The sequence below is a fragment of the Capsicum annuum genome, chromosome 3 (genome assembly GCF_002878395.1).
Source record: "Capsicum annuum cultivar UCD-10X-F1 chromosome 3, UCD10Xv1.1, whole genome shotgun sequence".
NCBI lineage: Eukaryota > Viridiplantae > Streptophyta > Magnoliopsida > Solanales > Solanaceae > Capsicum > Capsicum annuum.
This window is the reverse complement of record NC_061113.1, coordinates 245,526,208-245,588,214: the sequence shown is the minus strand read 5'-3', so window position 1 is coordinate 245,588,214 and position 62,007 is coordinate 245,526,208. Positions and strand designations below refer to the sequence as shown.

At 34.1% G+C, this 62,007-nt stretch overlaps 5 protein-coding genes across 5 annotated transcripts; 2 read left to right on the top strand and 3 right to left on the bottom strand.

Moving 5' to 3' along the window:
* Positions 1–3,084: 3,084 nt before the first annotated feature.
* LOC107862596 (probable serine/threonine-protein kinase WNK3) lies at positions 3,085–4,888 on the bottom strand (the record flags this gene model as incomplete). Its single annotated transcript, XM_047409681.1, is given in 5 exon segments — positions 3,085–3,242; positions 3,345–3,568; positions 3,675–3,902; positions 4,029–4,066; positions 4,267–4,888. Coding segments are annotated over 5 exon segments (741 nt in total), but the record flags the coding sequence as incomplete, so codon positions are not given.
* Positions 4,889–13,142: 8,254 nt separating this feature from the next.
* LOC107864882 lies at positions 13,143–14,102 on the top strand. The gene has a single exon (XM_016711289.2). The coding sequence runs from the start codon at positions 13,143–13,145 to the stop codon at positions 14,100–14,102; it is 960 nt and encodes a 319-aa protein (XP_016566775.2).
* Positions 14,103–15,100: 998 nt separating this feature from the next.
* Positions 15,101–20,607, bottom strand: LOC107865990. Its single transcript, XM_016712173.2, has 9 exons — positions 20,131–20,607; positions 18,590–19,275; positions 18,271–18,482; positions 17,471–17,551; positions 17,302–17,388; positions 17,081–17,213; positions 16,917–16,988; positions 16,633–16,761; positions 15,101–16,191 (listed from the first exon to the last, which is right to left on the bottom strand). Exons 1-9 carry the CDS (start codon positions 20,547–20,549, stop codon positions 16,073–16,075), a joined length of 1,938 nt encoding a protein of 645 aa, XP_016567659.2. The 5' UTR covers positions 20,550–20,607; the 3' UTR covers positions 15,101–16,072.
* Positions 20,608–28,032: 7,425 nt separating this feature from the next.
* LOC107865991 (high-affinity nitrate transporter 3.2-like) lies at positions 28,033–29,569 on the top strand. The gene is made up of 2 exons (XM_016712174.2): positions 28,033–28,332; positions 28,890–29,569. Exons 1-2 carry the CDS (start codon positions 28,203–28,205, stop codon positions 29,366–29,368), a joined length of 609 nt encoding a protein of 202 aa, XP_016567660.1. The 5' UTR covers positions 28,033–28,202; the 3' UTR covers positions 29,369–29,569.
* A 22,224-nt stretch (positions 29,570–51,793) lies between these two features.
* LOC107862597 (17.3 kDa class II heat shock protein) lies at positions 51,794–52,739 on the bottom strand. Its single transcript, XM_016708224.2, has one exon. It carries the CDS (start codon positions 52,494–52,496, stop codon positions 52,020–52,022), a length of 477 nt encoding a protein of 158 aa, XP_016563710.2. The 5' UTR covers positions 52,497–52,739; the 3' UTR covers positions 51,794–52,019.
* Positions 52,740–62,007: the final 9,268 nt, after the last annotated feature.

Sequence of the window (62,007 nt, the reverse complement as noted above, 5' to 3'; positions counted from 1 at the left end):
TTAAACACCTCATTACATGGTGTTCTTGTTGTGTTCTTGAATCCGAGAGGGGGCACCAAAAGAGGTCATAGTTCCTTGAACTAGTGGACTGTTTTGGTGTTTGTTTTCTTGGGCTGTCTTGTATCATCTTGACAAATACAAATAGCAAAATGCTTATGACACAACAGGGTACATCATTCAAAAAATTATAATTGAATTACTACATAATTACTGGATATTTTTTGAGAAGGATTACTGGGTATTATATCTCTTTAAAGAGACAAGAAGATATTCTACTATATATATATATATAGAGAGAGAGAGAGAGGGGATTTGATCTCAAATGGGATTGGGTGTAATGCAACAGTTGATGACAGCAAGTTATGGAATTTATTTTTCTTTAATGGTAAATAATCAATTTGACATTAACATAGAAATTCCTAAGGGAGAGAGATTTCTTTTAGGGAAAATTGACAATGGTAGACATCTCTAGAAAGTTGAAATTCCTTGAGAATTCCCTTCTGGGATTGGTGTTATCACAAGAAATGTGACAATTATCTTCAAGTAGTCCAATGACAATACTGTCAGATAGTTTTCTAGGACCTATCAAACATTGTCTTAAACATATTAACTATTAGAAATGGAAGTCATAATTCCAGTACGCCTGCATAATCATACAGCTTTAACAGAGAGACCTTCATTTCATCGGTTAAAGTATGATGCATTGTCCATTATAAACTGCAAATGCAAAATTTGCCAATTCCGAAGTTGCTTATTGCATTTGAATAAACAAAATAAGGACCAGAAATACATGGTCCTTCAGGAAAATCAGATTGCAGCTATGATGTGCTGTCCATGATAAACTGCAAATGCAACATTTGCCAATTCCTACGTTGCCTATTGCATTTTGAATAAACAAACTTAGGACCAGAAATACATGGTCCTTCAGGAAAGTCAGATTGCAGCTATTCCGACACAAGACTAAGAGAACATTTAAGCCCCCCCAATCAGCACTTGCTTCTGATAATGACGGTCAATATTTGCTAATTGCTATTAGTAAAAGGCCAACCGGATCACAAGTAACTGAATCCACTCATTCACGAATACTCATTTTTGTGTGTTTGGATTTGAACCAAAGAAGCTTCCTTCTCTCTTTTTTCTTTCTTTCTTTTATTGGAATTATTATTATAAAAACATAGAAGCAAATTTCAGATGCCTTGTTGTAGATAATTAAAGGAAGGGTGGATTGTTTTTTTGAGAAAGAAAAAGAAAAAGAAAGAAAATCGTCGATACCTAGGGTCCAAAATAGTAAAGGTCAGGGGGGATTGTGTGTCTGAATTCCTACATTATATTTATACTCCCTTTCACTTACTTTTTCTTCTTTTCAGTTCTCTGTATTTTTCCTCTTAGTTATCTTTTCCACAACTTCCGCAGAAATATTCTTCTCTCTTTTTTGAATCAGGTTTCTTTTCAGTTTTCTCTTTCCCTTTTTTCCAAGCCTCTGCTCTGCCCAAGTATCCGCTCTTGATGGCTGTCTTGTATCAAAGGATAAGACTGATGTCTTCTTCCCCTCATAGACATTGCCTCAACCATCTACCTTTATTTATCTCTTCTCAGCCTTGTCTCAACTACCATGTATACTGAGGCAGCAATGCCATTGTCGTCACCACCACCATGGTGAGGCATCTAACACCAGCATCGATGCATTATCCGATGCCTTGTGTAAAGGTACCGAAGGTCTAAGGTCAAAGTTAAGCAATTGAATCTCTATTAAATTCCTGTATTTTTTTCTGTTTTCTCTTTTCTCTATTTCTTCTCTTTTAGTTCTCTTCAAATTTTCCTTTTAGACTTTTTTCCCAAGACTTCCTTGCAATTTTCTTTTAAATGATGGTGATATTTTTCTCTATCCCATTTTCCAATCATTTTCTTTGGCCAAAATCCATTTTTTATGTTCTCTTGTATCAAAGTCTTAGTCTGTTATCCTCTTTCCCTGCCTAGAAGCCTCAGGAACTAGTCTTTGGCCGTCTTCTCAGTTTGGACTTAGCCACCATGTAGAGAGGCTGCAAGGGCTTGTCACCACCACCATAGGAGGCATCTAGTACTACCATCCATCTTTCTCAAGGTTCATCTTACAGTAATCAATTGGACCATCCTCCGTTTTTGTTTCTATACCTCACATTAAACCTAAAATTTGCGCAATTTGAATCTCGAGAAATTTTCCACTTATATACTGTAAAGAATGGATCTTAGGCCTAACTCAACCTCAAAAGCCAACTCATGAGAGGAGGATTGCCCATGTCCATATAAGGAGACCAATTACCCATCCCTTTTCCGCTGTGGGATACTTAACACTCCCCCGCACGCCAGGCCTCGTTAACTGGAGCGTGGACAATATAATATGGGGGCCTAACATTGGTGAACAAAGATTTGGGATGGGCCTAATGTTAAAGAAATGGATCTTGGGCCTAACTCAACCCCAAAAGCTAGCTCATGAGGGGAGGATCGTCCAAGTCCATATAAGGAAACCAATTACCCATCCCTTTTCCGATATGGGATACTTAACATATACCATAAGGTGTGGTAAGTTTAAGATCTGTGACTTTATCAAAGAATATAACACAATGGAACTAAAGATCGATGAAGGCAATATCAACTAGTTGAAATTAAATCAAATTATTATTGTTACACTACACTAGATCTGGGTAGGGATAAGTGCAAGATCTAGAGAAACTCTAATTTTAGAAACTTCTTAAAGTTACTTGAGAAAAGTTGGTAACAGTGTCGGAAAGAAATGGATCAGAATATAGTGGAATATAAAGAGGATTCGTATTGCTGATTCCAACGAGCTCAGAATTGACCGAATTTACTGTATTATCAAACACATTTAAACAAACCAAAATGAGTAGAATCAAAATTGAACCTAACTCATGCATGCTTAGTCGCCTTTGGTTTTTCAGTCTCGGCAGTTTAAGAACCAAAATGTTGGAAACCAGACAGCCATATATGCAGTTCTTATTTCTACTCTAGGAAGCATGTAATAGTAGAGTTTGAGATCACAAGGAAACAGAAAACATAATAAATGGCAAGAAAGACATGAATTCTTACTGCTGTCACTTTCTTATATATCTGGGCAGCATTTGCGCACTCACAATATGGATACTCAAAAGTCACCAGCTCCAGCAAGCACATGCCAAAAGCATAGATATCTACTAGCTCATTATATTCCTCCTCATAAAGCTCTGGTGCCATGAATTCTGGAGTACCTGAGATTAAATATAGAATTACATGGGTAAAAAAAATCATCTGAATGACACTAACAATAGCAGTCTAGATGCAAAAGTTATCAAAGTGGACTAAGACCTCACCAATGACACTATGAGCTGAACGAGCCTTACGAAGAATTGCTGCAAGGCCCAAGTCACCGATTTTCACCTCCCCTTGGTTACCATTGACGAAAAGATTATCACACTTAAGATCTCGATGAATAACAGGAGGGTCGTGACCATGTAGATATGACAGCCCCTCCAATATCTGTCGAGACCAATTCTTGAGTGCTCGCAAATCAACCTTCTTATGTTTTTTGCGGTATCTGCATATACATACACAATGAGCAGCTCATAATACAACCTTTCCGAAGTAGGTGGTGTTTAGCAAAAGCCAGAAGAGAAGAACAAGAAAACACAACTATCACATACTGTCTTAAAGTCCCAGAAGTGAATATTTCAGTAATAATGTTGATATTCTCAGTCTTTGTATCAACCCAAGAATTGTAAAATTTGATGATATTCTTGTGCTTGAGGGTTTTAAGCAAATGAACTTCAGAGTAAAGACGCTCTAAGTCCACAGCATTCCTCAATAGATCAACAACTTTAACCTGGTTCCAAGCTACTTCTATTCCCTCCAATTCATCAAACGCTCGATATCTATTCCCCGAATACTAAGTCAAAGAATTGACAAAATAGATCGAAACAAACGTTAAAAGGGAGAGAAAAAAGTAGTAGAATGCCAAACAATTCAAATACATTTAAAGGTGTTTGATAAAAGGATACACTTTCTTAAAAGCTCCTTTTCCCAGAACCTCTTTGTACTGCATAACACAACACAAATCAACTCCTTAAACTCAAATTCACAATAACAATGCAACCAAAAAAAAAACACGAAAATTTACCAGTAAAATGTAACAATATTATCACCAATTTAGTAATAAGAAGTAGCAGCAAAGCAGATAAATATCCAAAATTTATATAAAATTAAACTTCAAAAAAACAGAGTTTACAATGAACAGACCCGACCGTAACGACCAGTAGGATCTAGCTCAACGAATTCGGGCTCAGCTTCAGAATCATCCGGTTCCTGCTCCAACGCCGAATCCTGCTGCATTCTAAATCACACAAAAAATTCACAACCCTACCTTCTTCAATAGATTCAGATCACTCAAAAAAGGATTTTCCTCAATTCAATACTGCAAAAGCACAATTGTCAACAATATAAAAGCAACAAACTTTGATTAGTATGTGGTTGACGTAGGCAAAATACAGAGTATATTTTATGGACTTTACGTGTAAATTGAAAAAAGGAAAGGAGAGGGTGAGGGATGAGAAAAAAAGGAAAAGGGAAGAAGAAGAAGAAGGTGGTTATGATTTCGGATTGTGAAACGTATAAACGGAGGGAATCCGGTTAACTCACTCTCACCGACGGACGCTACACTTTTTTTCAATTTTTGTAATAGTCAACTCTCAAAGTTTATGAACAAAAAAAAACTCTAGATAATTATGGAAGTCAATGGACTTGGCTCTTGGATTTTCGGAATTTTTAAAATAGGGGTATCTACACACTTGTGGAGCTTTTAAGGAAACATATCGCTAATCCAGCCAAGTAATTGTTTACTGTCCCTGGCTAAGTGCCAAAAAGTGTAGTATTGTTTTTTTTACTTTGTACTTTTGGGGTAAAAAATAAGATGATTTGATAATTATGTTTGATATAAAAGTAAGATAGGACAAACGAAGGAAAATAAAAACATGTGGCAATCAAAATCTAATCAAATCCAACTTAAAAATCATAACATTGCACTAGATAAATTGTTCCTATCCATTAAAGGCTCGGAAGAATGCTACGTTTAGTAGACAGGATAACTAAGATATACCATAGAACTGTTTTATCCCTCCTTTTTCATGAGATTGTAATTTCACTATTTTAGTAGATAAAATAATCTTAAAATTAAGTAATACTCGATATCAAACATGGGATAAAGTTAATCCCAAACTTTATCCCATAATTATTTTTCTTATTCCTTCTATCAAACGATCCCGCAAGTCCATCTAGCCCCAAAGTGATTAGACCGAAAATAAAGTTTATCAATGGTCAATTCGGACAAACTTCACGAGTAACTGTTTTCAAAAAAAATCATAATTCCCTGGACATATTTAACGATTTCAATGTGCGTATGTTATGATCTCAATAATAGTCGATCAAATATAGTTGTTTGGATTAAGTCAGAAATAGAAAATAAATAGAAACATGCGAGATTGAGAATAAAGGGCTGAGATTACTCTAGTTTAAATAAGACGCAAGGGTCGTGATGATGCCACGTGGCAAGGTGGTTATATATACATATTAGAGGAGAGAGAAGGACATAATAGAAATCTGGTAAATCAATTCCTCTCTGTGTTCTTCTTTTCCCTCCCAATTCACTTCTCTCGTCATCTAAAATCTAACTTCCTCTTCTCTTCGATCTCCTTCTAAATTCTTTCCTCATCTAATTCTACAGGTTATCGTGGCTATGATGGATCATTTAATTAGTTTTCATTAATTGTAGTTTTCATTTCATTGTAATCGAGTTTCATTGTCCATTTTTCCATTTATGAGAAAACCAAAAAATTCTCAAAATATTCTTGTGTGTTTAATCATTGCGATTTACTTTAGATCCCTATTGAGATCATAACAAGTGGTATCAGAGTCAGAAATCTGTATATATATATATAACCTCCTTGTCATGTGGCAACATAACGATTCTTGCGCCTTATTTAAACTAGAGTAATCTCGATTCTTTATTCTCAATGTCGCACGTTTCTATTTGCTTGTTATTCCTGACTTATTCCAAACAATTACATTTGGTCGACTATTATTGAGATCATAACAGCATATAGTGTTCATTAAGAGGGGTTTGAATCATGGAGAGCATTATTTAGGATTTAGAATATAGATATACTTCTCCTTATTTTCAAGGCATCGCAAATTTTCATCATAGTTGCTATACTATTTTAACAGTTGTAACTTAATAACTTTAAAATTCTTGTTTTTCGATGATGTTCCTGGATAATTTGTCCGAGAACGTTCAATAAGAATTGCTTTCTTCTTTATTTTATTATTTTAAATTTGCAATTCTTGCATATTATTCCTCTAACTATTTTCTCTAGCAAGATATATAGTAACAAGAATATAATATTTTGTCCATTATAATTCACGTGCCCTTGATTTCCTTATCCAAATCCAATCGTTATTTCTGATTTAGGATAAAACAACTCCAATCCTATATTAATTTATTATTAGTTTAATTGTATAATCTGTCAAGTTACACTAATCCATCCCTTTTGAGAAGTGCCCAATTATATATTAGTACATGAAAAGAGAACTTTGAAAAATTATTGGACAATAAAACTCAAATTTCTCGTTAACCTACACGGATTATATAAAAAACAAATGACCGCACTTTAGTCATGTTGGTTAGCGGTTGTCATGTCTATTTTTTATTGAGTGTATTTTTGTAATTTCATATTTTTTAAATTTAATTAATTTTTTAAAAAATTTATGTTATATGATTAAGAATTGCGTTAAAGTCTTATAAATTACAATAATTAATAATTTAAATTATTTGGAGACGCATGAAAATTTGTTTGTTGGCTCAAAATTCTATCAGTGCAATATAAATTGGGATATATTATTTAAAAATTTCATGAACAGTAACATAAATCATAATTTAGTAAATTAAAATATTTAAGAAATGTATAAAATATTTGTTTTACTTTTCAAATTTTATCAATATCGTATAAATTGGAATAGAGGAAGTAACATATATTACTTGCAAATTATTTATTATATGACATATATATTTTAAAAATAAAATAATTTTTAAATAAACATATTACTATATTTTCTGTGTAGCAATAAAAGTCTGATGCACTTAAATTTAGTAGGTTATTATATGAAAAGAAGTTTATTAATCTTCACAATAGAACTTTGAAAAGAAGGATAATATAAGGTAACTAGACACATAAAATATCTCGCATTAAAATAAAAATATATTCTTATTGGAATTACGTGCGTAGGTGGTTAACGCTCAGAAACTACTTTTTTATTCTTTTTAACATTAGATGCTAGTAATGGATATTTGATCAAGTTTGACAAATTCTTCAACTTGTGTATGTAGAGCACCAATTATATTATGGGGTCATGCAAACTTTGGAAGGAATATGGCCAACTTGTAAACTAATAATGAAATTTTCCACGAACATACGTGCATTACAAAAAGATTTAATATGAACATAATTTAGACATGAAAGCTATATATTTGATTTAAATTGGAGAACGACAAATATGTCATTTAGCTTAGATCACTATGCTAAAAAATTCCATTTCTTTAGGCAATTAGGGATAATCATCTCTACCAATATGATATTGTAGATAGCTTGCAAAAAATTAGGGTTATTAAACGCTACAAAATAATCAGTCGTTTCATTTAATCGAGCACCTTTTTCTTGTTAATCCATTATTTTATTGAGTAATTGAACCAGGTAAAAAAATCATGAATTAGACTGCACATTTTATCATTCAAATGAGTTGGTCTTTAATTTTTGTCCTCCAAATAAGTTGCTTTTTATTTTTTGTCCTTTAACAATCAAACTTATGCTTAGTGGAACGTAAGTTCTTTAAAAACTGATGTCATGCCCAGGCATAACTTGTAGAATATTATAATACGAAAATATAAACTTATACTCCATGAAAAAATTATTTGTTATGAGAGACATAAATTAAAAACCAATGAAAAATAGGGGTAGAAGTGCAAATCACATCTAAAACAATTTTATTAATAGTGTACTCTAGCAGTCTAATTTCCTTTTCTTTATAAGATTAACTCAAAATATGAGGAAAAAACTTACACAAACTCTGTGTTTATATCAAATCGATGAGTATATATATGTCAAGAGCACGATCCTTTTACTATCGCATAACCATTATTAATTAACTACTATTAGACGTTAACTAATCTCAACTTAGCTCGTAATTATAACTAGTAACCAATGCAGGTTGTGATGATTGATGAATAATTAATGTAACAAAACAATTAATGCTTGGCCAAAGTGGAGTAGTAAATTAGAATAGGGAAAGCAGGGAACATTGGCATGTGCTAACCAAAATGATTTGAGTTTGTATTGTATTGACGTTTTCTTTACTGGATTTTCAGTATTGCTTCATATTCCCAGTTGTTTCAACACCTCTTTTCAATTATAGTTTTTATTTTTTCTTTAAAAAAAGAATGTTTACTCATGAGATAAATGCTCACAACTAATAAGAGCTGTTACCACATGGCTTTTCTCATATAGGAATTAATTCACCGACACTATGTGAATGAGAATAAATCATAATTTTAAAATAAATTATTACATTCATTCTTTCTCTTTTGAAAATAAATAGTAGATTTTATCATAAATCTGAATATGTAGCTAATAAATACTACAGTACATAATTTGAACTAAAGAATTACTAGCTGTGCATAAATAAAAGTTCCACAACTTCACTTTTTTTTTTTTTTTTTTTTTTTAAATTAAGTTATATATGATGAAAATGTTGTTACTACCATCGAGAATGGTAGTGAGATGATGTCCCTAAAAGGAGGTCTCAAGTCGAGTTCGAGCACTGAATTGGAGAAATTCCTAGTAGAGAGATCGAGCTTCCCTTTAAATGATTCACACATGACTTGAATTTGAATTAGTCGGATTAGTGAATTTCGAACAACATATATATATATATATATAAGTTTAACCAAAGAAAAGGCGTTACTCCTTTAAAAATGATCAATAGTCTACTTTTATGGTTTTTCCTCTCTATCCCCTTTGTTGAAGATGTTGATAGCCTTTCACGTAATTCAGTTCAGGTGGGGTGGTTTTGCGTGGGGGAAATATCATTGTGATGAAATAAAAAGGCATAGTTTTATGGGGAATATAATTATATGGAAGTCATTATCATATAATGGAATAATTCGCCGCACAAATTAAAGTCATATATCCGTAGGAAGGAAATTAAATGAGGTAGGCCATTTTGTTGTAGCTATTAGAGGAGGAACTTGTTCCAACATGTATTACGCAACACTACATGTGGCTGTTTCGTTTTTGGATCTCCTGATAATTACCGCAACCTATTGATTCCCATTAACTATTGTATACAATAATCTTTTCCTATATTGGATTGAGACGTGTTTAAAAGTTCATTTGATCAAATTCAACTTGTTATGTATGCACGTGTTGTCCCTTCCTAATCATTCTAAAAAACAAATTATGAAGTTGACAATGACTTCTACTTCTACTGGATTGTAAGTATTTCTCTATGTATTTGAACCTGAACAAACAAAAAAGGGTTTGTGAAAAAGGAAGCACTTTCCTGTACGGCACGAGGCAATCCTGACATTATTAATCCCGAAATTAGCTATTTCGGGGTTATTAATCCCACCCTCAAGGAGGATAAGAAAAACACTATAATTTCGAGATAACTAATCCCAGAATGAATTATTCCATGCATTTTGTCTCATCCCTCCTACCAAATGACCCCTAATTTTTTTCGTTGTGCAAGCTGATCAAATGATCTTTGACATAAATGGGCCAAACATCATTCCATCTCAGTGAGATGTTGGCCCATGTGAATTGGGTCAATGTTCTTGGTATTAGATATGGGCTTACATGGCCTCACAGATCTTGTTTGTTGGTTGGACTTTTTACTTAGGCCCAACTTTCAGATATTGCTTTATACTTGCAAATTTCCACACTCAATATGTTGTTAAGTAGCATTTGAGTGTTTTCTTTAAATTTCTAATTGCCCAAACAAGGTATAGCCAATAGAAGCAAGTAAAGTTATTGGAAATATGGTGAAATTGCTTTAATGTCTTGTCTTGAAAAGCTTTGTTGGCTGTAACGACCTCTTTGTTTGGCTAATGTCGTGTATGACCTTTTCTTTTTGACAAGAGAACCCACATCCCACTGCGACTCGGGTGTGCACAAGATAAACCAAATCCTACTCCAGTATAACTTTCTGCAAACTACACATGAGAGGTAAATCGAACTAGCAACAAGCCTTGTGTGACTAACTCGACCAAATAAGCATGCAAAGGGTTTTGATCTTGAGAAGAAATCACCTACTCAATCAACTCAGTCACCCTTATGGGTAATGTCCTGTATCACGACTTTGGTTAGAGTAGTTATTAACCGTTTTTGACACTTATAATGTTGTTGAGTATTTTCAGTTACTTCCCTTTACACAACAATTTTTTCTCTTCTCTACATATTAAATTAGGGGTCAAAAGAAAAACAAAGTATTTATATACCCTTTACCATTCGATTCACCTTTTCATAGTTCATACTCCCTTCGGTCCTTTTCACAAGTAGTTTAGATTCACCTATTAAAAAATCTTTTCACAGTATTAATCATAAAATATTTAACTAAATTACCTTTAGTTCTGCATGCCTTTAATAAGGAATTAAGAATTTTTTTTATTTTTTTTTTTGGTTTTCCAAGTATCAGCCGGCAGCCGTGAGACTAATCCTCAATTCCACGGTCAGAGCACACTAAGCAGTAGCGAACTGGCCATAGAGCAGTAGCGAACTGGCCATAGAGTTTTCTCCATTCACCAGAGGTGGGGACCCCAACCTCTTGTTTAAGGGATGAGGTGCTGAACTACCACACAACCCTTGTGGTTAAGGAATTAAGAATTATGTCTTCTTATATAGTAGTTGGAGTGGAATTGGGGGGAGAAAAAAGAGTGTCAATACCTTTGGACCAAAAAGGCTGAAAGGGAGCAATATTTTAGGCTATCCAACCAAATATTTCACTATTAAATACAAGAGTTGATAAAAGGCCACCATGACAGTTCAAAGCTGGGTAATTTATTTGAACAATAATCACGTTTTATGGGGAAATATAATGATTAGGTGGTGTGTTTAAGTTTTAATTAATCCAAGTATACAAGTGTTACTGTATTATTTGTACTATATTATTACTATAAAAATCTTGGAACTTGTACTAAAACCAAACTCCCCTCAAATCCTTAAAAATTCATGAATCATGATTCCCTTTTGAATACAGATCCAACACACATGATGAGCAGTCTATTTGTTATCTTGCTCCCATTTTCCTTTTGTCTTGAAGCCAAGGAACAAAAAAAGATTTGAGTTGGACCGGATCTGAAAACACTTTCACCTAATTACACTGAATCATTCTGCTTTGTTTCAGTCCCCTAGCTAGATTCCTCTCCTATTCCACTTTCATCTTGCAACAAACTTCTTCAAACTATGAATGGTTCAAATAATAATACCTTAATAATTAATAATTTAGGACAAGTGGATGTAGAAGAGTTCTAGTCTAGCAAACAAGAGCGGAGGGAGAGGAGGGTCTAATCAACCACTCATAGGCTTAGTAAATCTCATTAGATATGAGATATTAGGCAGCAACACTCTTGTTAGAGTGGGTTGGAGTCGACATTATTGGTTGGAGAATGAACTGACGATCTACTTTCATAGATTTAGACAATACCTCCTTCATGGGCGAGTTTTTGAAGTTGTATTAGACTTGAATATCATATCTTTATAACTCCTTATAATTGTAAAAACCAAATTTGACTAGAAACTAAAAAACCCGTTTCTATATGAAAACATACCCTTATTTATATCTTAAAATACAATCTCTCTCCGTTAACTATTTACTCTATATGTGTCATTTCTCCATAATTGAGGTGTTTGTTTGTATTCTTCAAGAACAACTACTACAAAAGGTAAAACAGAAAGAAAATAATTAATTTTGTACTGAACTGCTAAAATGACAAATAAGTTGATATAATTATTATTAAAATTACAACAAATAATTTGATACTAAGGAATATTACATAGTAATCTTGATTATATTCCAATAAAATCAAATTCCAATAATACGTCTCAAAGGAAGTGTAAAAGAATGTGAAGAACCATTCATTGGGAACCCCATATTTTGGTTTTGACTGGTCATTGTGTGCATAAAGATCTACTAACTTAAGATCTGGTGAAGAAAACTTCTCTGCTTTTTCACCCTTGCATGGAAATGAGTGTTTTTAACTGTGACATAATCAAGTCTACCATGGGTTCAAAAAAGTTGTCTTTTTGAAAAGCATTTATAAAGGAAATGGGGTATAACCAAGATAGTTGACATGTTTGCTTTTTTTTTTTTTTAAAAGAAATAAATTTTAATTAATATTTTAATATATTTTTAATCATATTAGAAAAAAAAAACTTTGCAACTTATAGTACTTTCATATAGTTTTAGAATATCTAAATTTTAATTTAAAAATATTGAATTAATCTAATCTAATTTAATCCTGAGAATTAGTCAAAATTGAATCTCAAAAAATGAAATATGTCAACTATTTAAAGAAAGCCAAACACACAAAAAAACACCAAGGATAGAACCACAAGGATCTGTTGTACACAACTTTATCTTGTATTTCTACAAGAGACTATTTCCACGGCTCGAACCTGTGGCCTCCTAATCACATGATACTAACTTTACCAGTTACGTCACGACTCCTTTAAAGCCAAATAGAAAAATGGAAAAAAAGACAGGAAAGATAAACATTAGATAATTGAATATAAAAGGGGTTGCTCTTTCACTCACTCTCATTCATCTGCCATCTATTTGCCAGTTCAGATACATATATTTTTTTTTTTTACTATTGTATTTCATCAATGCTGCCAAGATCACCTCTGGCGGCATCTGTGACTCCAAACTTTTAATATTTCGGATTCTTTCCCTACGTCAATACTCATTCAAAATAATTTATCCTCCTAAAAACTATACTACTACTTTTCTTATCCTATTAGATAGGCTCTGTGAGATAAGTCAAAGAAGCCAATCAATATTACAACACCTAAATGATGCAAGATTCAATCCCTGCTTGCTTCTCACCAGGGGAAAAGTTCACAGATGATCATGCTGCAGTAACTAGGTCAGGGCAAAGCATTTTTATGTCCGTTTATCGGACAAAAATCGCTGATCAGCGTAGGTTAATCACAGTTACTTGGTGCAAGAACTTGTTGCTCCATGGTTTATCAGTGTCAGTAGAAGGGTCAAGTGGAGATGGCCAGTATACTTGCAAGGTGGAGCTAAAGCCATGGTACTTCTGGAGGAAACAAGGTTCAAAGCATTTTCTTGTGGACAGTAAGCCAGTGGACATATTCTGGGATCTTAAGGCTGCTAAATTTAATGGGGAGACAGAACCAAGCTCAGAGTACTATGTAGCAGTTGTTTGTGATGAGGAAGTTATTCTGCTTCTTGGTGATTTGAAGAAAGATGCTTATAGAAAGACAGGCTGCAGGCCAGCACTTATTGAACCAATTCTTGTATCAAGAAAAGAACACATTTTTGGCAAGAAGAAGTTCTCAACAAGAGTTAAGTTCCATGACAAGGGAAGAATGCATGAGATCTCTATTGAGTGCAAGAACAGGATTAACAGTAGCGGGGTTCCTATCGATGGGGTTGATCCAGAAATGGAGATAAGGATAGATGGGAAATTGTTCATTCATGTGAAGCATTTGCAGTGGAAATTCAGAGGGAACGAATCGATTCATCTCAACAAAGTGAGGATAGAAGTTTATTGGGATGTTCATGACTGGATTTTCAATCCTGGTTTAAGGCATGCTTTGTTCATTTTCAAGCCAGTTCTGTTATCGACATCCCCTTCATCAGTATCCGAATTATCATCACCGCCATTCTCCTCATCGACATCAACTCCATTGTCATCCCAAACAGGCAGCTCAGGGTCAATAGAGGGGTTAAATTCAAGCAACTCTTCAGATTTTTGCCTGTTTCTTTATGCTTGGAAGGTAGAATGAGGAAGTTACATTGAGTGAATATTGGTTTGTTGTATCTATCATCATTAAAAGCAGATTAAAAAAACATAATGGTTGAAAGAGAAAAAAATGAGACTCATGTCATGGCCTAATTAGGAAGGAGATTGGGTTGACAGCTGAGAGAGGAAAAGAGCAAGGCACATGGAAACAATTGGGGGGCCCTAATTAGCATATTGTGGCTGCAAGGTAGTTACAGCTGTTTATGAAAAAGAAATGGGCATAATTGGACAAAGACAGATTGGATAACATAACATGCCCAATTATTTTCCCAATCAAGAAGCATCTCTATGTTCATTTTCTCCCACAGTTTTCCTCTTTCTCAACTCTGGTTTTTGATAAGTGAGCAATTATTTTGTCTTCTAAATTCTATATATACAGGAAAATATTGAATACATTTTGGTTCACTGTATTTCTGCATTTGGTATAACTAACTGAACTAAAATGAACTATGTGAGTTCCTATTTCAAGAAAAATGACAAGGATTTTGCTTACTTTCAGCTAACTACTAAGTTGACAAGTCTATAGCAATATCCTCAATCCATACTGAAATAAACCAACATCTTAACTATATAATATTGCAAAGTACTTTTCTCTTCCTTTAGAAAATTTATTGTGCAATGATTTGATTATCATTAATTTCTCATATTTTCTAAAAAGGGAGTGGGCAGAGGTGGAGTTCAAAATGAGAAACCTCTGAAGATAAGACAAGACAAATAATAAGGGATGGGAAGTTTAATATTAAACAGTTCTACCAGAAATTTATTGGCTCAGGCCAATAAAATTAACAAGATGTGCTGGAGACTTCACATCATAGCTTTTCTACAGTCTGGCTACTATCCTATTTAAGGTTAGCCTATCGATAAGTTTGATTTATAACATACTGACAAGTTTGGCCAAGAAAATTTTATCAAAAGATATTTTGGCTATGGCATTGTAGTATTATTTATGGCTGGATAGAGCTTTTTGACATAACTGTTAAAAAGAATGAAATAAATGAAGATATACAAGTGTGAATAGAGATGTTGAGTTGGAAATTGGAATTAATCAAACTGGCTCTTATTCAAGGAAGAAAATATTCTTGAACATCAAGCATATTCATGGAAAAAAATCGGATTACATAAAGATCTAATGTTTTCATGGTACACAAATTACAATAACTGGAAAGATTCCATGTTCAAAGTAGATAGTACTAGTTCATAAATTAGAGCAACATGTGTTCTTTTAACCCAGCAGTAACTATCAATCTCATAAATTTTCCGCAGAGAGCCAGAGATAATGTTAAGTGAAAAATAAAGCTAGACAAATGCCTGGTATGTTTATGCAATCCTCTGATTGTTGTACGATATTTGCCTACTTCACTGGTATGATAATCATTTATGTAGCGGAGAATTGAGCATAAGTAGGGTAGTTCAGTTGATGAAGTAATCACACTAGTTATGCACAAATTATAGTTCAGGACCTATCAGGGAATGCATAACTATGTGCTGAAAGATGGCGTAAAGATTGTGATAGAAGAATTCAGAATTAACATTACTAGCTAGTATACTTGTAATTCGGAAAAAAGTAGTATATATATGTAAATTTTAGGTGTTCTTGTCCTTATTTCAAATTATATCTCGCATAAAATCACATGTAGATTATTTCTACCATATGGATTACAAGGTCAACATAAATTTAACATGAGAAAAAAATCAATGAAATACAATCCCAAATGTAAAAACATTATAGCATCACTAGCATGTGGAAGCACCCTGACCCGGACACAAAAAAATTAATTAAATAAGACCAACAACCAAAACAGCTCTCCAAACATTTGGAAAATTCCCTGTTAATGTTGTAAGTTTTTCTTTTTTTTTTTAAAAAAAAAAAGAAACAAAATTTACTTCCCATCGGCTTGCTAAATTTGAACACTGGATGATCGAAATTACTCATATTATAACAGATTTAGTAACTCACTTCCCAAAGCCAAACCACTTTGCTAAGAAGAAGGTCTTGTTCTTGCCACGAGAAGCATCGGCTGGCTTTGCAGGTGATGCTGGAAGAGCCTGTATAGGTGATACTGTAGGTTTACCTAGCAGGAAACAAAAACGATTAGGCCAATTGATCCTTGAAATGTTGACAATGTATTAATCTTTGCACCAGCATTCATGTATAACACTAACTTTTTATCTTTAATGTTTTGGTTTCTTGCTATTGCAGGGAGATTAGTACCCAAAATGTGTCTCATATCCTATCCGTGCAACTTATAAGCACATGGATAAGTCCTCCACATCAATGAATTGGAAATAACTTATTTGATTTTGTGGGGGTATTAACGCGTTACCTTATAAGGTACTGTTGCAGAGAATGTACACATATCATAGAAACTTTACAGGTTATGTTAAGACAAATTAATTCTACATGACCATGATGAGAAGTTTATTGACCAAGGCTAGAAGATGATGATCTTTGTGCATGACAATTAATTCAACTAATGAACATGAAGTGCAGATGGTTATCTGAAGTAAAGTACCTGTCTTTGGAGACACTCTATTTGTCTTCCCATTCTTCACATCCTTAGATGTCTTATCTGAACTTGGTGTATTTTCTTGAGGAATGGAATTCCTCTCCAAGATCTGATGTGATTTATATTTATTGCTACCTGCAATCATCAGAGGTAATTCAATCGTGGGGTATGCAACACACCAGTGAGTGTTAGACAAACATCATGTCAAGTGAAAATAAAGCTAACGCTAAACAGTAGTTTGATTCCAAGTAGGCAAAAGAATCACTAAGATTTGACAACGTTGAACTTACTCTCAATGGGTGAATTTCCATAACTCTGCCTCATACCTTCACTGAAACTATCATCCTTAGGATCTTGCATTACTGCAAGGAAAACCATAAACTTCAATTCTTATGGCAAAAATGTTGTGAATATGTGATGATAATACAATAATGGCTGCTATGGAAAAACATACGTTGGTCAAAAAACGTGTTCCTGTAATTAGGGCCTGAGCCAACTGAAAGCAGCTGAACTGCTTCTACATCTCTTGTCATCGACACCTTAGAAGATGCACTTAAGTTTTGTGTGTCTAAAAGTATGCTTGCAAGCTGGGAAGTAGATTGTCAGAGTACTGAGAGTGTTTCTCATCTGATTATAGTGTTAAAGTGAGAAATGAAGTAGTAACTTATTTAGTACCAGAAGTTTTTTCAACATAGGCGTTTGAAGTAGGTCATAAGCATCCTCGCAATAATTGTCCGTAAGAACAGTGCACCCTGATACTGCCTGCATATATGACAAATGATAGGAGAAAAATTAGAGAGCTTCACCAAGTTATATCTTTTGTCGGAGAGCACACTGTAAGTACCTCTCCGTTAGTTTTGAGTATGTCTTCCCCAACTACAAGGATGCTTAGCTGCTTAGCCAACAGCAGTGTTTCCAAATCAACCTGCTCAAAACCAAATTAAAAAAAGTCAGCATTAGCTCATCAAAGGAAACAGTCCAAAATCACTTACAAATGATATAGCTTTCAAGATCTATTCTGACATAGTACTAATTCGATCTTTGATTGCAGTCTTAAAAAGTAGGAGCACACTAATCTAGAAATCAATGGACAAACATGATATATATAACTCGCTAAAGATTGTCGAATTGTGTCTCCTAAAGATACATAGCATAAAGATATGGCACCCGGGCTTAACTTAACCCTAAACGCTAGCTCATGAGAGGAGGATTGTTCAAATATGAGAGGAGGATTGTTCAAATCCATCTAAACAAACTACCATCTATTCCCCAGCCAATGTGGAACTCTAACCCACTCTAATACCCACTTCGCGCCTAGGCCCAACTAGACCGTGGACGAGACTGGGAGCCTAAACAGGGATGGACCTGGCTCATATCATGTAACGATATGACACTTATGCCTATTGTTTAAGTCCATATAAGCAGACCACCAGTCCATTCCGCAGCGACTGCGAGATTCTAACCACTCTGACACATAAAATTTGAGATTAATCTTTAGGTTTGATTAAGTTTTTTCGATCATGTTCACAGTTCACAAAGTACAATACATCAATGTTGAAGCACATAGCATGGCTGCAAACTTGACAACAAAGGAAAATTAACTTCATATCAAAGAGTCTCAAGATCTTGCTACTAGTACAATACCTCATCAGAAAAGAGCAGTGATTTGGTATCAAGACCAACAAGGTGAAAAAGTCGTGGCGCTTGACGCTGCTTCAACGTTTTCCCTCTTGTCATATTCATCACAGGAACCACCACTTGAATTGTATCCGCATCTCCTCCTTCTTGCTCATTAGCCCTCGTCCTATTTTCCAACAACCAAGCATAGCAAATTGCTGCCACCATTGAGCTTGTACCTACAATATTTCAATTCACTCAGTGAATTAACCGAAACCAAAAGCCAAAACACACGATTTATCTATCAAAATTGGAAAAAAAAAATATCAGCTGGAATTAACTCAACTGTTGGAAGGTCCAGAGAGCACAATTTTGGCTTTCCCTTTTATCTTCCCACAAAAAATGTCGTTAATTTTGTCTCTCTGCTCCATCAAAAACCGATTCAATACCTGACTCTTCAAATCTTCCTCCTTGACTTTATCCCTATCCACATCGTTCTTCTGCAAAACCTTCTCGAAAGCAGACGTGGATGCGGAGATAGTTCTACGATGAGCTGACTCTACTAAATTCCTCGGAGGCGAAAGGATCCGATCGTCAGGGATCGAGCATGTAGTCGATGAAATCGATCTCCGATGAGCAGATTCAATGAGATTTTTGGGTGGAGAAAGTGGCTTGTCATCTAAAAAGTGTGATACATTGTCCGTTGAGACAGTGGCGGGAATTTTGAATGTTCGTTTTGGAGAGTTGTTAGACTGTGGCTGAGGTGCATTGGAGTTTGTATGGAACCGCGTTCGACGACTGATTGATTGGCGGGGTGGGAGGGTGAGCGGGGGTTGCTGCTCATTGTTGGGCTTGAGAGAAGTGGGCTCGAATGTGGGCCCATCATTTGGAGGTTTGAAGTTGTCCGAGATCCAATCATGAACGTTTGATGTGCTAGCTGAAGGAGGATTGTTAGACAGTTCTGATTTGTTGCGGTTGTGTTTTGCTGTTTTTGAGAGGATTTCTTCACTGATCCCCACTACTGATCTATGCCTGTTTTTCCAGCAAAGCAAATCTATTGTAAAGTATCACCATCTATATATGTATTATAAAACATAACTCGAAGCTAATTAGGTCAACCATCAAATGCTCCCTTGTCCTATCGGAATTATCACCATCTAATCAACTAGATGTGTTTAACTTTTAATACACTAGTTTTTGACACATGTTGCATACTTAGCGATCATAAACAGAAGAAAATGTCTTCAAGATTGGTTATTAAGGAAGTACTCCTTCTAATCCATATTAAGTGAACTTATGATACTTTTTTTTTCATTTTTGCCCTTTGTTTTAGTGAGGTTAACTATTACTTTACCTTTTCTAGGTGATAAGTTACACTACTTATAAAGTCATATTCATGACTTTCCTACTTTTAAGAATAAAGGACAGCCCGATGCACTGACTTGAACCCATGGAGGCAACTTTACCGGTTATTCTAAGGCTCCCCTTCCCTACTTTTAAGAATAGTTTGAAAATAATAAAAAGGGTAACAGTGAAAGTAATATTTAAATTGTGTTTTTCTTAAGGGGTGCGCATTACCCCCAAAAATTCACTTAATATGTACTAGAGGGAGTATAATATTAAGTTACCATGTATCTTTTCTGTACTTTGGTACAAACTTGTTAAGTTTGCTGGTAATATTTGTTGATTTCCTTTTCATTTGTTGTACTTTGATCATAGTCTGTACAATGCAATATTTGATTGTACGAAAAAAAAAAAAAAAGAGGGAGCGAGAAAGAACTTTAAACTTTGTTGTTCGGACTCTTCAAAAATGTCATATGGTGTGTGTCGGATCTTTCAAAAGTAGTACATTTTTTGAAGAATCTGAGCAACTTAGGCTTTAAATACCTTCTAGCAGATCTAGATAGGGGATCTCTGCCTTCAGTATGAGACTCTGCAATCCTAGCATGAGATGTTGCAAACCTAGGGGAAGTCACTAGCCGCCTTGGGGGTGACTCACTTCCACGACCAGGAGATGAAGCTACCATTTGCTTAGCTTCCTGAAGCCACTCCTGAGTTAATCTGCTGCTAACACTCCTTGTACTCGAGTCGAAATCATCATCATCGTCCATCGAATTAGTGTTAATTCCCTTCAGATTATACGATCTTTTATCCGGACCTGGTGTCCCGAAAAACATGTCATTCATAAAATCAGTCAAGTCAGGGACAGGACTAGCAGGCTTTCTGTTCTCTGCTATTATCCTCTGCAAGCTCTTTGAGGATCCTCTGCTTTCGTTTGACAGGTTCCTGTTGAATCTCTTCTCCATCGCGCAATTCTACTAGGGGAAGCGAATCTCCAGAACTAATGGAAATGCAGGAAAATCTTAGCTGAACATAGAGGAGGTGAGAAAGACAACATTGTAGAAACATAGCTAAAATAAATGATTAGAAAATGTTGTAGTAACATTTGGCCGGCACAAACGTTGTCTTTTCTTGGTGTAGCCTTGTGAAAATCCGCTTCTTTGGAGGTTTGCCCTGTCAAATATATAGGCGAATTCCAGGAAGTTGCAAAAAATGATAAATTCCTTCCTGTCCATTTCTATATAACTAGCTAGTAACAGTTACTTATGGCTGGGAGATCTTAATTAGTAATACACCATACAAGCTAGCAAAACCAAAGAGTTTTTTTTTTTTTTTTTGATTGTGGTGTTTAGACCTTTCGTGTACCTCAACTAATTTCACGAAATATCTACCACCTTCTATCAACAACGTGTACTAGGTAACTCTATTCATCAAAATTAGAACAGATGATGTGTATTTTGAGGAAAAAACATGGGTCCTTACATCGTCAAAGAAGAGCCATACCAATATCACCTTGATGTGAATATTGGATGTCACTTAGGCGGCTCAGCCAGAATATTCCACGAGATTATTAATCCCACCCTCCACGTGGGTTATAAAATAATCTCAAAATTAGTTAATACTTCAAATCAAACGTATAAATAAAGTTCATCTCAAATTTTATTTAAGGATTATTATCTTTTATATCACATTACCAAATGACTTAAAATTTAGATAACTAACCTCAAATAAAGAAACTTTGAAAAGAGTTTAGATAAATTAATGTTGATGGTAGAGAAAAACAAAAATTACATAAAGATAAATTTAATTCTCAGGTAGATACAGATATAGCTAGGGGTGTGCATCGATCAGTTCGGTTCGGTTTTATGTGTTATTGGTTTGATTTATCGATTTTCGATTTTTAAATATGTAAAACCAATAACCAACCCATAAGATATTTTCTTATCGGTTTCGGTTTATTGATTTTTGGTCCTTAACGGTTCGATTTTCGGTTTAACCAATAAGAAAATACTTATACAATAGAAATAGTAACAACTAACATAAAAAACGAAATCTTAGTTATCGCCAAAATCCTATGCAATGTATTTTAGTTTACAAAAATCTTCAAACTTAAACTGAATGTTAGTGCGAAAAAAAATTGAATCGTAATTATTGAAAGCTATAAATGCTTCAAGCTTTTCAATACGATAATAGCCGAGTTTTATATTGTGCCTTTGTTGCCCTGAATAGGTTAATACTTTGTAATCAGTGAATATAATAAATATATATATAGAGAGAGATTTATATATATAACATAAATAGGGATATAAAATAATAATTTAGTGTATCCTTATTGGGTCAGTAAGCTAAAACCGAAATCGAACTGTTTACCCAATAAAATTTTTTAGAAAACCAATAAGAAACCGTTAACCCAATAACCCAATACCAATAATCCATTATTATTTTTATCGGTTCAATTTATCGATCGATTCGATTTTTGCACACGGCTAGATATAGCTTAAAGCCTTAAATATAGGCTATGCAAATTGGTCGATCGGATACTATGATTGAAATATACACGCTAATGATCAGAGCGCGGGGATTTAACACTAATGATGAGCCAAACATATATGCACTCAATGGAGTATACTGCTGGAACTACTTTCCCAGAATTAGTAACTTGAATATCATCAGAATTTAGTGGAAGCAATAGGATAACCAACTTTGGACTTAATTGGGCAAGAGGATGAAGCAGTAAAGTATGGGCCTCTTAGCCAGCACTTTGTTTGAGCTGGGTTATGGGAAAGCCCAATTTATTTGGCATTTTGTTGTAAAGATTCATGGGTTTTCTAATTTGGACACTGTATACCTATCTTGGAAGTAATTACACATATCCTACTTTTTAATTACTTTATTCTCTCTCTATTAATATACATATACATAACATTTTATGTATATATTGAGATTTTTGTAATATATTTAGAGAGTTGAAATTTTTTGTAATATTAGAAACATAAGTTGTGTATTTGTGTAATTTTTAGTTTAACTTATACCTACTTTTCAAAGCTTTTTGTGTGTCTACTCTACGCAATTCGGAACAACTTCAGCTATGCGGTATTTGGTTTGATAAAGCCTCACTTTTGTCAGAAAAATTACAATCAAGTAAAAATGATTGAATTCAACACATATAGCTTATTTAAGCAAAATTATTTGAATTTCAGTTACATGTGCTTAAACAGTTGAATTTCAAGAATATAAAACTTCAAACGCAACACTTATTTTTGGTATTGTAGACATTGAAATTTTGTGGACTCTATAAAAAAAAGTTCAATTAGGTTAGAGTTATTGGAGGTTACTTTACTCTAAATCTAGCTTAATAGCTACTTTACATAAATCCTAAATTAGGCTTATATATAAAGGGGGGCAAATATCTGGCATCTCCAAAAGTCCCAATAAATTCATGGATATTCATAAAAGATCAAGATCTTCGATATCCCAATAAATATTCATGAAGGGATGAAGATACACAAACCCTCCTTTCATGAAGATCAAATTTAAATGTTCCTACGTTCGAGAAATACGTCACTAACGGACCTCAAATTACGGAGAAATTTGAATCCAAATCTTCTTACATTCCTTTCATGGAGATCAAATTTAAATGTTCTTACGTTCGAAAAATACGCTACTAACGACCCTCGAATTACAGAGAAATTCATATCCAAATCTTCTTACATTTGAGAAATATGCTACTGAACCCTCAAATTAAGGAGAAAATCGAGAGAGAAGAATCAGGAGAGGAACAGATTTGTACTCACATCGTTTATCCATAAAATTATTGTTTCTTTATATTGTTATTTGTGATTATAATTTATTTCTTTCACTTTTTAAAAAAATTTGGAAACAGGTACATATACAATATCTGCAATCAAAAGCTAATCTACTCAATATAAAAAATGTAAGCATAAACATCAACGGTAAGCGCTTTTGTAATACTCAATCGTTAATCTAGATTTCTTGGTTTAATTTTTTTAAGCAAAAATTTTTAAAAAATAATCAAATAAAAAACAGATGCATTTTTCCCTCACTCCTCCAAATAACTATCATCATTTTGCTCTCTTAATGGTTCGAATACATAAAAATTAAGGTAGAAAGTGCTTACAATTGAAACAACCCCTCCTGCAAAGAGAATGCACATGTTACCCAAGAATTCTATTTAGGAATTTGTATTATATTTAATTAGTGTAAAAACATAATTAAAAGTCGAAGAGAAAGAGATAAGCTTCCGTACGTGTACTGAAAGTCGCTGCGATACATGAACCTGCTGCTCCCCTATTATTTTTGTCATATCTCTGATAAAAATATGCATATTATATTCCTTCAAATTATTTTTGAATTTTTATTTTGCTCAAATAATCCACAAACTTAAAATTCTAGATTCGCCTCAATTCAAATACAGTAAAATGGAATATTTTATTTTCAGATTATTGCAAATAAGTTCCACAGCTAGAAAATAATCTTGAGCATCGTAACTAGCAAATCTTTTCTAGTCAGTTTTGATGGTGGATGTTGTTCTACGAATACAGGTTTTTTGCACTATTAGAAAATAAGAAATTAGTAACAAACAGAATTTCATAGCTAAAGAAAAAAAAACTCATGCTAATTTCATTTAGCTATAAATTAGCATGGACTATAAGAAATTTCAATAATTAGCTAAAAGTTGTCGATAAATATTATAGCTAATTTCATGTTTTCTTATACTTTGGCGTCACTAATCTATCTGGTAGCCTTCAGATCTATGTAGATAAAAAATTATCCATAGATATTTATATCAATTCAAGATTTACATTATATCTATTTGTGCACACTATTAACACCCAACTTGAACTACTTTATGTTAAATATAATAAACTTTCTTCGTAGAAGCCGTATTTAGCGCTGACTTTCTAGCCTAGGTAACTGGTATAAATATGAAGATTAATAATTATCGAAAGGTAATAGACACGTTGTTTTAAATAGAAGTAAACCTCTGAAGCCAAACTCGAATAATATTAGTTTAAAGAAATGATGAGGCCAACCAGTAGATGGCATATAAATAATATAAGCTCAATTATCATAGACTAAACATACGATTAGCGATTTCTCATTACATATACTATATGCCTAACCCACCTTCTGCATCAGCTCATAGATCAAACCATCCTCTTAATCACTTGATCATTTTCTTGTTTTGGGTCTTTCCAAACCATTAGGGGACAAACCTCTTAACCCAAGTTATTTTTAATAAGCTTAAAATGATCATATCGAATGCACGTGTTGCAAGATCATAGTGGATATTATTATTACTACTTGGAAAGAATTATAAATTCCAACAAATATATATTCATCTAAACCAAGGTCAACGCGTCTAATTAAGCTCTTGTCCAAAATTACAAATTTATTAGTCTGTAAAACGTCACAAACTTACCCTTTGAACGTGCCTTAGGGCCAAGTCACACATCTAATTGCTATTTTATTACTATATAAAACTTATAATCCTTCCGTTTTAATTTGTTTATGTAATTTCCTTTTTAACTAATCAAGTGTACGTGCTTTGTACGTGTGTCACGTTAATTAATACTAATAAAACTATGAGAAGAAGCACGCGTGTCACATTACTTAATACTAATAAAGCTATGAGAAGAAATTGAAATGATATAAAATTATACTATATAAACGTAATATTAAATTACTTTCATATAAATCAATATCATAGTCTTTGACTATATGAGCATTTTCATATCGTGTATATAAATGAGCACTTTTTTATCGATTATCTAAAAAATCTAACCGTTGAGGACCCACATTGATAAGAAATATCTTATTGATTTGGTTATCGATTTAGTACAACAACAACATACCCAGTATATTTCCACCAAGTGGTGGTTATCGATTTAATATGTTTAGAAATTAAAAACTAATAAAACGAATCGATAATGCATAATACCGAACTATAAATCAATCGATGATGGAATACCTTAGAAAGGAGTAAAACTTGTGGCAACCTAAAAGAGAAGCATCATTTTCGTAATATAAATTTAAATTTTTAGGTAAGATAAACATTTGATTTTTACAGCTACTTCACTCGGCAACAACAAGTTTGTCTTATCCAATTAACACAAGAAATTATTAAAAGGGAATAAGCCATTGTCAATTGTTGTTTACGTATAATTCATATACAATCTTTAAACTTATCACTGATGATAATGAATGAAAGAATACGACTTCAATCATAATCAAAATAAATAAAAAAAATATAGTAGAAGAAGTGGCAGCTTTTCTTTATTAAAGTTTGATCAAAACATTATTTAAATAAAATTATAGATTCTTTTTATATGTAAAATAAAATTCTAATTGATTTAAAAGTCCACAAAATTAAAAATAAATAAATTATCTAAATATAATAGATTTTTATTTTTATTTCATAAATTATCTATCAATACTAAAATAATATGGATTCCAATATAAACGCACAATTTTTTTTTCTATCTTTTTGTTTCATTTTCTTTTCAAGACGTTTTGCTTTTTTGTTTCAACTTTGTATGTTATTTTTTATTTAAATAAAATGGCCCCCCCCAAAAAAAGTAAAACTAACTATATTTTAAAGGAATAATTATGATTAGTCATGTTTACATATATTTACTTTTTATATTAAAAAGGTATTACTTATCAAAAATATATATTTACTTTTCGTAAATAATGAATATAAAAAATTAGTACATATAAGCTCTAAATATTAGTGTCATAATTAAATATTTATTTTTAAATGCTTGAAATGTGTTCTATACGAATATCTCGAGTCAATCAATAAAACAATATACAAAAAATAAAATTATCAAAAAATATCAATTAACTTTAAAATAAATAAATCCATGAAAAGACTCTAACTTTGGCCTATATACAAAGAAAATTGAAAAAAAAATAGATATTAAAAAGGAGGTATATCCCAATTTTGAATTAAAAAACATGCTTATAAGCTGCAAAGCAACATTTATTAGAGAAAGTTATTTTAATTGATAATAGAAACTAAAATTATCTTTGGAAAGAGTGTTTGATCATATTTTGTATGTATGATAACAATTGGAACTTCCAAAAAAAGAATAAAAAAAATTATTAAAGTATATGAATAAACATAATGATGATATGCTAAGTATCATGATTTATTTATAATTAAAATAATTTCATATAAGCAAAAATTTAAAAGGAACTTCATATAACGAAGAAGGCTAGAAAAACTTAAAGAATCCAAAAAGAAAATTAATTAATCATCAATGAAAATCAAAACAAAACTAAGAATAAGAAGGAAATATAGTAGTAGAAGATATTTTTCTAGTAAAATTTGATCAAATAACTACGTAAATAAAATTGTAGACATTCTTTTTTTATATAAGGTAAAATGCTATTTTATTTAGAAGTGTTAAATATTATGAATTTTTATGTGAAGTGAATAAAATATATTTTTTTCTTTCCATACATATGTTTTTAAATAAAGTATATTTTGGTTCCTAAAGTTTTTCCATTAATAAATTAAATTTTTTCATCAATAAATTGGTACCATTTCTTTCATGTCTTTTTCTTAACTATAATGTTTGGTTATTCTTACCAACAAAAAAAAACGTTTGATTCTTAATTTTGTTTTTTTTTTCCTTTTCAAGGATAGTTTTTTTCCTAAAAATTTGTGTAGGATTCCTAATTAAAAAACTACCATATTAAATTTTAATCCTTTTAGTTATGTGATTCTTTCTTATTTTTTTATATTCTAAATATTTAAATAATAATTTAATGATAATTATTTTTTTTTAAAAAGAGAAAAGACGATTTTGTCTATTGTGGGGTGTTTTAATAAAGGACAAAAAGTTCAAATCATTTTTTTAATATATTACAGATTATAGATATAGATTATAGATATATTTAAAAGAAAATGTATCTCTTTTTTTTGACAAACTCTTTAATTCTAAATTTTTAAATAACTTTTTTAAAATCACATGGATTAAAAGTCACTTTAGTATATAGTTTAAAAACACACGATTCATTTTTTTTTTTAATTTACTTTGACTCTGTATTACGTTAAAATTAAATAAACAAATTAAAACAAAAAAATAGTAAATATATGTCAAAAAATGACGTCATTGTCTTATTTTAATTGTTTTTATCCCTTGTGGATCGGATGGCCAGAGAGCTAGCTAGGTGACAATTGGTTTATGTTTGACTTTTTCTTTTTTACTTCCTCCGTTCATAAATAGTTTTTTTTTTTGATTTGACACATATTTTATTAAATTACTTTTTAAATATAATAATATTTTTTCTTCAATAATTGATATATTGTATTTAATACCAAAAGTAAAAATAAGTAAATTATTTATTAAGTTTACAAATTGAATAAGAATTATTGAATATTACAAAATAGAAATGTAAACAACTAAAGATTGGGGGAGGGGAGGTGTTTTAAAACTTTCTTTGAGAAATGACCTCCTTTTGTGTGGCAAATATCAAGAAGTCTATATAAAGCCCATTGTTAGTAGGGATGTTACATTCTAGTTTTCTTTCTCTTAAGTAATTACGAAAGAAGTTTAAGAGGCTGTGAGCAGATTATAATAGGCAAGATGACAAGTAACACTGCTATTTTTGTGGCTACCCTTATTTCATGTTCATTGCTTGCTGCTTGTGATGCTGAGATTTTGTTCTCTTCCCTCAAGAAGAGTCTTGAGGTGACTGTTAAACACAGATCAGGAGGTATGTTCAGTTGCACTTTTTTTTTTTTAAGATTTGACAAATAATTTTTTACTTATATGTAGTTGCATCCCTCTTGCACTAACTATTCCCGTAGAACTACAGTTCAAGACTTTTTTTTTTACAGATAATTAATGATACTAGTGTATCACTTGTATGTCCATTCACTTATTACTTGATACGAGTAAAGTTTTACCATTAAAATCTTGTATCTTTGGGGACATATTTCTTAGCATTAGCAAGCTAAGTGTACTAGTATTTGTTTTGGAAGAAGGAAAATATCAACTAAAATTGCTAGTGAGTGGTGATCAATCACTAAGTTTGAGGTTATTCCATTAGTTGTCTTGTAGTAATTGTCGTTTTATCTTCATTTTTATTCCTCATGAAATTGATTAAAGCCATTTAAATCATGTGTTTGATATATAGAGCTAATTGTTTGATTAACAAATCAGTTAGTCAGATTTAAGTTATATACGCCATGAGTAACATTAACTTAACATGTTACTGACTTATTATTATTTATTATTAGTACAGTAACCTCTTAAATAACATCTTTTCAGTATTGATGGCTGGGGAGGACACCCTGGAAATCGACTGGTTCTTGAACAAGATATTTCCAGCAGGGACAGACTCAGCCTACAAGACGATTAAACTGAAGCTATGTTACGCTCCGATTAGCCAAAAGGATCGTGCGTGGAGGAAAACAGAAGACCATCTCAAAAAGGACAAGACCTGTCAGTTCGAAGTTGACTCCACGCCATACAAGTCCTCCAACAACAAATTCAATTGGACAATTGAGAGGGATGTTCCAACAGGTACTTTCTTTGTTAGAGCCTATATTTTGAATGGTGATGGTCATGAAATTGGTTATGGACAGAACACTGATGACAAGAAGGTAAACAACCTTTTCGACATCCAAGCAATTAGCGGACGACATGCCACTTTGGATATTTGTTCTGTTGTCTTCTCTGCTTTTGCTGTTGTCTCCCTCTTTGGATTCTTCTACATGGAGAAGAGAAATGCCAAGGCAAGTAAATGATCATGATCATGATGATGTGATGATGAGAAGGAAATTAAATAATCTCCTTTATTTTCTATTGTATCGTACGTAGACTTTTTATGTAACGTAGGAACTTGTAACAATACAATTAAATGAAAGTCAACTAGGAAGAGATAAACTTCCGTACGTGTAAACAAAGCCGCTGTGATTAAATGAACCTGCTCCCCCTTATTTTTGTCATCTTCTCGGAAATGCATATTATGTTATGAATGGCCAATACTCCTATTAGCAAAGCAACTCAATACAACATTAAATGTTTGTGTTGAATTCGAATTGATAATAGTGCACCTTTTACGAGCAATAGGTTTATATAAAATTATGTTTTAAGTTTAAGGTTGTTTGTTATCATCTCTCTTTTATACAACAACAATAACATATTCAATGTATTCTCATATAGTGGAGTTTGAGGAGAGTAGAGTGTACGCAAATCATACCATTACCTCGGGTGAAGTAGAAAGGCTATTTCCGATAGACCCCCGGCTTAGGACTGATAACATTATACCAAACACAAAACATAAATGCATATAAACTAGTACAATATGCAAAATATACTAACACCGCTAGCCACAAGATAATACTAAAAACTAGCCATCCGAAACCATAGCTCTCACTCAACACCACGAACAAGAAACTTCAGACACAAATAAAGAATGTTCCTCTACTGTTACCGACGCACTCCCAACCCTTAACCCTCTACCCTAATCCACGTCCTCCACACCTTCCTATCAAGGGTCATGTCCTCCATAAGCTATAACTGCTCTATATCATGCCCAATCACCTCCCTCTAATATTTCTTCGGCCTACCTTTACCCCGCCTAAAATCATGCATTGCCAGTGTCTCGCACCTCTGCATTGGAGCATCGGAGCCCCTCCTTATCACATGCCCGAACCAACGTAACCTCACTTCTCGCATCTTGTCCTCCACCGAAGCCACTCCCACCTTCTTCCGAATAATTTCATTCCTCACTCTATCTTTCTTGGTATGACCACAGATCCAACGAAACATTCTCATCTCCGCCACCTTCAACTTTTGGATGTGATAGTTCTTAACTGGCCAACACGTCGCTCCATACAACATAGTCGGTCGGACTGCCACCCTGTAGAACTTACCTTTAAGCTTCGGGGGCACCTTCTTATCACATAAAACTCCCGAAACGTGCCTCCATTTCAACCACCTTCATCTCTCTTTTATGTTCTAGTATTATATATTTTTCTAGTTACTTTGAAATTTTTTAATTTTTCCTCACTTTGTTTTGCAATTACATGTTGTTTAGATTCTAAGTTATAATTTGAATTAAATGAGTATAATTACATTCAATATTTGTGTTGGAAAATTGGTTTGTTACATAATACCCTTTCCGTTTCAAATTATTCCTAGACATGTTTAAATTTTTTTAATCAAAACAGTTGACATGTTTACGAATTTAAGAGATAATTAATTATTTTTTTAATTATACGCATATTAATTGAAGAAGATTCAATAAGGTATTTATTAGTCAAGTTGTAAACCTTTAATAATTTCTCTTTAAGAGTTGTGCAACAGTCAAATATGGGGAGTGAGTACATCGGCAAAATGGAGGACTATTTTCAGGTTGTTGAAAATAAAGTTTCACAACAAAAATATAATCTTAAGCATCTAAACTAAATAATTTTTTTTTTTTAGTCAATTCTAATAATATCCATGGTTCTAACTGAGAATCCAAAGTTAAAAGGGACAGTTTTTCAAGTCTAGAAGTCAAAACGAACGGTCTTATTTTTTTTGGTATAAACAACATAAATTCTATCTTAAATGAAACTAATTACATAAGATCCCGGATTGACTTTCTCTCTGTCAGATTTTAAAATATACATATACATGTCGAAGTACCTCATTCATAACTCCCATGTATGAGGAAACTGTTTTTCCTAAAATTATGGAAATAAAATCATATCCAATTATTCTCTTACCTTAATAAGAGCAGTAATTAATAGTCTGATTTTATGGATGCTTAAAAATAATAACTGTAATTCAAATTCAAAAAATATCTTGAAACATCACCACAATTTTTTTTTTTGTTATTGCGATTTGAAATTCAATTTGAAAAAAAAACAACGATTGTTTTCTTCTGTTTCCCAAAATCAATATGAACATCATTATATTGTTGAGGCATTCGGGGTCTTGGCAGTTTGATATTCTTTATATTCGAAGTACGAAGTCCTATCAAATTCAAATTCAAAAAATATCCTGACTATATAATGTTATGACATATGTAATTACTATATAATATTAATAATGCATTCGAAGTATGAAGTCCAATAAAATATTGATTAATTATTTAGATTTAATTATGGTGCATACATATGTATAAGCTGTTTCATACATAACTGTTTTATATATTATAATGTTGTTTTATGCTTTGTGCTGTAATATATATTGTATGGAGATTTATTATACATGTATTGCAAAGTATGATGACATAGTAATGTATAATCATATCTCATTCAATGGTTAAGAAGATTATTAATGTATCCGAAGTATGAAATCTAAAAAAATATTGGTTAAGTATTTAGATTAAGTTTTGTTACTTACCTATATATATAAGCTGATTCATACATAACTGTTTTATATATTATAATGTTGTTTATTACTTTGCGTTATAATATTTATTGTATTAGAGTTTATTATACATATATATATTTAAATGTATGATGACGTAATGAATGTATAATGTTATTATATATATATATATATATATATATATATATATATATATATATTTAAAGGTATGAGATTTCAGTAGTTGAAAATATAATGATATCTGACATGCAATTTAGTGTATAATTATTTGTTGTCACGATCCGAATTAGAGCCTGGCCGTGATGGACATCCCAAACCATGAAGGCCAGAATGCCCTATTCTATTTGGTAATTATGCACAACATTCGTATAATCAAAGAAGATGTGAAAATATAATCTAATACGAAAATATGGTCATATTTTAGTTTCTGTTCAACAATGAGGAATAAAATCCAATATCAACTAAACATTGTCTGAAATCGTCTGCGAAATCTCTACTACATGATCAAATAACAACTGTCTGAAAACTGGGACAAGGCCCCCAGTAGACCAAAATCATTACTAATGATGAATGTCTGAAAATAAATAGGCCTTTTGAAATATAGAAAGCTCACCACTGAACTCTACACTTCTGTCTAAAGAAACCTACTGCTTATCAGGACCCCTAGATTATGCCTCAGAACCTAAAGGGTAGGGGGTTAATATAGATGTACTGATACACGAAGAAATCCAAAATAATGTACTTGTATATATAAAATAGATGAGAGCAATTTACAAAACATCATGCATGATATAGTTTCAAATACTTGGGCATTTCTTGAATACATGTAAAACATTCATAACAGTGAAAATTCTATTCTTTGTGTTACTTCTGATTTAGGTGGCACTCCTTTACAAGTCTGATATTCCAGGGGCTATATGGAATCCGCCATTGACTCGGCGGGGAAGCCCCCAACCCAAGTGTGCCTCAAGGTTTGGAGTGTCTGAGTCTGATACGCCACAAGGCACTAGGTCAGCGTAATATGATATACCCGGATCAGCAAATCACGGCTTTGGGCAATGAATTGTCTGAACTAGTACCTTCTTCGGAGAACCACCTAACATCTCTTTATGCCCAATTTTACCCTTTTCTGAACATGTATCATTTTGAATTCTAAATCATGAAAGTCTGATAAAAGTCTGATTTCTAAACTAGTCTGTGTCTGTTATGGCATTGCCTGATTTGATATCGTCATACCAAGACTTGCAAGTCATGTTTTCTAAGCCATAATGCATTAAGTATGATATTTCATTAAAACATAGTTCAGACCACCCAAGCATGCAATTAGTATAAGAGATTTCATGTTCCGAAAACATAAGTCAAAATTATGCAAAAATTCTCATCCTTTCAATGAACAAGTGGTGGTCATGTATTCTTTAACAAACCATGTAACTCTTTTCATTATATGATTATATTCAAAATAAACCACCATCTCTTTTGAAATCAAAATCATAATCCAAATATAACATTACTCAGGGCATTTCATATTATGCTTTTCAAGATGCATTCGAAACAATCCATAGCATATCATAAGTAAATATATATATATATATATCATTTCAAATCAATTTGGGGGAAGGCCTAAAGACCAAAACAATACCATCAAGGCTTCTAAAACATCATTAAATTCATAAATCCAAAACTCTTTCCTTAAAATCATGATTTCTAAACCTTGTACATAATTTAAAGAAGATTTCTATGCCCATGAGATTTTAGGAAAATCCCGCATACCTTATATTGTTTGGAAGGAAGAGTGAACTCTGAATTTTATCTTAGTTCTTGAAACTATTGACTTACAAGGATGAGCTTTTGATCTTAAAATAAGAGGCTAGGATTTTCAATTGATGTTAAGAGAGTTATTTTTTCATGAAAACCAACATAAAGTGCTGATATGCTGATTTAATTTCGTGTTTGGGGCGTATTAGACAAGGGAAAATGACCCAATAGCCCTGAAAAATGTGCATTTTAAAAGCTGAAACATCTGGACATCAGCGATTGGCGGCGTGTCGCGCCCTAATTGCACCAAGCCTCAGTACTTTTGCTTGGCAGTTCCTGCACAAAAATTGACCAACGCGATATGCGATGTGGTACGCTAAGATCGCGTTGGTCCACTGTTTTGGGACACTAAACAAGGTCTAAACGTGGCCCAAAAAATCCAAAATTTATTCGGAAACACCTACTGACCTCCTGGATGATGAACTAGCTAACATATCAGCTATTGAGGGTTGGAAAGGTCGAGAATAAGATCATCAACGACTAGGAGCTCAAAATGACTAAGTCCCTTGTTACACTTAGAGTAAATTCAAGATAGCCTCTTAAACATGGCTCTAGGTGACATCAAGTCGAACAAAACTACGGGGCGTTACACATACGTTACAAATATTAAACACTTAAGTATATAAATGTTTGTTATACGTTAGATATAAACGATAATTTATTGTATTAGTTGCAAACATGGATAGTATTAACATTCTAATGATGGAGAAGTACCGATGCAATAGATTTTACGTCATTGCAATACATTGAATTAAAACTGAAACATAACCCTATTAAATAATGTTGCTGACTATACATAACATATGTATGTATAAGCAGTTTCAATAAAACAATAAAAACTAAGAACCCAAACCAACATCAAAAACTAAGAAGTATTGTAATTGTTTAACATCTCTAGGTGCTTGGTGAAATTTGAGAACGCTTAAATAACAGATCCAATAAATGTCGTTCAGCTTCCGATTTCATTTGAGACACTGTAAATCCACAATTATGAATTGAAAAAGGTGATAGCAACAGAATATATGTTTGAATCCATTTCTTGTACAACAAGACTCATTAAAGTGAACAACAAAAGAAACAAATATTATTTTTCAGATGAAAAATTTACCCGTATAATAACTGGATCAACTTGTTTTCTTTTTTTACGTCAACTTGAAACGAGGAGGAGATTTTTGTATGTATGGATGTGTGATGAAATTGGAGAGAGATTATTATAGATTGCCAGAATTTGTGGGTGTGGAGAGATAATAAAAAGTTTTAATGGAGATAGATAATTGGAGAGAACAATTTGGAGAAAAATACGGTGGTTTGAGAAGATTGGACCATGCGGAAGACTTTTGTTTTAACGAAATACTGGATTAAATATAATAAGATAAATTAAATATTAGTAAATAAAATTTTTCAAAAACTTCTTACAAGTGTCCTTCACTATCCCAAGACTTGGTCAGACATGTACAAGAGCTATCTATTACAACATAGACTGACAATAAAATAAATACTACAAAGACTAACATCTGCCAGGAAAAAAGTGCAAAAGTTAGTGCTGAATATCATCATCTATCTAGTAACTGCAACTAACCTGCATCTAGTCTACACTCCAAGATGGAATGTAGAAGAGTAGGATCAGTACAACCACACGTACTGGTAGACATCATCGACCGACCGTGTTAGTTTATATAATCCCAAAATAGAATTAAGGAAAATAAATCATGACATCTTGAATGAAATATAATTCAACTAAGGTTGTACTAATGTTATTACTTTACCTATATAAGTTACAACAACATCCAACTACTCTTACAACTCCATCAATATTATATTCGCTACTAACATACTCTAGTCTAATTAATTCACACCATCAACCACAATCCAATGCTTATACATCACTATTCCTCTTTATTCACCTTATCTTTTTCATTACTCATATTGACAGCATCAAACCCGTAATCATAGACAACCCATACTAAAATCTCGGGCTAACAACCAAATGCTCTCTTATAATATTAATGAATGATAACTAGCCGTTTTGGTAATCTACGATTACAACACGTATAAATAAAGTAAGTCAACCAACATATAAGTAAGTACAAAGTTTCACTTTTTCAAATACATATCACACAATCAAATATCCAATGAATCAATAATACAACAATAACAAATCAAACAGAGGTCACAAACAAGTCACATAACCATCAAGAGTATCAACCATACTGTAAACATCCATAGACTCAATACAATTATGTGCACACATGCTATGGGACTTATTTTTGCCTAAATAGTCATGACCTAGGGAACAATCTATGTTCATGAACCGTACCGGCGTGGTACCCGATCCACCATATACATATTCGTACCGATGTGGTAGCCGATCCAATATATACATACCCGTACCAGCGTGGTACCCAATCTAACATATACATATTAGTATCGGCGTGGTACCCAATCCAACATATACATATCCGTACCGGCATGGTACCCGATCTAACATATACATACCCATATCGTTGGGGTAACCTATCCAACATATAAATACCGGTACCGCCGTGGTACCCGATCCAACATATACATATCCGTAGCAGCGTGATACCCGATCCAACATAAACAAGTAATACCATTATCAAATTTACCCACCTGACAACATACAATACAATGTACCAAGTTTACAAGTGCACTTAAAGTCATAAGGCAATTCCATCAAGTAAATTTTCAATAATTATTTATACACGTCTCAACAATCCAAACATCATCAATTTCAAGCATAACCGAATACCAATCAACAAGTATCCAATTTAGGAGTTATCATTATCAAACAAGCCACTTATAGGCACAATTCAATGAACCATCATTATCACCAATTTAACCTCTCATGGGCATCGATAGATATAGTATTTTTATCAATATCTAAACAAGAATATCATGAAATAAATCACAATTTAATTCTTACGCATAGAAGTCACTATTGGAGCCTTAATTACTCATTAATTATTAAAAATATCATTATCTTCTTAAATACCGCAACTTGAGTTCTAACATCATCACCTATAACTAGCACATTCATGCGTATCATTATCCTCTACCTCTTTCCACATACTACAATCATCACACTAATTCAAGTCATCTATCAGATATTACTATGCTTATCAATATTTGATCTTAGCATAATTCTCCTCATCATATTATTGCACAATGCATACAACTTAATACCATTACAACTCAACTAGGTTCATCACTAGAACAACTAAAAAACATCATGTTCATATATTGCATTTAAACAATCTCCTTTCGGGCACATAACACATAATATCATAAATATCACATAATCAATCAATAATATAATTTTGGGGATTAAAGTTAAATACTCGTGTCTTTATCCACCTCAACTTCATGTCCGCAGGCCTAGACATGCTTTCTCCCATCAATTCTAAATTATGAAAATATAAAATAACACAATCTTCTACTTATTAAAGCTAGCCTATCTGGACGCCAAGATTTTGGAAGAAGTAAGTTGTAACAAGGATGCTCTTTCCTTTATTTCCCATCTTAGAACAATCAATCATCTAAAAATCAAGCAATTATAAGAGTAATTAAATAATTACTCTTCAAACAAATATGTTGCGGTTCAAACCCACTAGTTCTACCCTTAATTCAAGGTCTATATCATTCCCCAATACAATTAACCATTAATTAGATCTTTCAAATTTAACCCATCTTCATTAATAAAGTTTTTATGCTAAAGATCTCATATTTATGAAAATCAAGGTTCCTAATTATCAAAATTCATAATCTAGTTTATAAAATTCATGTCAGTAATCTTTAATTTATAGTTTAGAATCAACTCTAGGTCATATTAAACACACCCCTGAGTATTCCCCAAAAAAATTCCACAATTAAAGGTCTTTTTAAGAATTTCAAGATGTTAAAAAATTAAAAGACGAAGAAAATAATAGGAAAAACTTACCTCCACGAAGGAATTTCACCTTAAGCTTTGGAAAATCACCTCTCTAGAGTTGGAGAATGAAATTTGGAATTTTTAGACTTAAAATACAACTAAAGCTGATTTAAATATTATTAGAATTTTCGTTACAGTGAAATTCCGTTTTTGTTCAAACAGTGCTCAGTAAAATAATCATAACTTTTTACTCCGATTTCGAATTGATGAACGGTTTGTTGCGTTGGAAAAAAGACTCAAAGATCTTTGATTTGGTAGGTATTGAAACCCCTAAATCCTTATATTCTATGAGATATGATCATTTAAAATTGTCCCTAATAAAAACCTATATGAAAACTGTATCGGAAAGAAAGTTTTACACTTAACTTTGTGTTAGAGATATTGTACGACCTTAATTCATACATAAAGAACTTTCAACTAAAGTATTTATATTAGCACTCATGAATAATTAAATTCATCAAGATTGTCTATCTAGACACATGCGAAGGAGAAAATCTTCGCTGAAAAGTTAGAGGTGACGTAATAAATAAAATATAGGCTATTTTGAACCCAAGTTAATACTGAGAAATGAAAATTAAGAATTTTCATGAATTTATTACGAATAATTTAGTAACGACGAAATGGGTCATTACATTCTCGCATCATAAATCTTGATGTAAATCGAAATTTATGAAAACCAGCCAACTTTAAGGCTCATTCTTAGTCCTTATCTCACCTCTTCTTCGCTGATGCTACTGGATCACTCCTTCAAATTGCAAAGTTTTGGGCGATCGTGTTGACCTCTTTTTGTCCTACTCGGATCAGTCTACCAGTGTTCGAAAATCAAGAATTTTCTTCTCCAAATCTGCCTCAGTATTGACAAGGCTCTTGTCTTCGCTAACTTCAACATCCGAAGGGCACTCGCTCCGGTAAATACTTAGGTTTTCCAATTGCCCAAGGTCGCTCAAAGTTATGATTTTCAATTCCTCCTTGATTCTGTCCGGCTATGCCATGTGGGTTGGAAAGCTAACCAACTATCCTTAGAAGGTTGCTAATCCTTATTCGAACCACTCTAAATATGGTTTCATTAACCACCTTGACGTTTTGAATATAGTTTTTTTATAAGGCTCTACTTCACAACGCCACAGGCTATACCTACTGGCTTGGATTAACTCGTGAAGATTAAAGCTAAGAAGGGTTGGGAATTCAAAGACTGCGATAAAAAACTGACTCACTCCTCGCTGCCACTTTTTGGTGATCGATTCAAAATCCCAACTCTCTTTGGGCCCTGCCTTGCTATCACCATACATTTCCTTTTCAGATCTCGTGTACACACACCCTTCACAATTTGAAAATCACTCATTCGGGGATGGTATGCAAATCCACACTGAATCCCATGTCAAATTCTGGACAAATTCTTGGCTCGATTCAAAGTTTTTTCTCCAAAATTTGATTTCAAGACCTCTCCCTTCTTCTGACGAAATGCAAACCAAAAGAATCCTGCCTTCACAACCCTACTCGACCTCTTTCTTTTGACCTTTCACCTCAGATTAGGAGTCTTATGAACATACATTATATTTTCTTTGGTTTCAATGGTGGTAGTGATCAGGTGTCTGAGGCCCCGCTCCTACGGGCAGATTCACAATCAAATCGTGTTACACAACACTTATTAGAAATCCCATAACCCTAGATATCTGTTGCTGATATGAAAACTTAAACTACCTCCTAAGCTACATGTTATAATTTATGGTGTTTTGGGTACAAGAATCTGTATAAATGCAACACCAACTTCAACACAAGTTCCTGTATAAACAAGAACACCTATGAAGTTCTTTAACACCTTCAACAAAAGATTACTGATAATCTATTCAAGAAGTATGTTAATTTTTCAGAAAGAAGATGAAACATAATTTGTAAGGCTAAGTCCCCCGACTTCACGGAGTGTCCTTAAGGAATAATTCCCCTCACTGTACCCAAGGTTATGGAAACTTCCTCCCAGGATAAAAAGGCTTTCAATCCGAACAATAGCGGTACCTCAAATTATTGGATTCAATGAACTCACTCAACAGCTTAATGATCACACATAATTTTTGTTAATAACAAGAGAGTTTTTGTTGTCAAAATTGATTGCAATACCTGAGTAAAATATCAGGTATTTATAGCCTTAAGTGTATCCTTTTAGAAATGATGCATTGGTTTAGCTGAAAGGCACCTTTTCTGCAGCAGTCGCATCCTTGCATTAGGAGTGTGCTGGACCTGCGCCCGAAGTGCGGCTGCAGGTGACGTTTTGCAGTTTCCAGTGAGCAAATGCGCTATGTCTATGCTACAGGTCGTGTATATGCCTTGTGTATGCGGTCGCATGTCACCCTATAGTGCGAAACAGTGTGCCTCTTCTCAAAGGGTCGCATTACTTCGTGATGTGCATTGCGTATGCATTAGCATTGCATCCAAAATGCGCCCGAACTTGGAGAAAATTAATACTATCATATTTTGGATTAAAATTTCACTTGTAAACAAGTTCCAAATAAATTGTGTAAAAAATTAGATCTCATCGATCGATCATTTTCCAAATCCAAACCGAAGCCGAGCCGAGTGAGCGAGCCACGACGACGACGAGGCGAGGCATCACTTAGTTCTTGCCTCACTATCCATGTGGAGTTAGTGTTTTTCATTATAAACACTTTCAAGTTCTCTTCTCCCACCAATGTGGGAGAAATGAGTGAACTTTCTAATTTGAGAGTACACTTTCTAAATTAGTGTCTCCCTTGTCCCCACCATTTTTCCTCCATTTTCCATTCACATACACCTTGAATCCAACAATACCCCACATGAATGGGGAATGACTATCTTTTGAAGAATTTATGGAAAAGCATGTGATTATTTAGCAAAGACTGAATGCATTTGGATAAGTAGGTTTTCCTTTGAACTTTCCGTAGTGAACATGCATCAGATGCACTTGGTCAATCGGTAGATTTGATATATTTGAACCATCGAGATTTAATGTGCACCTAGACAACACATGTCACACAACCAACCTTTTACTATTTATGGTTCACGGTTTTGTTCTTTTCAGCCATGAACACGTCCCGATTTCATGAGAACTTAGAGAATAGGCATTTACTAACATTCTCTTTGAAGCGGCTTCCACTTCACCCTCACATAGGTGATTTCTAAACATTCAATCCTATAGATTAAACTATTTGGTCAAATCTGACAAAAATTTAGCTAATCATTAAAAGACTTTACACTTTAAGTCTTATCCTTGTTTACTACACATTGTCTACATCATGAGAATGAGTTGGGTAATTGACAATGTTGAACCTGTCAGACATAACTTTGTTTGATCTCTTTGAATCTAGATCTTGGGATCTCTAGTCTTCTAGGTAGAGTTACCGCCATGCTGACTTATCCTAGGCCTTAAACCCATTCCCTTGGATGTCCTTTCCACTCCTTCTCTAGATAGACCTTTTGTAAGTGGATCCGACATATTATCCTTTGAATTCACACAACCAACAGTAATAATTCCACTAGAGAGAAGTTCTCTAATGGTATTATGTCTTCGTCTTATGTGATGAGATTTACCGTTATACATCATGCTCCCTGCTCTACCTATTGCCGTTTGGCTATCACAGTGTACACATACTGGACTGGTTTGGGCCAATAAGGAATATCTTCCAAGAAACTGGAGCCATTCTGCTTCTTTACCGTCTTAATCTAATGCGATAAATTTAGATTCCATTGTAGAGGGAGAAATACATGTCTGTTTGGATGATTTCCAAGAGACTACTCCTCCACCGATAGTAACTATATATCTACTTGTGGATTTTACTTCGTTTGATCTGGTGATCCAGTTTGCATCACTATATCCTTGAAGTACCGTGGGATATTTATTATAATGCAAAGCATAGTCTTGAGTGTATTTAAGATACCCCAAAACTCTTTCTATTGTCATCCAATGAGTTTTGTTGGGATTACTCATGTACCGACTCAACTTGCTAATAGCGCATGCTATGTCTGATCGTGTACAGTTCATTATATATATTAAATATCCCAATACTCTTGCGTACTCCAATTGTGAGTCACTTTCATCTTTATTTTTTCGAAGTGCAAAACTCACATCCAAAGGAGTCTTGGCAATACCGAATTCCATATACTTGAATTTGTCAAGTACATTTTCCATATAATGAGACTGTAACAATGTCAACCCTTGTGGAGTTGTATGAATTCTTATACCTAAGATCACATCGGTAACTCCAAGGTATTTCATATCAAACTTGCTCTCGAGCTTTTGTTTCATTGCATTTATGTCAGAAATGTCTCTACTGATGATAAACATATCATCCATATATAAACAAACAATGACTTGGTGATTCAGAGTGTCTTTAATATAAACACATTTATCACATTCATTTATCTTCAACCTGTTTGCCAATATGGTTTGGTCAAACTTCGCATGCCATTGTTTAGGTGCTTGTTTCAGTCCATATAGCGACTTAATAAGTTTACACACCTTATTCTCCTTTCCTGGAACCACAAATCCCTCAGGTTGTTCCATGTAAATTTGTTCCTCTAATTCTCCATTTAGGAATGCGATTTTCATATCCATTTGATGAATTTCAAGACCATATATTGCCGCCAAGGAAATTAACATTCGAATCGTTGTTATCCTTGTTGCTGGCGAGTATTTATCAAAGTAATTAAGACCTTCTTTCAATTTAAAGCCTTTTACTACAAGTCTCGCCTTATATTTGTCAATAGTATCATTCGCCTTTATTTTCCTTTTGAAGATTTATTTAGAACCCAAAGGTTTATTTCAAGGAGAAAGATGAATCAATCTCACTATTGACTGCCTCTTTCCACAAGGATGAGTCTAATGATGACATCACTTCTTTAAACGTTTAAGGCTCATTTTCTAACAGAAATGTTACAAAATTTGATCCAAACGAAGTTGAAGTTCTTTGACATGTACTGCGTCTTGTATTCTCTTTATTATGTGCGTTCTCACTTGGTTCATCTCGAGGTCGTTTATATCCTCCACTAGACTGTTCATGTCTAGTTTTATATGGATAAATGTTCTTAAGTAATTCAGCATTTCAATTATCGTATTTTCATTTATATCCGAATGTTCGGATTTATGAACTAAAAACTGATATGCTTTACTACTTTTAGCATATCCTATGAACACACAGTCCACAGTCTTAGGTCCTATCTTACCTCGTTGTAACGACCGAATTTTCTGAAACCGAAATGTCACACGGTGCTCATGATCTCGAAGGACCACAAGCCAACCTTCTACTGATATCTGTACTTGCACTGCTAATGTAGATAATAAATATGGAAACTGGCCATAAGGATCAAAACATCTAAAAATACTCAAAATTTAAAACTGACTACTGATACATCTGGCCGAAAAGCCTATAAACTGTCTAAACTGTGGAGTTGATGGGACATATCTCCAACTAACTCCATCTACTGAAAATAAACTAAGTCTGATACGATAATAATAAAATTAAGGATTATCCTTGACCGAAGAGGACTTACTGCTATGTCTACTGCTGCTGATTAGGACTGAGCTGCTAAGGGTACTCTAGATCTCGTGCCTCTGAACCTATGGTGTCAAATAAAACACCATAGAGCAAATACGTCAGTAAGGGTATATACAGAGTTTGAAGATGAGGTAAGGCTAAATGCAAGGGCTCATGCACGAACAATTACTTAACTGAATAATCATGAGAGTACTGAATGAGAACACATGCATGAATGCATAAACCATAACTACAACCATCATGACTCTAATACTGAAACTCGAATACTGCATTACTGTCATCTGAACTCACTACTAACACTGAGATACTAATCAACTGAATCATCTGATACTGATAAATGGGTACTAGAGTTGAGATCAGTCTTATCTAGCGAGTGATCTCGAAATTTGAGGATACTGAAGCTGATTGACTAAATATACCCACATCATTGACTAAAATTTTAAGCTTTCTACTCTCGACTGACTGCATCGAAGATCAAACCTCTCTAACGGATGATTCCAGAATCTACTATCAATGATAAAAAAAGATCATGTCTGAATCCGAAAACAAGAATACTCAACTTAATCTGAGACTGAGATCAAGCCTATCTGACGGGTAATGTCTAAATCTGATAACAAAAATACTCAACTAAATCTGAGATTGAGATCAAGACTATCTGATGGGTGATCTCGGGATCTGATAATGAGATAACTCAACTGAATATGAGACTGAGATCAATCCTATCTGACGGGTGATCTCTAGATCTGATAATAAGACTACTGAATAACTTTATATGGGACCAAGCCTATCTGACGGGTGGTCCATGAATCAATGGAGCTATCTGAGTTCCTTACTGAGATAGATGACGGTATCTGACAGTCTTGATTTCTGAAGATTGATACTGAAACTACAACTGTGGGAAGTAGTCACTTAACCGACATGCCCTGGATCTCAACTGGTGGGGTCCAACCTGTAACCCAAGCTGGAAGGGTGTCAATACCGTGCCACGGGTAAATACCTCTCTGTTCAAGCCTATCTGACGGGTAACCCTCGCAGAAAATAAAGCCTAAGGCATATAATAGTCAAGCCTATTTGACGGGTGACCAATCTTTCCTAATGGGTGAGTCTTGCATCCTACGCTGGCTACGCAGTTCTGAAGTTCAGGGATTGCTCCTAACGACTCTGCCTCTCTGACGGGGAGCCGCCATCCCTGACCTCACTCGATGCTAGCTCCTACTCCCAACTAGAAGATACTAAACTGAACACAAGTTAAGTTGAATCTGATACTGATCATGTTTCTCGAATGATCTGACTGAGTTAAGCTGAATTCACTTGGTTCGGTATCTGACAGAATACTACTGAATATCGTTATCTAACTGAACGACACTGAGATTTGAATAGTACTCGATTACTACAGAGGTCAGAACTGAACACTTGAATACTACTAGATCTGAGCTGGGTACAAAACTGAGGCTAGATTACTAGCGATACTGAGATTACGACGATTATAGAGATAACTGAGATTTCTTAAGTTCTATATCTGTATGAGAATACAGAGTTCTATAACTAGCTGAGTTCTGAGAATCATGGTTCGACTAAAATTATCGTGAAAATTGAAACAGGCTCTAGACAACAGCTAAATTGTCGGGTATAAATACCCCCAAGACTCGATAACTTAAAAGTAAAATATAACCATTCTTGAATAATCAAGACCATGGACAATCATTCACAATCACAATCACTAAGGCATCACTTCAAGCATTTAGGAATCCTAAACAAATAATAACATAAGGGGACATTCTTTTGGATCATACTCCATTCAACAAGGTCATGCATCAAACACCTGGCATGTATTAAAGTCTTAACATGTATCGAAGAGCACATAATTGGAGAATGTCATGCTATCGTGTCACAATTCATTCACTAAGGCTTTTCAACAAACACTTGGTATGGATGGGCTTGTACACAATTGGAGATTTCTAGTCAACATGCTATAATAGCTCTAATTCCTTCACATAAGCATTTTATCAAACATATGGGGAGCATGCTTTGCTTATTCAACAATTTCTACACTTAATTGACATGAACACATCACTTAACAAGCAACTTGAAGAGGGTTTACTATGAACATCACATGAATATCATATACTAGGGTCAAAGCTTGAAAACCTTGCAAACAAACATGAATCAAAACTCAATAATAGCATGAACATCAATTTCAACACACATGAATCATGAAAACCCATAAACATAAGATCTTTGAATTTTTGAAAAGGGTTCTTGAGCTTCTTGGATGAAAGGGACCCAAGAATCAACATCTACATACCTTAGAAAATCCTTTCTTGAAGGCTCTTAGAGAGATTCTTGATTTCTTGATTTCTCTTGATATTTCTTGAAGAAGAAAGAAGGGGTTTAATTTTTAGGAAACCGTAGTTTTTGATGTTGAAGATGAGAAATGAAGTTGTGAGCCTTGATCGAATATAAATATGGGTTGAAAAGAGTGGGAAAAAGACCAAAAAGCCCTTTTAAAATTCAAGTTAAAAATGGTGAACGGGGGCTGCGATGGTCGAAGCGACGACCCATCGCTCAGTTTGACGGTCCATCGAATCGTCCGTCGCATATTGGCCCAGAAAAGAATACACTGCCTCGAGGTGACGGTTCGTCGCAAACCCGATTTGCACTTGGGAAATTATACATGGTTCAAAATATTTCTCACTTAGGAAGGCACTTCTCAATCTTTTAGGACCGGATTTACATTTCACTTGACACGCTCTAAAGCTCAGACTATAAGAGAATTTTGCGGGGTCTTACACCCTTTTAGGCATAGGACCTTGGACCTTTGCTAGACACCCCTACACTTTGAAATATTTTAAGTTGGGTTTCCTTCCTTTTCATTTTTTAGAAGGAATCGATTGCGTCTTACAATGAGGAACTCTATTGAGTATACGGTTGGCTATAAGAATAGCCTCCCCCACAAGTTTTGCGGTAAACCGGAACTTATAAGTAAGACATTCATCATTTCCCTCAACGTACGATTTTTCCTTTTTGCAATGTCGTTAGATTGAGGTGAATACGGGGTTATAGTTTGATGGACGATTCCATTATCTACACATATTTGCGTAAAGGGAGATTCATATTCTCCGCCCCTTTTACTTCTTATCATTTTTATCTTTTTCTTTAACTGATTTTCAACTACAGTTTTGTATTGCCTAAATGCATCTATTGTTTCATCCTTACTGTTTAGCAAGTAGATGTAACAGTATCTAGTGCAATTGTCAATAAAAGTTATGAAATACTTTTTTCTACCATGTGATGGTGTTGACTTCATATCACAAATGTTAGTGTGTATTAAGTGTAAGGGATTTGAATTCCTTTCAACGGACTTATAAGGATGCTTTGCATACTTCGATTCCACACACGTTTGACACTTTAGTTTATTGCAGTCAAAATTTGGCAAAACTTCTAAGTTAATCAATTTTCATAATTTTTTGTAATTAACATAGCCTAAACGTTCATGCCACAAATCATAAGACTCAAGCAAGTAAGAAGAATTTACATTTTTATTGATTTCAACATTCATTACATTCATCTTATAAAGCCCCTCGGTGAGCTAGCCTTTTCCTACATATACTTCTCCTTTGCTAATTTCAATTTTTCCAGAAAGGGTTACACATTTGAATTCGTTCTTGTCTAGAAGTGAAACAGAAATCAAGTTCCTACGTAACTCCGGAACATACAAGACATTGTTATGTGTCAAGACCTTTCCTGAAGTCATTTTCAAGTACACTTTTCCTGTTCCTTCTACCTTAGCAGTAGCGGAGTTAGCCATGTAGATCATTTCTTCTACTTGAGCCGAAGCAAATGACGAAAATAACTCTTTGTTGGCACAAACATGGCGGGTGGCACCAGAATCCATCCACCATTCGCGAAGATTCCCCACCAAGTTGTATTCTGAAAGCATAGCATACAGATCATCACATTTTTTGTTGGACTCGATCATATTTGCTTGGTCCTTTTTCTTGCCTTTCTTAGGGGCACGACAATCCGTGAACTTGTGGCCCATCTTGCCACAGTTGAATCACTTTCCCTTGAATTTCTTCTTGGTTTGATTGCTTCCATGTTCAACTTTCTTCCTTTTCTTAGAATTGTTCTGGTCATCTTCTACAATATGTGCTCCATTAATTGTAGAATTCTCTTTTGACCTTCTCTCGATAGCTTTATTATCTTCTTCAATACGTAGTCAGACAATAAGATCTTCGACAGTCATCTCCCTGCATTTATGCTTCAAGTAGTTTTTGAAGTCTTTTCACATAGGTGGTAGCTTCTCAATTATCGCTGCTACTTGAAATGCAATCATTCATAATCAAACCTTCCGCTAGGAGATCGTGGATGATTACTTGCAATTTCTACACTTGAGAGACAATTGATTTGCTATCTATCATTTTAAAGTCCAGGAACCTTGCAACAAAGAATTTCTTAATTCCCGCATCCTCTATCTTGTATTGTCGTTCTAGTGCCCCCCACTATTCCTTTGATGTCTTAGTTCCACTGTAAACATGATAGAGGTCTTCTTGGAGACTACTCAAGATATAATTTTTACAAAGGAAGTCTGAGTGTTTCCAAGCCTCTACAATTATGAAACGCTCTATGTCCGAGGTTTTCTCGGGCACCTCAGGAGCATCCTCACTAGTGAACTTTTGAAGACATAGTGTTGTGAAGTAGAAGAACATCTTCTGCTGCCATCTTTTAAAGTTAATGCACGTAAATTTTTCGGGCTTCTCCGCAGGTGCCATAGATTGCGGAGCATTTGTTCAACTTGTTGAGGCAATACTAGTTGCCTCCACAGTCATAGCCGCATCTTGCATTTGACTTTCGTTAGTCATTTTTCCTGTCACCACAAGACAGTACCTTTAGTATATTGAAATAATTATTAAAAAGTTGAAACAACTTTAAACACTTCTTGTTTCTAGTTAACGATGAAGTTTTTATGACCTCCAATCGTCAACCGAGTGATCTTTAACTTGAGATGGGGATTTTATGTCTTCTAATCACTAGTTAAGTTCAAACGGAGTAGAAATCTTAAAGCTTTAATCTCCAAAAACAAGCAATACAGATTCTGAGGTTATTCCTTAAGATTGTTATAATTTATGGTGTTTCGGGTACAAGAATCTGTATAAATGCAACACCAACTTCAACACAAGTTCCTGTATAAACAAGAACACGTATGAAGTTCTTTAACACCTTCAACACAAGATTACTAATATTCTATCCAAGAAATATGTTAATTTTTCAAAAAGAAGATGAAACAAAATTTGTAAGGCCAAGTCCCCCCGACTTCACGGAGTGTCCTTAAGGAATAATTCCCCTCACTGTACCCGAGGTTATGAAATCTTCCTCCTAGGATAAAATGACCTTCAATCCGAACAATAGCGGTACCTCAAATTGTTGGATTCAACGAACTCACTCAACAGCTTAATGATCACACATAATTTTTGTTAATAACAAGAGAGTTTTTGCTGTCAAAATTGATTGAAATACCTGAGGAAAATATCAGGTATTATAGCCTTAAGTGTATTCTTTCAAAAATGATGCATTGGTTCAGCTGAGAGACACCTTTTCTGCAACAATCGCGTCCCTACGTTGGGATTGCGCTGGACCTGTGCCCAAAATGCGGCCACAGGTGACTTTTTGCAGTTTCCAGTGAGCAAATGCGCTGCATCTGCCTATAGTTAGTGTATATGCGCTGCGTATGCGGTCGCATGTCACCCTATAGTACGAAACAGTGTGCCTCTTCTCAAAGGGACGCATCCCTTCATGTTATTGCGTATGCGTTGGCATTGCGTCCGAAATACGCCCGCACTTGGAGAAAATTAATACTATCAGATTTTGGATTAAAATTTCACAGGTTTCAAATAAATTTTGTCTGAAATATTAAATCTCATTGATTGATTCAAATCAAAAGCCGAACGAGCGACGATGATGGCAGCACAAGGCATCACCTAGTTCTTGCCTCACTATCCATGTGGAGTTAATGTTTCTCCTTATAAACACTATCAAGTTCTCTTCTCCCACCAATGTGGGAGAAATGAGTGAACTTTCTAATTTGAGAGTACACTTTCTAAATTAGTGTCTCCCTTCTCCCCAACCATTTTTCCACCATTTTCCATTCACACACATTGAACCCAACACTACACACATTATTTGGCTTCTTATTCACCAACGCTTGCCAACCAATACCTATCTTCACCACATTGGATTCCTGCAATCGCCATTTTGCTCTGGCTGTCCGGCCGAGTCAGAATCCATCGCCTACATTTTTTTTTATGTTCTAGCTTTGTTACTCTTTGGCGTCAGCTCCAATTACTATTCCACCTATGGACCACTCCACAACACCTTCTGTCTGGCTCAGACGATTACTACACTGGCATCATCCTCCTCCACGTGCACTGGCCTTACCATCGTCAATTTTCTATGCCTTCTTGCTTAGGCACATATGATTGATTTGAAACAAGAACACCTTTGACAAAAGCAAGCTTCGACGGACCCTAGACACACTATTCTTACTCTTGGTTGCGAAATATACCGAGCATTACATTACATCATTCGATCTTATCCACCGCTTCCCGCAGCTATCGTTAAGTATCGAACACTTCCCATTCTCAACCTAACACTATCCACCTCCATCATGATGCTGCAGCACCAACATCTTGTGAGTTAGCAGGTATTGAGGGCATTCTCAAAACTAGTTTCGGTGAATGAATATTAGGATATGCAGGCCCAACTACTAAAATGTCTACTATTGTGCGCAAACTTTCGGCGAGGCCGTGGACTATCATGCCGACACGATTATGTTTCTTTAAGGATACTAGTGAATTCTTTAATGGTTGTGAACATCTTACTTGATTCAATTTCTGTGATGACTGCATATTTCTCTTGAAGCTACTCCATGATTGATACAAGAATAATTACGGAGATGAACTTATGAGAGTGTGCGTCGAACTCGAGACTCGAAACGTGCAAGTGAAATGCAAAGGAACACCATATCACACACTAAGAACGGGTCATACACTACACTCCATAGGCAACTTTTATCTTCAACTTTTATCTTCCCTTCATTAAGGGGTTTTAAGACATTTCACTTATGTTTGTAATAAATCTATAAATAGACTAGTTTTAAGTCTTTAGTTCTTTAGTTGTTAAATGATATTAAAAGACTATTCTCTAGAGAGAGTGAATTATAACCGAAACTAGGACAAGAATAAGTGTGGTACTTACTTGTGTTGCAAAATTGGCTATAACGTTGGTGCTTGAGTGGTGAATTCCCTCGCGTCTTCATAAGAGTGTAATATTACTATTGTAAGTCTTAGGGGTCCTTAGATTTGAGATATTGATCTTGTAATAGTATATGTCTCACTACCTATCTTTACTTTCTTATACTAGTTTGTTTTTGTTACCATTGGTTCTTATTTTCTTGTACTAGTTTGTTCTTGTTACCATTGATTCTTGTTATCTTGTGTTGTTATTCTTCTTGTTATCTTGTGTTGTCCTTGAGTTTGTGGGCTGTTCTTGTCTCAATGATTCACCAACTTATCAACATATATAGGAAATTCAACATGGTAGCTAATATATAGTTTAACAAATTTTAAGGCTTTAATTACAAAACGCTATATAACGTTTTTATTCGAAGCCCCTGCCTTTGTGCTAGAGCTCCTGAACATAATATAAAAGGCTTTAATAACAAAATGACCAGTTCCTTTATAACCACTCTCACTTCCACCCTCCTAGATGAAGGGAATAGGGAGGTCTCACTTCCACGCTTCTAGGTGGAACAAAACAGGAAAGACTTTAGTAACACAATAGGACCAGTTCCCTTATCACCACTCTCAATTCCACGCTTCTAGATCATTCTATATAATACTGTAATCATATTTATCAGAAAGAAAAACTCTATATACGTCAAGATTAATATCGATCCATGGGCATATAAGACCCATTATTTTTCAAAAAAGAACACAAGTAAACGGCTCCAGCTGGGCGCTACTTCCCTTCTCTCCCATTTCTCCAAGTTTCTATTTGAATTGGTGACATATAATCCGAAGTACACGGCCTCTTAAGCCGATCAAATAAGACTATGATAAAATAAGCTACATCCAACAATACTTTCCACATTACTAAAAATAAACCTCCCACAATACTAGTCTAATTTAAAAAATCAATAGTATTTGCTTTATTTAGATTAAACGTGACACCCCTCAATCAATCTCTTGTTAATATTTAAACACGGGAGCAGTAAACCAATATTTTTGAACAGAAGAGAAGAGTTATTATCTTTTATCCAAAGGAAGGTTAAAATTTGAACTAAAGCATGAACAAAATGCTGAAAGATTCTTCTCAATTTGGTACTCCACATTTTATTAAATTCCTTTTGAGTTATGCCTGACCTAATTATCATTTTTTTTTTAAAGATTCTTCTGTCCTAACTATTCCCTTCAACCAATAGCAACCATATCACCTCAACTAAAATTAATTTAAAGGAAACAAATGTCATTTCTGTTTGAAGAGGTAACACGGAAACAGAATGCTAGAAGCTTTGCACTGCATTAAACATCAATCAAACAAACAATATCATGCCCATACAATACCCCAAAATACATTCATAATACTTGCAAATAAACTTGAAACACATCAAGAAGCATAAGAGTGAGAGCAAGACATGAGTACTCCTACATAGATCTCTACCATTTTATTTGTACTACATATAATTCCTCTAACCATCAAAACACATCCAGAAAACAGAGCAACATGTCAAGCAACTTTAACCTCAATTGTTTTGGGCTTCTTTGGTTCAGGAGGAGGCAACTTCTGAACAGTGACGGTTAACACCCCATCTTGACAAACAGCAGAAATTGCATCAGTATTAGCATTCTCTGGCAGAGTAAACTTCCTCATGAATTTCCCAACCCTTCTCTCCATTCTGATATACTTTGCACCTTCTTTCTCTTCTTCCCTCTTCCTTTCTCCGCTAATAAGCAGCACATTTTCCTCTTCCACCTGCACTTTGATGTCTCCAGATTTCAACCCGGGCATATCCACAACGAAAACATAGGAATTAGGGTACTCTTTCACGTCTACTGGTGTGGCAGCCATGGCTTTAGCATCACGAACATAGTTCCTAGATGGGGCATTCACAGACTTGTCTGATTCATCACCTGCACTATCCATCATGTGCTGGAGAACATGGAAAATTGGTGTGTTGTCCATACCCATCAGCCTGAAATCCATTTTCCTCTGTGATTTTTGTTTGGAATTGTTCAAATTCTAGCTTAGTTTCTGATTGATTGAACTGGTGTAAGGAAGAGATTTGGTTATATAGTGGAAATGTGGAAACTTCTCGAGAAAAATAGAAGAAGAAGAATGAGGAAAGTTTCTAGGAGCTTCTGCAATTCTCCTTGTCCTAGTTCTACGTTTATCTAGAACTTTGCCGATTTTTCCTTTAATTGTACTTTTAAAAGTTTGATATTATTCGGGTCATTTATTTGCTCATCCTTGAACTATATCCTAGCATTTATTTATAATTTCTGAATTATTTAGTATTTGCTCTTAGCATCATAAATTGTTATTTTATTTTTCACTTATTTCTTTAAACAAAATTAAAAACATAGTTGAAGATGATGATAGAAGGATATATAATTTTTTATTTTTTATTATTAGTATAAAATCATGAGAATTTTTGTGACGTATGAAGAAATATTTATTTTTGTAGTAAATTTTTCATATGTAGTGATTTAATTTATGGAGTATTTTTAAATACATTTTGATTGATGTTTAAGTATATTTAAATTATTGTATTAATATTTAATACTTTTTAATATATCTATGTAGATAAATATTAAGTGAAAATTTGTACTCCCTCCGTCTCAAATGAAGATGACACATTGATTAAGAAAAATAATTAATAACACACCTATTAAATGATGTTTACATTTTAATTTGAAGAAAAAATAATTAATGCAAAGAGTAAAACATGAAAAAAAAAAACCTGGACCCTAGAGGAGATTAAGAGAGCCACTTTCTCTAAACCCCACAAAGCCCCTGGACCTGATTCCCTTTCTCTGCTTATTCCCTCCTTGATTATATTCCCACCCTAGAGGAGATTAAGAGAGCCACTTTCTCCTTTAAACCCCACAAAGCCCCTGGACCTGATGGCATGCACCCAATGTACCAGAAATACTGGGCTACTATGGCCCCCCTTCTGTTGGACTTTTGTACTACCTCCTTCACTACCAACCTTATAGAGGAGAACGCGAATACTACTTACATTTGTCTCATTTCAAAATGTAAGAATGCCTATTTCCTGAAGAACTTCAGACCCATTGGCTTATGTAATACTCAGTATAAGATTGTCACTAAGATTATTGCTAATAGGATCAAGCCTCACCTTCGAAGAATCATTGGGCATTCCCAAGCCAGCTTTCTCTCCTCTAGAAAAGCTGCTGATCATGTTATCATTGTCCAGGAATATCTTACTCACTTCCATAAGATGTCTGGGTCTAAAAGTAATATGCTTTTGAAAATAGACCTTGAGAAGGCCTTTGATAGACTGGAGTGGTCTTTTATTAGGCAGGCTCTATACTTTTTCAATTTCCCCCCAGCTCTTTCTAGACTAATTATGTCCTCTATCTCAACTTCCTCTATTTCTGTGCTGGTTAATGGTAGTCCCACCCCTAGTTTTACCCCTACCAGAGGCATTAGACAGGGTAACTATATATCCCCCTACCTGTTTATCCTTTGCATGGAGTTACTTTCTAGAAGAATCAATTATGAGGTAGACATCCTGAACTGGATTCCCATCTCTGTTAACAGGAAAGGCCCTCCATCTCCCGTATCTTCTTTGCTGATGATCTTACTCTCTTTGTTAGGGCTGATAGGGCCAATTGTCACACCATACTCAACACTTTCCAGAGTTTTTCCACTCATCTTTGCCAGAAAGTGAATCTTCACAAGTTTAAAGTGATATTTTCCAGGAATTGCAGTCTAACCACTCATCAGGATCTATCTTAGATTCTTGATATTAACCCCTGTCCTACATTTGGGAAATATCTTGGATTTCCCATGTTCCACTCTCCCGTAAGTCCTCTGACTTTCAATTCCTACTAGACAACATGAATAGAAAACTTGCAAGATGGAAAACCAAGTTTCTAATCATGGCTAGCAAGACTGTCTTAGCTAAAGCCTCTCTTGGTGGGATTCCCAATCATGTTATGCAGATTAACTTCCTACCAAGTACCATTCATAAGAGAATTGATAGGATCCAGAGAAACTTCATTTGAGGGACCACTGACTTTAAGAAGAAGATGCACTTAGTCAGTTGGGAGAACATCACTAAAACCAAAAAGGATGGTGGTCTAGGTATGCAGAAGGCTAGTATAGAGAATAAAACTCTTCTCTATTGTTTAGCTTGGAGAATGCACTCCTACCCTACTTCCCTATGGGCAAACGTCCTTATTAACAAATACAATAGAAACTATTCCATTCTCTCTTCCTACACCTTTAGAGTTTGGAGGAACATTTCTAGATACTGGGCTCTTTGTAGGGAAGCTATTTAGTGAGAGGTTCATGATGGGACTAAAGTGACTGTCTAGGATGATAGATGGATTCACAACCTTCCTTCCTTAGCTCAGCTTATTCAAAGGCCCCTTCCTAGTCCCATTTCTCTTTCCCCCACTCAGATCTAGCACCAAGGAACTTGGAACCTTGATGCTCTACCCTTTGAGGTGCCCTTAGATATAAAACATTCCATCCTTCATACCTTCACGCCAAACTTGAGATTGAGGGATGACTCCTCCCTTTGGGTCTTAAATGGTAGATAGTCCTTCTTCTGCAATAGTGCTTATTCCCTTCTTAGCCAAGGAGGATATACCAGTACTAACAACCCTAGTTCTTGGAATTGGATCTGGCATGCTAAGATCCCTACCAAGTTGCAATTCTTCCTTTGGTTGATGCAACATTAGAGTCTCCCTACTAAGGCCACCTTGTCCTATAGGGGTATAAACATTACCCCCATCTGTGGGTATTGCACCCATCCATGTGAGGACTCCTCCCACATTTTTTTCTATTGCCCTTCTGTGTCCTCCTTTTGGGTTGATCTGGTTAATGCCTACAGAGGTGACCTCACCATCACTACCCATTATTTCTTCCCTGCCAACTGGCCTAGCACTTGTAAATACCTCCTGCCACCTTTGATAACCTTATCCCTTGGTCCATTCTCCTACCTTATTGCCTTTGGTATATCTGGAAGAACAGGAATAATAATCTCTTTAACCATCATCATGGCAGCCCGAATTTTAAGAAGGCGTATGTTGAGGCAGTCAAATTCTTTCACTTATCTAACCATAGTTCCCCAGACCCTCACATTTCTATTTCCTTATGCTGGACCATTCCTCCTCTATCTCATTTCAAGCTCAATACTGATGGAGCTTGTAGAGGCAATTCTGGGAAAGGGGGTATTGAAGGAGTGATATGTGACTCTAGTGGAAACTAGGTGGGGGGGATTCTGTTAAAGTTTTTATCATATTACTAATACTCACATGGAGCTCTTAGCCTTACTTAGGGGCCTCACTTTAGCTTATAATCATCACTGGTTTCCTCTTGAGATCAACACTGATTCCCATCTTATTATTTTGATGCTCCGGCAGGGACACTTATTATATAATCCCATTCTTGATGCTTGCAGATCTACGATAAGAAGGATGAGTGCTCCACCAGTTCGACACAGCTATAAAGAGCAACATAAGGTCGCAGATGCATTAGCCAAGAAAGAAGCTAAAAGTAATTAGTTCGCAAACTACGTAATTTTGGATCCCCCTCCCCCTTTGTAGCCCGTGAAATTTGGGCGGATAGGATATGAACTTGCTATCGTAGGGATGTATTGCCATCTGACCCTTTCTTTGGGAGTAGCCCAACTGTTTTTGTACTTGAGCCGGACTAGGCTCGTGAACTTTGTAATTATCGTTTATTAGTAATGCATATCTTGTTAATAAAAAAAATATAAACAAAATTTATCATGGCTCACTCAAGTTTTGCCTTGATCAAGTTTTATGACAGTTGTTATTTTATTCAAAGTCTCGAACCTCATCTTTTTGAACAATGTTTTTATGGTATACTATTAAATTACTAATTAATAATTATTATAAATGTAGTTATAATTAGTTGAACAAATGATTAATAATTGGATATAGTTATCACAAAAGTGTATTTGTACAATAATTTATATCTAAATAAGTAAGTGATTAAATTTAGTTATTTTTTATTAACTAATTATAAAAAATTTAAACAAATTAACTTTACTAAATTTTACTTTAGACTTATTTCATCGGAATAATATCTTTATCGATCTAGTGTAATTAGTGTTGTCAATGATGCGATTCAATTTTATGACTTGTGAGTTTCAAATATAATTTTTTTAAAAATAAATGATTATAGAAATTTCAATTACCTAATTATAAAGAATTTAAACAAAATTTTAATATGTTTCACTCAAGTTTCATCATGATCAAGTGTGTTAAGAATTATCATTTGATTGAAGGTGTTTTTTATTCGACTCAATTCAAATTTACAAGATCTTATTTATAAGTTTCAAATATAATTTGAATAAATAAATTATTATATGCAAATATTTTATTAATTAATATACTTAATCCATTTTTTTTTTTTTTACAAATTCTCGCTAATTATATGAAGATAGATACAAATTATTTGTCGTGGATAAATACACTTACTATACATATATATCTTGTAAAATAAATTTTCTTTATAACTACTGTTCGCATCATAATAAAATTTCATAGCAATAATTACAAATTCTTAGTCATGGACCATATAAAATATGTAAATAAATTTTAGCCACACTTATTGCTACAAATGTTACGGAAAAAAATATTTTGGTTAGATTATTTAGCAAAATAATTTTTTACATTTAACCACGACGTATTTTGTTAGTATATCCATCTATAGAAAAATGTGAAATAACAAAATTTTAAGCATGTCAAAACATGTTATTATTAAATCTCTGAGTGAATTTCCTAAACAGTCACTCAAGTTTTGAGAATTTCTTTCAAATATAACTTATCTTTCATTTAGGACCACAATATTACTTAACTATCACTCTTTTCCTAAAAAAATACCAAACACCTCAAAAGTATTCTTCTCTCGTAATTGGCATGCCATGACATTAAAATCATATTTTTAAATAGTAAATTATTTAATTCATCAAACTCATTTACTCAAAATTATAACTTTATCCTTTTTTCTTTTTGAGAAAAATGCATTAGTTTGATTTTCCTGTTTAGGAATTCTTTACCAAAACTTAATCTTTACCATATTATTTTACATGCAAATTACAATCTCTAGATAGCTTATTTACTTTAATGGTATTATTTTCTTTAGAAAACAATTGATTTTTGTAGGCAATTATATATAAAAATTTGAATGATCATCTAGGAAAATAGTATGAGAATTTCTTCTTAATAAATTAATATATATATATTTTTTTAAAATAAAATAATTATTTTGGTTAAATGAGTTTGTTGAGTTAGTATGTTTATTATTTTTTTAAAATGATGGTCTACTGGTATGACATGCTAATTAGAAGAGAAGGGAACTTTTGAGGCTTTTAGTAATTTTTTGAGAAAAATATTAATAACTGAGTGGCATTATTGTCTTAGCAAAAACAAAAAGATATTTTTATAAGCGACTCTAGAAACATTGATAACAATCCAAGAAAATAACATTAGAAAAAATTGAAAGTGTAAGTAATGATAAAAGATTTCTAAGCATGAAAATTTCTTCTTAATAAATTAATATATTTCTTTTAAATAAAAGAATAAGAATATAATTTTGACTAAATAAGTTTGATGATTTAAATAGGTCTATTATTAAAAAAATAATTTAGTCACATGGCCTGCCAATTACAAGAGAAAGAGACGTATGAGATCTTTTTTTAATTTGAGGATAATAACGACAGTTAAGTCATATTATTATCTCTAAAAAGAAAAAAAATAATTTTTGTAGCGAATTCAAAAATATGAGTGATCATTCAGAAAAATAACCTTTGAAAAAATATGTCAAGTTATAGTACCGATAAAGTTTTTCTAAGTATAAAAATTTATGTTTAATAAATAATGTATTTTTTCAATAAAAAAAAGAATTATAGTTTGATTAAATGAGTTTAATGAGTTAAATAGGTTTAGTATTTTTAAAAAAAGTTTTAATGACATGACATACCAACTAAGAGAGAAGAACACTTTTGAAGTGTTTAGTATCTTTCGAGGAAAAAGTGATAGTTGAGTGATATTGTGATCCTGAATGAAACATAAGTGATATTTGAAGAAAATTTTTAAAACTTGGGCGACTATTTAGGAAATTCACTTTTAAAACTCTATTTTCATACACTGATTTTCATATTCATTTTTTAAAAAAATCATAAAATCGAACTAGATAAAAAATAAATACAACAACTTAATTAAATTTCTCAAAATATGTACAAAGTATAAACTATGCATAGTTAAAAGCTAAACTAAAATTAAACAGCTTCAAACGTAAAAAAGAAAAAATAACTAACAATTAATAAATAATTTTGTACTAATTAATTTTTATGTTCTTAATTACATACTACTACATTTGACAATTATTTAATAATATAATTGCAAATTAAAAAATTAGATAATTAAAATAGAATACATAAGTTGTCCATTCCCATGTATTGGAAATGTTTTCAATGTATTGAAAAATGATTGTTAAAGAAACTAATATTAGAAATTTAAATTTAGGATGAAAAGGGCAAAAATGTCTAAAAACTAACTAGTTTATAGTGTGAATAAGGCTTTTTACTATTGTAGCCAAATTTGGGCCAACTTTTGTGGCCAAAAAGATTTTTCCCAACATTAAATGGTTGTGTTGAATTCGAGTTGATAATAGTGCATATTTCACGAGCAATAAGTTTATGCAAAATTATGTCTAAGTTTGTCTATTTTTTTTGGTTTAATGGAGTTAATTCAAATGCAAATTAAGTAGAGTGACATGGCGAGTTTGGTAGCGGAGGTGTAGCTCCAGCTAAAGTAGTGCTAGACATACCATTGGCCACAACCCGGCCAACTAGGTCAAAGATAGTTCGGTTTGCGGTTCTTTTAAAGGTAGTTCCCTTTTTGTTCAAATCTACAAAGGTCAAAACATTATCCGATGGAGACAAAAAAATAGTTGTCACGCCAACTTGCTCCAGCTTGCTACCCTCCTTATCCAAAGCATCCGGCACCTTATTTTGCTCCCTGTAGATGAGGCTGACTCCTGCTGCTTCGAGCTTCTGCATAATGGACCTACACTCATGAATGATGTTAGTGTACATGTTGTGCCCATGGGTTATTTCTTTCATAAGTTCGAGTGAATCTGAGCATTGCGCAGTGGCTTGATTTTTAGAGACTGCATCTCCTTTAACCCTTGCATCAATACCTTAAATTCAGCGTCCAGAGGGGTTGTAGAAGGCGATCGTTGGGTATATCCAGCAATGCAGTCCCTTTTTTGGTCTCTTATCATACCACCTAGACCCTCCTGCCCAACTTTGGATGGATGACAGCGTCTGTGTTGAGCATGAAGGACCCTTCTCCAGGAGGCTCCCATCTTATATGGATGGTCTTAGTCCCCTTGGCACTGTTGTCATTGATTTGCACCATCATAGAGAATTCCGTGGCCATGTTGGTAGCATGTTTCCAGTTGACAGAGTTCTTTTTACTATTAAAGAGGTTGTCATTCTTGGTTAGCCAGATAGTCCACAACATCTGAGGTAGGAGGTGGTTCCAATCAATGTAGGTATTGTAATTGATACCCTTGATGTTTTCCCAGCACATGAAGGCGTGGTTAACAGTAAAATAGTTCCAGGTAAAGTTCTGAGGGATAGGGCTATGGTTAATAAAGTTGTTCCAGGAATTGGAGACATTGGGACAATGGATGAAGATGTGGTCAATGTCTTCCGATGGATGGTTACAAAAGGAGCAAGTGGAATCAACAATGATTCCCAATCTTTGAAGATAGTTCTTGTTAGGAAGTCTGCCATGACTTAAGAGCCACATAAAGGTTTTAATTTTATTAGGGGCAGGCAACTTTCAGATCTAGGTGAATCTAAAGTTAGTATCCGAAGCATCCTCAGCTATAAGCTTGTAGGCACTTCTAGTAGAGAATTTCTCATTGGGAGTTTTTCTCTAGTACATGATATCCTCTGTATTTGGTTTTGCATGATTGGGGTTATCAGTAATGCAGCAAAACAACTGCTGTGGGAGGTTAAATAGGATGTTGGAGAGGTTTCATCCTGTAGAACTAAGCATAGTATCCACAGTGAGGTGCTCTTCATTATTAGGAAGGGGTCATTAGATAAGGTCCCTTAGAGGCTCCATGTGGGGGATCCATCTATCAGAGAGGATTCTTACCTTATTTTCCTTATTGACATGCCAACTTATCCCTTTAGAGCAATCTTTCCAGCCTTGCTGGATATTCTTTCAAGTTCTCGAGACAACCCTATTAGTCTAGGTGGCATTGAGAGGTCTTTGGTATTTGGTAGTGAGGATTTTGGCCCAAAGGGAGAAGGGATTGTTGGCTTGCCTCCATGCTAGGCTTGCATGAAGTGCCCTATTCCTAATAGCAGCCTTGTGCAGGCCAAGGCCTCCATTTTGCTTGGCTTTGATAATTGTGTCCCAACTAAGTATGTGAATCTTATTCTTACCCTCTTCAGTACCCCAAATAAAATCTCTCTAGTTTTTATTAATAGTACTGATGACCTTGGTAGGAATTTTGATATACTGTTTTATATAGGTGGGCATGCTGCTCAGGGTGGCTTTAGCAAGGACAATTTTGCCAGTCATATTCAGCATTTTGGTTTTCCAATCAGCCAACCCACTAGCCATATTATCAATGATAGGCTGGAAGTCAGCATTAGTGGGGCCTTTATGGAAGATAGGGAAACCAAGGTACTTGCCAAACTCAATGCTTCTAGTAGTTGACTTAGCTTTGTTGATTTTTTGTCCAGAGAGGGCACCAAACTTGGACAGGATAGTCAGAATAGTATGACAATTGGCAGTTTAGCTCTTACAAACAAGGTTAGGTCATCAACAAAGAACAAGTGGAATAATTTTGGACCTCCAGTGGTAATGGATATGGGAATCCAAGATTTGTTGGCTACTTGGCTGTCAATGTCCCAGCCAGTCTTTCCATGCACAGGATGAAAAAGTAAGAGGATATGGGGTCCTCTTGTCTTATGCCCCTGGAGGGAGTAAAGGCAGGGGTGCTGCTGCCATTGATAAGGATGGAAAAGGAGCTGGTAGTGATACAAGACATGATCAACTTAGTGAGGTTAGGAGAGAAGTTTAATAAGAGAAGGGTGTCATGGATAAAGGACTATTCCAACCTATTAAAGGCCTTCTCTAGGTCAATTTTAAGAATCATGCTATGATGAATGCTTCTTATTTTTTTAAAATGGGAGATGTATTCTTGGACAATGATGGCATTGTCAGCAACTCTTCTGTTACTTAGGAAGCTAGCCTGGGTAGGCCCTATGAGGGTTCCCAGGATGGGCTTAATCCTATTAACAATGATCTTAGTGATGAGCTTATAAGAGGTGTTGTAGAGACTGATAGGCCTAAAATTCTTGATAGTGGAAACATTAGGGCATTTACGGATAAGGCAGATGAGGGTGTGATTGATCCCTTCAGGGATGTTAAAGTCCTCAAAGACTTTGTAACAGAAATCTTTG

Coding starts and splice junctions, on each gene's coding strand:
- LOC107864882 (XM_016711289.2), top strand. CDS start 13,143: ATGATGCAAGATTCAATCCCTGCTTGCTTCTCACCAGGGGAAAAGTTC.
- LOC107865990 (XM_016712173.2), bottom strand. CDS start 20,549: ATGGAGAAGAGATTCAACAGGAACCTGTCAAACGAAAGCAGAGGATCC. Junction 18,483..18,589: donor GCTCTCTGGACCTTCCAACA/GTTGAGTTAATT, acceptor GAAATATTGTAG/GTACAAGCTCAATGGTGGCA. Junction 17,552..18,270: donor CACTGCTCTTTTCTGATGAG/GTATTGTACTAG, acceptor GGTTTTGAGCAG/GTTGATTTGGAAACACTGCT.
- LOC107865991 (XM_016712174.2), top strand. CDS start 28,203: ATGACAAGTAACACTGCTATTTTTGTGGCTACCCTTATTTCATGTTCA. Junction 28,333..28,889: donor TGTTAAACACAGATCAGGAG/GTATGTTCAGTT, acceptor ACATCTTTTCAG/TATTGATGGCTGGGGAGGAC.
- LOC107862597 (XM_016708224.2), bottom strand. CDS start 52,496: ATGGATTTCAGGCTGATGGGTATGGACAACACACCAATTTTCCATGTT.